General features: G+C 47.3%; 1 protein-coding gene across 5 annotated transcripts; it reads left to right on the top strand.

The window, feature by feature from the left end:
* The first annotated feature begins 30,544 nt into the window (after positions 1-30,544).
* LOC149328712 (atlastin-3-like) lies at positions 30,545-68,211 on the top strand. 5 transcript variants are annotated; one of them, XM_089561780.1, is made up of 13 exons: positions 30,545-30,676; positions 37,444-37,774; positions 37,842-38,051; positions 38,125-38,343; positions 38,392-38,556; positions 38,607-38,663; positions 38,719-38,790; positions 38,851-38,997; positions 50,340-50,581; positions 56,047-56,148; positions 61,756-61,857; positions 66,299-66,388; positions 68,053-68,211. In XM_089561780.1, exons 2-13 carry the CDS (start codon positions 37,451-37,453, stop codon positions 68,162-68,164), a joined length of 1,842 nt encoding a protein of 613 aa, XP_089417906.1. In that variant the 5' UTR covers positions 30,545-30,676; positions 37,444-37,450; the 3' UTR covers positions 68,165-68,211. The 5 variants fall into 5 exon arrangements, with proteins under 5 accessions (XP_089417906.1, XP_089417903.1, XP_089417905.1 ...); XM_089561777.1 differs by lacking the exon at positions 30,545-30,676 and adding an exon at positions 36,746-37,106; XM_089561779.1 differs by lacking the exons at positions 30,545-30,676; positions 38,392-38,556 and adding an exon at positions 36,746-37,106.
* The last annotated feature ends 3,878 nt before the right edge of the window (positions 68,212-72,089 follow it).

Genomic DNA, 72,089 nt, shown 5'->3' with positions numbered 1-72,089 from the left:
CGCACTTAGCTGTCGGAAAGCATTAGCAGGTGTGTACGAGCGGCTGAACGGTACATCGAAGCCCCAGAAAATGAGGAAGGACAAGGAGTTCTATGGACGGAAGTGCCGCGCTATACATACGCCGGAAAATTTCATACATATTTGGCATGTAAGTACAAAGCTTTGCTCTAATGTCATTAAAACGTTGGCTGCGAAAGACAGCTGAGCTTGAAAAAATTGGAGGAGACTCTTAACCTCCGCCTTAAGGGTGTGACGCCATAGCGTTAATACTCATATACGCGTATGCAGAATTGGTCATTCTCGAATTTGCATTCATAGATCCGTGGGAGTCTTCATACCACTGTGACGACCCCACATAATGCGCAGGTCCACACGGGACGGAGAGGCAAGAAGACACCGTATGGCTCAGTTTAAACAAAATGATGTAATCAATAATTATACATTGTACATCAGAGGCTGGGGCGTCCGAGCTTACGTGGCGACGCCGTCATGGGGGCGATGGAGGGGCTCCGGAGTTGCGATCCGTCGGTTGCTGGCAGAAGCTGCGCGCCGTCCGGCTTCGGCGCTGAAGGACCCTTTTTGTGTACGATTGTCGTCCTGAGCATGCTTTTCGTCCGCACTGGCCAGCTATATGTGCTCCGCCGGCCACGCCCGATCTCCTGTCTTCCAGGCTGGATTGTTTCCTTCTTCCTCCTTTCCACGGCGGCGCCTGCGGCACCCCCGACCTCCCTCGTTGGGATGTCGTTTGTCTCCCGCCGGCAGCTTTCTTCTCTTGTCGGGTTGTCAGCCTCCCCTGCCGACCTCCCTCGTTGGGATGTCGTTTGTCTCCCGTCGGCAGCTTTCTTCTCTTGTCGGGTTGTCAGCCTCTCCTGTGTCCTTGTACGGCCAGGCAGCCTAATTGGGCTGGCTTTCCCTCCCGCCGGCGTCTTTGTACCATTGTAACCCTTCAGTGGCTTTGCCGCCGCTGGGGGCTCCGTCAACGCGGCGCCGTCGAACGCGGACCGTTTAAGGGGAGACAAGGGAGTAGGACGGAACGAGCTGCGTCCTTTGCCGGGGTGCCTCCGGGGTTCAGCACAGGGAAGATTCCGCCGAAGATATGGGCCCTCGTAGCGCACGCTCGGAACGTCACACTCGCTCACCGTCCAGAAGAATGTTCTCCGAACATTTGAGTCCAGGCAGCTCCCCTTCTTTTTCTGAATCGCCTCACACATTCCGTCCGACAAAACACTTTTCGCTGCACACAACACCACTGCACAGCACCATATGCCGCAGCTGTCATAACTGGCGTCTCCAGGGGCAGCATTGATCTTCTTTCACAGACAAACATGAAACTCAGCACCCAAGCCTCTCCTTGCTAGTCCAAACTGGACGAAATAAATTTACCACAGTTACAAAGGAGCTCCCACTTCCAGCACAATCACGGCACAGACAAAAAAAAATATAGATAACGAAAGGAAGTCGGGCATGTTCTGCATCCTGTGTAAAAGTGTTACATAATGACAGAAAGGCTTAACTAGCAACTCCGATATCTTAACACATAAGCACATAGAAATGTTATGAGCTGCAGCATTACACAGTCTTAACCAGTCCCCAACTCCGCTCTGTTTACGCCATTAGTCCGACTTAGCTTTCCGATTTCGAAGCGGATATCGGCGTTCATGAGTCGTACCAAGTAATTCTGTGACCCCTTGTCTGCTTTGAGACTCGCGAGGGCTCGTGGCAGGAGCCTCTCTTGGCGTTATCTGCGCGGCAACCTCGCGCGCTTCTTCCTCCAGCAATGCATGAAGTAAATCCGGTGGCATTCCTGCCGTAACCTCTGGCGCTTGCCGAACAAATGCAGGAGAGGGCGTTTCTTGCGAACAATCTGCGCGCTCCGCTTCACTTCGGTCCCCATCAAAATCTGCGCTTTCCCCCTCCTCATTTCGTGAATACTGAACCGGTGCCGACTTGAGGCGATTTGCGTGTATCCTTATCAAGCGGCGGTTCACGTCTCGGATTCTGAAGTTTACCGGAGAAAGCTTCTCGACAACCTCGCACGGTCCTCTCCACCTCGTCTGGAACTTACGAGCCAACCCAATCTGTCTTTGGCAGTTTTCGATGTACACGCTATCCCCCACATCAAACGGCGCGTCTCTAGCACCGCGATCGTGCACCTCCTTCCTGCGCTTCGCCGCTTTCTTTAAGGCCTCCTTTGCGATGTCCCTCGCCACTTGCAAGCGCGATTCTAGCTCAACCTTATAGTCGTCCAGTGAAGCGTATGGGACACGACAGGGGCCCTCTGGCACTTCACTAGGCTGGTCCGGGTCTCGGCCGTAGAGAAGAGAAAATGGCGATTCGCCCGTGCTCTCGTGTGCTGCGGAATTGTAGGCAAACATTGCATACGGGAGCCACAAGTCCCAGTCCCGCTGGTCGCGCGAAACAAAATGCGGCAGGAACCCGGCCACGGTTTGGTTCAGTCGTTCCACCGCGCCGTTGCAAGCCGGATGGTACGGTGTTGTCTGCTTCTTAGTGATCTTAAGCAGCTCGCAAACTCTCCTCATTAGCTGCGACACGAAGTTCGTTCCCCGATCTGTCAAGAGTTGCCTCGGAGATCCATGTCGGAGCACGATCTGTTCGACAAATGCTCTTGCAACCGTGTCTGCTTTCTGATCTGGGAGTGCTACCGCTTCCGCGTATTTTGAAAGGTGATCTACAAATACTAAAATGTACCTGTTTCCAGAAGTGGTCGTGGGCAATGGGCCCATTATATCCATACCTGTCCGCTCGAAAGGAGCCGAAACCTCAGGGAACGGCTGAATTGGTGCTGGCCTGCGTCCCTTGGGTGTTTTTCTTTCCAGACAGGAATGACACTTCGCACAGTAGTCTCTAACATCCTGTCGCATGCCACTCCAAAAGTACAAACGCTCGACGCGCCTGCGTGTCTTCGCTACGCCAAAATGACCGGCGCACGGCGCATCGTGAAACGCGCGAAGAACCCTTCCTGTCCACGACCGAGGTATGACGACTCTCTCCCAAGCGGTTTTCTCTGGTCTCCCTTTCCTGGTTGGCCTCGTGCGCCGACACAGGGTGCCGTCTTTGCCAATGAAATAACCTAGCTGTTCGGGGTGAGATGGTGCGCCCTCTAAGCTTTCGATTATTCGCTTCAGGTCAGGATCTTTGCACTGCTCTGTGCGTAATTCGGCGGGGTCGACTACGGGGACAAACTCATCTATAGCTGACACGGCAGCTGTACGGCTGAGCGCATCAGCATTCAGATGTGTCTTTCCTGACTTGTGCTCCACCTCAAAGCAGTATTCCTGCAGCTGTAGATTCCATCTAGCGAGTCGCGAGCTAGGGTCCCTGACACTCATCACCCATTTCAGAGGATGTCAGTCTGTGACTAGCTTGAATTGGCGGCCGTAAAGGTAGCATCTGAAGTGCTTTACTGCCCAGACAACGGCGAGGCACTCCCTTTCTGTAGCTCCGTACTTCTGCTCTGTGGGGCTCAGCTGTCGGCTAGCAAAAGCCACGGGATGTTCTTTGCCCTCGATAACCTGAGATAACACAGCACCAACTGCGAACTTTGACGCATCTGTGGCCAAAATGAAGGGCAAATTAAAATCCGGGTGGCGCAACAGCGGTGCACTCATTAGCTTCCTCTTCAGGGCCCCAAAAGCATCCTCCTCGTTTTTGCACCAGCGAAAGGCGACATTTTTGGCTGTTAAGGCAGTGAGCGGCTTAGCGAGCTTGGCGAACTCCTCTATGTGCCTTCGGTAGTAACCGATCAGGCCGAGAAACTGCCGGACCTGGCGGACACTAGTCGGGGATGGAAAATCCGAGACACACCTTAGTTTCTCAGGGTCTGGTCGCACGCCGTCAGCTGAAACAACGTGCCCGAGGTATTTCACCTCGTTTTTGAGGAATTGGCACTTAGAAGGCTTCAGCTTGAGACCAGCTCCTCGTAGTCGCACAAAAACCTGCTCAATATCGCGCAAGTGGTTCTCAAAACTGTCACTGTATATGATTATGTCATCCATATACACGAAGCACAGCCTCCCCAAAAGACCCGCCATGATAACATCAGCGGTTCTCTGCCAGACAGCAGGGCTGTTGACCAGACCCATCGGCATTCTTTTCCATTCATAGTGCCCTGAGGGCGTGTTGAATGCCGTTTTCTCAGCATCTGCCGGATCCATTGCTATCTGCCAGAATCCCGCCGCCATGTCCACTACCGTGAAGTACCTGGCAGAGCCCAGCTGAGAAAGCGTCTCCTGTATATTGGGAATGGGGTATGGATCGATGCGAGTTACGGCATTTAATTTGCGGTAGTCCACCACCAATCGATACGAGCCATCTGGCTTTTCCACCAATAGTGCCGGTGCTCCCCATGGTGACTTTGAGTGTTCGACAATGCCGCGATCAATAAGGTCCTGCACCTGCCGCTCCATCTCCTCACGTTGGGAGTAAGGAATCCTGTACGCACGTTGGTAAACGGGCGATGAAGTGCCGGTTTCTATCCTGTGCTTTATAACGCCACAACAGCCCAAATCCAGGTTGGACGCGGCGAATACCTCTGAGTAGTCGTTCAGCAAACCAGCCAGAGCCTCCCTCTCCCTGGATTTTACGTGGGAAAGATCGAACAACGCATTTAGAGGAGCCGAAGGACTAGCATGCTCCACAGTTGCGAGTACCGTATCGGTGGGCTCACGTTTCTCTATCACAGATGTGAAGAAAGCCAATGTTTTGTTCTTGGGAAGGCTCAGTGGCTGCTGGCTACAGTTAACCACGCGTAGGGGCACTCTGTGGGCGTCATTAACAGTCACGAGGCACGCGGCTGCCTTCAGGCCATTACTAAGAGAGTCGACCGGTTCAAGCACTCCCACGGCGCCGCTCTTTACATCTGCAGGCACATAAGCGTACAAAATGTGCTCCGACCGCCTCATCGACGACCGCCTCATCGACCAGCTTCACGGCAACCCGCGAATATACCTTCTCTAATGATCCCACTGTTTGACGTGTGTCAATATCGGTACTGCTAATCTCAGCCCTGCTCCTGTTCGAAAACGGAACTTTTGAGCCCCCCGCATTAACTTCTTCCTCAGAGAATGAGACTACTACCTTCCCTTTTCTCAAAAAATCCTGCCCTAATATACCTGACACTCCGTTTGGCAGAGACACCGTGTCCGGGCATACGTAGCAGGGGTGCTCCAATGCAATTCCGCCGAGAGTGAAGTGTAACCGGTAGAGCCCACTTATGCCAAGAGGATCCCCCGTTAAGCCTACAAATTTGGTTGCCATACCACCAGACGCTTCCAACACCTCGCGGTTCCCTTTCCTTCGAAGCGTGTTAAAGCTGCTTTCCTTAAGCAAGGTCACCTTTGACCCCGTGTCTATCAACAATTCCATGCAACAACCGTTTAACTTGCAACGCACAACAGGGCATGCCTCGTCGGCCACACAAACCACCACCACCTCATTACCCACTGCTGCCTCCCCACGCTCATCAGGATGGGGAGGACAATCTAGTTTTTTGTCCCTGTATCTGGAGCCTCGCTGTAGGCTTGCTTAGGGCGTGTCTCGCCTGCTTCTCTTTGTGGCTCCCCACGGCGCACGTTTGGGCAGAACCTTGCGATGTGTCCGCGACCCTGGCACGCGAAGCACGCGATTTCTTCGAAATCTCGCATACCGCGCCTGTAGCTTTGTGGCGGTCTCCGGTTTCCAGCGAATGGGCGCCGTTGAGCGCCCGCTTCAACCTGGCGTTCCACCTGCTGAGATAGCAGCTGCTCTAAGCGATCTAACCGCTCTGTCAAGAGAGCAACCTCAGGGTTGGGCACCACTCTCTCTATGACGCGTACTCTCGCTGCGGCCGCCGTTAGCGCCTCATTTCGTTCCTCATCCAATGCGGCCGCCACGGCTTGGTCGAAATTGCTCGGCTTGCGCGAGAGCACGAACCGGCGCACGGGGTCTTGCAGACCAGCCACAAACAAAGCGGTCATTTCCTCTTTAAGTAGATCCTCCGCGTATTTCTTCTTTAGCTGGTCTCCTTCCTCCTCCCTACTCAACGTATCGCGCGCTAGGCGCTGAAGCCGCGACGCAAACGTTCGCACGTCCTCCCCTACCATCTGTCCGGCGTCACGGAACCTCTGTACCCGCACATGACGTGGTTCAGTGTCGAAATGCTCGAACGCGAGCGTCTTAAATTCCGCAAATGATTTTGTGGATTTTACTTTTTCGTCTCGCCATGCAAAATCATGAGCAGCTCCTGCCATCTTACACCTCGCCATTCCCAGCATTTGAGCATCGGACCATCCCCCCATTTTCCCAATCTCTTCTAGCATGGAAAAGAAATCGCAGATTGGAACCCCTGTCTTATCCCCCGTAAACGTCGGAATGACGCTTCCTAATGCCAGCATGCTTGCCCCGAGCGACGGCTGTGGAGTGGGAGCTCCGTCAGTTACAGACATTTTTTCCGCTCCAGCCCTCCGGTGCCTCAAGCCTCTCAAATGGGGGTCAAAGTCCCACAATCAGTCCCGTGATTCCCCTTTCATTACAATTTTGAAGTCATGAATGTCGCAGCATTCAGAGGACATTTGCTTTTGAGACCCCACTTCTGACACCAGTGTGACGACCCCACATAATGCGCAGGTCCACACGGGACGGAGAGGCAAGAAGACACCGTATGGCTCAGTTTAAACAAAATGATGTAATCAATAATTATACATTGTACATCAGAGGCTGGGGTGTCCGAGCTTACGTGGCGACGCCGTCATGGGGGCGATGGAGGGGCTCCGGAGTTGCGATCCGTCGGTTGCTGGCAGAAGCTGCGCGCCGTCCGGCTTCGGCGCTGAAGGACCCTTTTTGTGTACGATGTCGTCCTGAGTGTGCTTTTCGTCCGCACTGGCCAGCTATATGTGCTCCTCCGGCCACGCCCGATCTCCTGTCTTCCAGGCTGGATTGTTTCCTTCTTCCTCCTTTCCACGGCGGCGCCTGCGGCACCCCCTTCCTCCCTCGTTGGGATGTCGTTTGTCTCCCGCCGGCAGCTTTCTTCTCTCGTCGGGTTGTCAGCCTCCCCTGCCGACCTGCCTCGTTGGGATGTCGTTTGTCTCCCGTCGGCAGCTTTCTTCTCTTGTCGGGTTGTCAGCCTCTCCTGTGTCCTTGTACGGCCAGGCAGCCTAATTGGGCTGGCTTTCCCTCCCGCCGGCGTCTTTGTACCATTCAGTGGCTTTGCCGCCGCTGGGGGCTCCGTCAACGCGGCGCCGTCGAACGCGGACCGTTTAAGGGGAGACAAGGGAGTAGGACGGAACGAGCTGCTTCCTTTGCCGGGGTGCCTCCGGGGTTCAGCACAGGGAAGATTCCGCCGAAGATATGGGCCCTCGTAGCGCACGCTCGGAACGTCACACCACTCCTGACGCAGTGGTGCGGCGGTCAAGCGATGCGCCACTGCCCTGTCATGGAAAGTGCTGCCGCCAGTGGGTCTTGTGAGACCCAGGAAGAAGAAAGCAGGAAAAATAAGAAATAAAAGCTAATAAAACTTAGTGCTGTGTTGGGGTATTGACGAAAGACACTTGAGCAAATATCCGCTTACGATGCCCCTCAAGAAAAAAGAAAAGAAGAAATAAAAGAAACACCACAGAAGTGAGACACACTTGCACTAAAACTACTGCATGTATTCCGATAATAATAGATTAAATTAACTATAAAAGTCACACGTTGGCCAGCCCGTCAGGAATAACTGTTTATCAATAATGGCACCTTTATAAAACTGCGACAATTAAATTCATATCTCGATACGTACATCAATCTTCACTCAGTGCAGCTAATAGGAATCTAATAGAAACAAACAAACGGAAAATACGTACCATACTCCATGACACAGCAAGCGTACTGAGGCGAACTTCATGAGCAGATCTTTCTGTCCAAAGAAAGGCTCCCCGACGCACCACTCATTCTTATTACCAAATTAAGCACCTGTCCTACTTAAAGCGGAATTTTTCTCCCATACCGAAGCCATCGGCCTCCATTGAGACTGAACGATGCACACTCTGATCAGAACCGTACCACCATTCACTTCGACAACACTATCGCTCATACTAGACACCAGTCATATAATTTATAGGCACTCACATAGCCCAATCCGCACCTGAAACAAAAAAATAATAGAATTCTTAGTTTGTTTTGTTTGTTTCGTTTATTGTGCTTAAGACAGTACAGAAGTAGCGCCGAGGGGTAGAGGCAAAAGGCGATAGCAATGAACGCCTGACTGGGCCAAAGTCCCTACATAACTTCCAGCACGAACAGCACACACATAGGAATGACTGCAAAGAAAGCAAGCTTGCACATGAACAGAGGCAATCTGTCGATTACAGAGGAAATTAAAAAGAGCAGGATCTAAGCCAACAATAAGTAGTCAAATTATACAATTGTGTAAACTAAGCACAAAATAAATTGACAGAATAAGTTGAATAATAAAATACAGAACCAATCAGTGGGCATAAACTCATGCAGTAGAAAATAATAAAATCACAGGATAACATTGGATTATGATATGCTATTCGCAAGCAGCATCATTGACCAAATACTGTAGGTATGCTTACAACTTATACAGAAAATAAATTTTCCCCTTTTTCCTGAAGGAAATCAGGGAAGAACAACAATTAACGGTTTCGATTAAAGGCGGGAAAAGATTCAAACAGTTAGTGCCAGCATAACACCGGAACTTTCGTTTCTAATACTTATCCTAGGCAAAATATAAATTAGCGTCATCAAATTAACCATGATGGGGATGGTGGAAGTAATTATCTTGATAGATTCAGTTGCGAAAATTTTTATCGCAGTCCACCTCAACGAAGAATTGCGAAGAATTGCGAAAGTTCTATTCCAACCACTTCGAGGCAACCAACCAACCGCAAACTTTTCGAAATCAGAGCTCCGCGTTGTACTGTATATAAAAAGACTTCAATTCCAATAGCCAGCCAGCAAGACAACTATGTTAGCATTCTCTATCGTAGATTTTTCTCAAATATTCCCTGTGAGGCCCATCCACTTTAAAGTGCCCCTGAAAAGGGTGTTCGAGGTTGGCTGCGAAATGCTTGTATTATGTACTGTACAGGCTACCGAGCGCTCATGCTAGACTCAAAAGCGAGCCGATAATTTACAACGCAATATTAAAAAGCGCCTCTTCCGCGCCTTGCAGCGACCGATTTGGGCTGATCCGCGCGCACTGCGTCATGCAGCGCTCATTATGTCATCAGCGGACTGCTATCATTGGTTCGCCACGGCGTCTCTGCCAACAGCAAACCACTTTAGGAGGCGTTGGCTCCACATCCTGGGGCATTCCCGCGCGCGTCGGCGGCGGGCGGAGGGGTCTAGTCCGACTCCAATCAACACTTCCGAGACGTCGCGCTTGGTGCTGGCGAGCTGGCGCGTTGAGCGCCGCGCCGCCTATCCTCATGGAGCTAGCTTGCGCTGCTCGCGTTGCTCGCGTCTGGCGCCGCTCCCATGCGCAGACTGGTTCTGGCTGACGCGCGGGACGCCTGGCGCGTGGTGACGCGCGGTGCAAATGTGTTTGGAGTTCGAGCTCTTGGGTGCAAAAAGTGACGAGAAAAGAGGGATAGTCGCGACGACGCGGAAATTCTAATTTTGACTATAGGTAACTCAGCTCCCACAAAACGCATATTTTTTTTTTTTTTTTGCCGGAGCGTATTTGTGACGCTGCGTCCTTCAGCATCCTAGGCATACTGCAAATTTGTTGAGACCTTCCTTCGCAGACACTTTAAATGGCTTATCTCCACGTTATCTGTCATAGCTAGTTTTTTCTGCTATTGGTAGTTAATTTTTAGAGCTACCCCTTCCTTTCCTTTCAGTTCGTTTATCTACCTAGTGCCATGCGCCGAGGCATTCATTTTTAATTATTTGCATATCGAAATAGACAATACCTACTATAATCTCGAATAACGTAGATGAAGTTGCGTACGGTTACATACATTACCAGTGAATCTCATTGCATCTCGTAATAAACCAATCCGAGAGCCCGAGGTTATGAAAGTCAACAAACAAACTGTGACGACCCCACATAATGCGCAGGTCCACACGGGACGGAGAGGCAAGAAGACACCGTATGGCTCAGTTTAAACAAAATGATGTAATCAATAATTATACATGGTACATCAGAGGCTGGGGTGTCCGAGCTTACGTGGCCACGCCGTCATGGGGGCGATGGATGGTCTCCGGAGTTGCGATCCGTCGGTGGCTGGCAGAAGCTGCGCGCCGTCCGGCTTCGGCGCTGAAGGACCCTTTTCCGTGAACGATCTCGTCCTCTCTGCGTGCCTTTCCTCCGCACTCGCCAGCTATATCTGCTCCGCCGGCCACGCCCGATCTCCTGTCTTCCCGACTGGAATGTTTCTTTCTTCCTCCTTTCCACGGCGGCGCCCTGCGGCATCCCAGACATCCCTCGTTGGAATGTCGTTTGTCTCCCGCCGGCAGCTTTCTTCTCTTGTCCTTGTACGGCCAGACATGCCTAATTGGGCTGGCTTTCCCTCCCGCCGGCGCCTTTGTACCATTGTACCCCTTCAGTGGCTTGCCGCCGCTGGGGGCTCCGTCAGCTCGGCGCCGCCGAACGCGGACCGTTTAAGGGGAGACAAGGGAGTAGGACGGTTGAGCACAGAGAAAATTCCGCCGAAGGTATGGGCCCTGGTAGCTCACGCACGGAACGTCACACTCGCTCACCCTCCAGAAGAATGTTCTCCGAACATTTGAGTCCAGGCAGCTCCCCTTCTTTTTCTGAATCGCCTCGCACATTCCGTCCGACAAAACACTTTTCGCTGCACACAACACCACTGCACTGCACCATATGCCGCAGCTGTCATAACTGGCGTCTCCAGGGGCAGCACTGATCTTCTTTCACAGACAAACATGAAACTCAGCACCCAAGCCTCTCCTTGCTAGTCCAAACTGGACGAAATAAATTTACCACAGTTACAAAGGAGCTCCCACTTCCAGCACAATCACGGCACAGACAAAAAAATATATAGATAACGAAAGGAAGTCGGGCATGTTCTGCATCCTGTGTAAAAGTGTTACTTAATGACAGAAAGGCTTAACTAGCAACTCCGATATTTTAACACATAAGCACATAGCAATGTTATGAGCTGCAGCATTACACAGTCTTAACCAGTCGCCAACTCCGCTCTGTTTACGCCATTAGTCCGACTTAGCTTTCCGATTTCGAAGCGGATATCGGCGTTCATGAGTCGTACCAAGTAATTCTGTGACCCCTTGTCTGCTTTGAGACTCGCGAGGGCTCGTGGCAGGAGCCTCTCTTGGCGTTATCTGCGCGGCAACCTCGCGCGCTCCTTCCTCCAGCAATGCATGAAGTAAATCCGGTGGCATTCCTGCCGTAACCTCTGGCGCTTGCCGAACAAATGCAGGAGAGGGCGTTTCTTGCGAACAATCTGCGCGCTCCGCTTCACTTCGGTCCCCATTAAAATCTGCGCTTTCCCCCTCCTCATTTCGTGAATACTGAACCGGTGCCGACTTGAGGCGATTTGCGTGTATCCTTATCAAGCGGCGGTTCACGTCTCGGACCCTGAAGTTTACCGGAGAAAGCTTCTCGTCAACCTCGCACGGTCCTCTCCACCTCGTCTGGAACTTACGAGCCAACCCAATCTGTCTTTGGCAGTTTTCGATGTACACGCTGTCCCCCACATCAAACGGCGCGTCTCTAGCACCGCGATCGTGCACCTCCTTCCTGCGCTTCGCCGCTTTCTTTAAGGCCTCCTTTGCGATGTCCCTCGCCACTTGCAAGCGCGATTCTAGCTCAACCTTATAGTCGTCCAGTGAAGCGTATGGGACACGACGGGGGCCCTCTGGCACTTCACTAGGCTGGTCCGGGTCTCGGCCGTAGAGAAGAAAGAATGGCGATTCGCCCGTGCTCTCGTGTGCTGCGGAATTGTAGGCAAACATTGCATACGGGAGCCACAAGTCCCAGTCCCGCTGGTCGCGCGAAACAAAATGCGACAGGAACCCGGCCACGGTTTGGTTCAGTCGCTCCACCGCGCCGTTGCAAGCCGGATGGTACGGTGTTGTCTGCTTCTTAGTGATCTTAAGCAGCTCGCAAACTCTCCTCATTAGCTGCGACACGAAGTTCGTTCCCCGATCTGTCAAGAGTTGCCTCGGAGATCCATGTCGGAGCACGATCTGTTCGACAAATGCTCTTGCAACCGTGTCTGCTTTCTGATCTGGGAGTGCTACCGCTTCCGCGTATTTTGAAAGGTGATCGACAAATACTAAAATGTACCTGTTTCCAGAAGTGGTCGTGGGCAATGGGCCCATTATATCCATACCTGTCCGCTCGAAAGGAGCCGAAACCTCAGGGAACGGCTGAATTGGTGCTGGCCTGCGTCCCTTGGGTGTTTTTCTTTCGAGACAGGAATGACACTTCGCACAGTAGTCTCTAACATCCTGTCGCATGCCACTCCAAAAGTACAAACGCTCGACGCGCCTGCGTGTCTTCGCTACGCCAAAATGACCGGCGCACGGCGCATCGTGGAACGCGCGAAGAACCCTTTCTGTCCACGACCGAGGTATGACGACTCTCTCCCAAGCGGTTTTCTCTGGTCTCCCTTTCCTGGTTGGCCTCGTGCGCCGACACAGGGTGCCGTCTTTGCCAATGAAATAACCTAGCTGTTCGGGGTGAGATGGTGCGCCCTCTAAGCTTTCGATTATTCGCTTCAGGTCAGGATCTTTGCACTGCTCTGTGCGTAATTCGGCGGGGTCGACTACGGGGACAAACTCATCTATAGCTGACACGGCAGCTGTACGGCTGAGCGCATCAGCATTCAGATGTGTCTTTCCTGACTTGTGCTCCACCTCAAAGCAGTATTCCTGCAGCTGTAGATTCCATCTAGCGAGTCGCGAGCTAGGGTCCCTGACACTCATCACCCATTTCAGAGGATGGCAGTCTGTGACTAGCTTGAATTGGCGGCCGTAAAGGTAGCATCTGAAGTGCTTTACTGCCCAGACAACGGCGAGGCACTCCCTTTCTGTAGCTCCGTACTTCTGCTCTGTGGGGCTCAGCTGTCGGCTATCAAAAGCCACGGGATGTTCTTTGCCCTCGATAACCTGAGATAACACAGCACCAACTGCGAACTTTGACGCATCTGTGGCCAAAACGAAGGGCAAATTAAAATCCGGGTGGCGCAACAGCGGTGCACTCATTAGCTTCCTCTTCAGGGCCCCAAAAGCATCCTCCTCGTTTTTGCACCAGCGAAAGGCGACATTTTTGGCTGTTAAGGCAGTGAGCGGCTTAGCGAGCTTGGCGAACTCCTCTATGTGCCTTCGGTAGTAACCGATCAGGCCGAGAAACTGCCGGACCTGGCGGACACTAGTCGGGGATGGAAAATCCGAGACACACCTTAGTTTCTCAGGGTCCGGTCGCACGCCGTCAGCTGAAACAATGTGCCCGAGGTATTTCACCTCGTTTTTGAGGAATTGGCACTTAGAAGGCTTCAGCTTGAGACCAGCTCCTCTTAGTCGCACCAAAACCTGCTCAATATCGCGCAAGTGGTTCTCAAAACTGTCACTGTATATGATTATGTCATCCATATACACGAAGCACAGCTTCCCCAGAAGACCCGCCAGGATAACATCAGCGGTTCTCTGCCAGACAGCAGGGCTGTTGACCAGACCCATCGGCATTCTTTTCCATTCATAGTGCCCTGAGGGCGTGTTGAATGCCGTTTTCTCAGCATCTGCCGGATCCATTGCTATCTGCCAGAATCCCGCCGCCATGTCCACTACCGTGAAGTACCTGGCAGAGCCCAGCTGAGAAAGCGTCTCCTGTATATTGGGAATGGGGTATGGATCGATGCGAGTTACGGCATTTAGTTTGCGGTAGTCCACCACCAATCGATACGAGCCATCTGGCTTTTTCACCAATAGTGCCGGTGCTCCCCATGGTGACTTTGAGTGTTCGACAATGCCGCGATCAATAAGGTCCTGCACCTGCCGCTCCATCTCCTCACGTTGGGAGTAAGGAATCCTGTACGCCCGTTGGTAAACGGGCGATGAAGTGCCGGTTTCTATCCTGCGCTTTATAACGCCACAGCAGCCCAAATCCAGGTTGGACGCGGCGAATACCTCTGAGTAGTCGTTCAGCAAACCAGCCAGAGCCTCCCTCTCCCTGGATTTTACGTGGGAAAGATCGAACAACGCATTTGGAGGAGCCGAAGGACTAGCATGCTCTACAGTTGCGAGTACCGTATCGGTGGGCTCATGTGTCTCTATCGCAGAGGTGAAGAAAGCCAATGTTTTGTTCCTGGGAAGGCTCAGTGGCTGCTGGCTACAGTTAACCACCCGTAGGGGCACTCTGTGGGCGTCATTAACAGTCACGAGGCACGCGGCTGCCTTCAGTCCATTACTAAGAGAGTCGACCGGTTCAAGCACTCCCACGGCGCCGCTCTCTACATCTGCAGGCACATAAGCGTACAAAATGTGCTCCGACCACGGAAGGACGACAGCCTCATCGACCAGCTTCACGGCAACCCGCGAATATACCTTCTCTAATGATCCCACTGTTTGACGGGTGTCAATATCGGTACTGCGAACCTCAGCCCTGCTCCTGTTCAAAAACGGAACTTTTGAGCCCCCCGCATTAACTTCTTCTTCAGAGAATGAGACTACTACCTTCCCTTTTCTCAAAAAATCCTGCCCTAATATACCTGACACTCCGTTTGGCAGAGACACCGAGTCCGGGCATACGTAGCAGGGGTGCTCCAATGCAATTCCGCCGAGAGTGAAGTGTAACCGGTAGAGCCCACTTATGCCAAGAGGATCCCCCGTTATGCCTACAAATTTGGTTGCCATACCACCAGACGCTTCCAACACCTCGCGGTCCCCTTTCCTTCGAAGCGTGTTAAAGCTGCTTTCCTTAAGCAAGGTCACCTTTGACCCCGTGTCTATCAACAATTCCATGCAACAACCATTTAACTTGCAACGCACAACAGGGCATGCCTCGTCGGCCACACAAACCACCACCACCTCATTACCCACTGCTCCCTCCCCACACTCATCAGGATGGGGAGGACAAACTAGTTTTTTGTCCCTGTATCTGGAGCCTCGCTGTAGGCTTGCTTAGGGCGTGTCTCGCCTGATTCTCTTTGTGGCTCCCCACGGCGCACGTTTGGGCAGAACCTTGCGATGTGTCCGCGACCCTGGCACGCGAAGCACGCGATTTCTTCGAAATCTCGCATACCGCGCCTGTAGCTTTGTGGCGGTCTCCGGTTTCCAGCGAATGGGCGCCGTTGAGCGCCCGCTTCAACCTGGCGTTCCACCTGCTGAGATAGCAGCTGCTCTAAGCGATCTAACCGCTCTGTCAAGAGAGCAACCTCAGGGTTGGGCACCGCTCTCTCTATGACGCGAACTCTCGCTGCGGCCGCTGTTAGCGCCTCATTTCGTTCCTCATCCAATGCGGCCGCCACGGCTTGGTCGAAATTGCTCGGCTTGCGCGAGAGCACGAACCGGCGCACGGGGTCTTGCAGACCAGCCACAAACAAAGCGGTCATTTCCTCTTTAAGTAGTTCCTCCGCGTATTTCTTCTTTAGCTGGTCTCCTTCCTCCTCCCTACTCAGCGTATCGCGCGCGAGGCGCTGAAGCCGCGACGCAAATGTTCGCACGTCCTCCCCTACCATCTGTCCGGCGTCACGGAACCTCTGTACCCGCACATGACGTGGTTCAGTGTCGAAATGCTCGAACGCGAGCTTCTTAAATTCCGCAAATGATTTTGTGGATTTTACTTTTTCGTCTCGCCAAGCAAAATCATGAGCAGCTCCTGCCATCTTACACCTCGCCATTCCCAGCATTTGAGCATCGGACCATCCTCCCATTTTCCCAATCTCTTCTAGCATGGAAAAGAAATCGCAGATTGGAAGCCCTGTCTTATCCCCCGTAAACGTCGGAATGACGCTTCCTAATGCCAGCATGCTTGCTCCGAGCGACGGCTGTGGAGTGGGAGCTCCGTCAGTTACAGACATTTTTTTTCCGCTCCAGCCCTCCGGTGCCTCAAGCCTCTCAAATGGGGGTCGAAGTCGCACAATCAGTCCCGTGATTCCCCTTTGATTACAATTTTGAAGTCATGAATCTCGCAGCATTCAGAGGACATTTGCTTTTGAGACCCCACTTCTGACACCAGTGTGACGACCCCACATAATGCGCAGGTCCACACGGGACGGAGAGGCAAGAAGACACCGTATGGCTCAGTTTAAACAAAATGATGTAATCAATAATTATACATGGTACATCAGAGGCTGGGGTGTCCGAGCTTACGTGGCGACGCCGTCATGGGGGCGATGGATGGTCTCCGGAGTTGCGATCCGTCGGTGGCTGGCAGAAGCTGCGCGCCGTCCGGCTTCGGCGCTGAAGGACCCTTTTCCGTGAACGATCTCGTCCTCTCTGCGTGCCTTTCCTCCGCACTCGCCAGCTATATCTGCTCCGCCGGCCACGCCCGATCTCCTGTCTTCCCGACTGGAATGTTTCTTTCTTCCTCCTTTCCACGGCGGCGCCCTGCGGCATCCCCGACATCCCTCGTTGGAATGTCGTTTGTCTCCCGCCGGCAGCTTTCTTCTCTTGTCCTTGTACGGCCAGGCATGCCTAATTGGGCTGGCTTTCCCTCCCGCCGGCGCCTTTGTACCATTGTACCCCTTCAGTGGCTTGCCGCCGCTGGGGGCTCCGTCAGCTCGGCGCCGCCGAACGCGGACCGTTTAAGGGGAGACAAGGGAGTAGGACGGTTGAGCACAGAGAAAATTCCGCCGAAGGTATGGGCCCTGGTAGCTCACGCACGGAACGTCACAAAACATTGTACATTTTGCGGAATGGTAGAGATTACTGCAATATGAAAAGGAACAAAGTTAGACCATACAAACAATTACAACCAGATAAATATTGTTGGCAAGCACATTGTTGCGGTTTTATAAATCGTTTTCTACTTGGCGTGTATAAACGAAAAACTAATTCCCGCAGTAGTAGAGAAATAACTAACTTTTAATCTTTTTTGTGTCAATAGGCTGTTTCCTTTGATATGGGAGGTGCGTGTAATATTGTGGGCAAATGCCTTCGATAAGGATTGAGTGTCAACTTTATGAGCTGTAGCCTTTAGATTTAAGTTTCTTTTGTGCTATCAGTATCCGATGATTGCTGGCGCGCATCGCTAACATCAGCGTAGGAAAACGTGTTGTCCCTGATAGATAAGATTCCCTTCTGTGATCGTTAAAGTGGTTCCCTGCAGCTTCAGTATAATGATGTCGGTGGCTTTTCCAGGAATGCTATAACCACCTGCTTAGAGTGAAACGGTTTGACTTATTGGGGTTTAACGTCCCGAAGCAACCCAGGCTATGAGGGACGCCATAGTGGAGGGCTCCGGAAACTTCGACCACCTGGGGTTCTTCAACGTGCATTGACATCGCACAGCACACGCGCCTCCATCGAAATTCAGCCGCCGCGGCCGGGATCGAACCCGCGTCTTTCGGGTCAGCAGCCGAGCACCATAACCAATGAGCCACCGCGGCGGGTAGAGTGAAACGTGTCTAGCGTATTATTTCACTGGAATTGAGCCTAGACCCAAGTTTTAGTACGGCAACCATTTTCTTCGAGAGTTATGTTCATCAGAAAAAAGGAAAGTTTAGTTTTTAGTTTTATCCGTCCCATTATAACAGCCTTATTTTCAGCGTAGTAATACGGAACGGGCTAGGGTTCCTAGTCTGGACGCGGAGGAGTAGTCATCACCTTCAGCACTCGCCGATTATTACCGCTATGAGCAAATCCGACAGTACAGATCTTGATTGTAGTGGGCAAGCATCGGTTCACATTTATTAGCTTTGGGTTGTATCAGAATCGTGTTTACTAAACAACATGACGATGTGGGATGCGTCGACAAAAAGCCAGGGAGAAGTCTTGACAAGGCCGACGAACCCTACAGAGGCATGCCGCGTCTGCAACAATAGCCGCTCGGCGGCTGTTCGGCACGCAGCTCGTGCGCCAAACTCAAGGCATTGGGGGTGCTAAACTCCTACCAGGAGCTGCGGGAGGCCCACCTCGTGAACCAATACACGCGGCTCATGCAGACGGCCCCTGGGCGCCGCCTGCTAAACCGCTTACACATCCAACACGACTGCACTCCAGAGGAGGCGGAGCGTATCCCAGTACTGTGGCGCCATATGCTCTGGGTCTCCCCGCTCCCCCGTAACATGGACACCGACATGCACGAAAACAGGCGACAAGCGCGGGCTCGGGCTCTTGAGAGACAACACGGCTCCCGACCCGGTGTATATTATGTAGACGTAGCAGGGCCATCGCCCACGGGATTTTACACGGCCGCTGTCGTTCACCAGGAAATGCACGTTGATGGACTATCTTTGATGGACTCTCCTGGTAGGACCATTTTGATGAGATCCTGAAGCGCGTAAACAACCAAGACAAAGAAATCGCGCAGCTGAGGGAAAGGTTGGAGAAAGTTGAACGTGCACGGCCTGACGAGGAACTGTCCCAGATAAACGCAGACCTGAATGACCTGGAAAATACGAACAGGAAAAGGAACCTGGAAATACATGGTGTTCCTTTCACGGAACAGGAAAACCTTGTCAGTAAGGTCAATGACATAGCCAAATTAATAGAGGTATCTGAAGTCAGTGCTCATGACCTGGAGGCCTGCCACAGGCTTCCTGCAAAACGGAACAAAATACCGGCCATTGTAGTTAGATTTGAGAGACAAGAAGTTAGGGATGAATGGCTGCGGCTGAAAGGTTCTCTGAAGGATTGCACTGACGACATTTACTTCTGTGAAAATTTAACCCGTAGAGCCAGATACCTCCTGCAGGCAACAAAGGAATGGGCTAAAGTCAACAATCACAAATTCGTTTGGCATGCCCATGGCAAAATCCTTATGCGCAAAAAGGAAGGCGACCCTGCGTGTGTCGTTAGTTCTATACATGACTTGGCAAAGCTTGCTTCTTAGGCTGCTGCACTCCGTGAATTTTTGTGAGACTTTTTGTTTATGGCCTCTAACAGCTACCCATTGCCATATGAAATACGCAATACTCATTCACAAGAGTGGTTTCACCAATCTGTTTTAAAATGCTTTCATTTGAATGCACGATCAATAAAAAATAAATATGAGGAATTTAATATTCTAGTTGACAGCTTTGGTTTCAGCCTGGCTGTAATCATGCTTTCAGAAACGTGGCTCAGTGAAAACGGTGATTTTCGGTTACCTTCTTTTTCAACATTTGCAATGAATCGGCGCACCTCACGCGGTGGTGGTGTCTGTAGTCTTGCCAGTAATAAATTAGACTCCGACATTCTTGATGTACTTTGCTGTAGTTCTCCTGACGTTGAAGTTGTGTCAGTACTAACCAATAACACAGTTTTGTCCGTGTTCTACAGACCACCGAAAGGTGATGTGCCCTGTTTTCTAGAATACTTTGAATTTTTCCTTAAATACATCATTGAACATAAATATCGTGCGATCATTAGTGGTGACTTCAATATAGATATGAAGACCACTACACCTAACAGTGAGAACTTTGACATACTTTTGAAGTGCTTTGGTTTCACTATTACTACTTCGAAACCCACTCGCGTGACTCTAACGTCAGAAACTCTGATAGACTTATTCATAACGAACATTGTAACCTCATCTATATGTTCAGGTGTCACGTGTTGTGATCTTAGCGATCACATGGGCATATACTTTTTGTGCAGGAAAATAATTCGCAAGCGAACATCCCGTCTTCCGCATTCAACTCAACACATCACACCAGCAGCTCTCGAAAGTTTTCGTGCAGATATTTCATTGATTGACTGGAGTGACGTACATGCCATAGCTACTGCAAACGAAGCATATAATTTATTCTTAGAAAAGTTCTGTGGCGCTTATGAAAGGCATATTATTTATAAAGCTAGAAAGACTTCTAATAAGATAAGGAAACCCTGGATATCACGAGAAATGTATCGCCGTATAAAAGAGAAAAACAAGTTGTACCAATCGTTTATTAAATCAAAAAGTCCTGCTTGTTTGGCAGAATTCAAAAAGTTTAGAAATAAACTGAACACCGACATTCGCAAAGCAAGAAACACTTATTATGAAAAGTACTTTGATTCACGCAATTGTACAGATGGTCTATGGAGAAAAGTTCGCTCGCTGGATGGCTTTTCTTCTGACAATAAACCGGTAAACAGTATTACATATAAAGGCACTGACTACAGTGGTAATAGTCTTTGTAATGCTTTTAATGAATTCTTTACATCTCCGCATAGCACTCCTACAGATATACGATCATTTCCCAGAGAGAGGCATCTGCCTACCCTTTTTCTACAGCCTGTCTCTGTAAACGAGATCATCTCTGTCTTTAGTGAGATAAATAACAGCACCTGCTGTGATGTTAATGACATCCAGATAGCTCCTGTCAGGCACGTAATTGATATTATTGCCCCTCCGCTTGAACATATTTATAACTTATGCTTAGAAACTGCTACTTTTCCACAAAACATGCAAACTGCAAAAGTAATAGTTCTTTTTAAAAAGGAGATAAAAATGACCTCTCAAACTACCGACCAATACGCATCCTGCCAGTCTTTTCAAAGGGCCTTGAAAAGGTGATACATGCGCGTCTTGAGAGGTTTTTAGAAGCTCACAACCTAATTACAGACTCTCAGTACGGATTTAGGAAAAAGAGATCAACAGAACTCGCTCTACTTCATCAAAAGGAATTCATATTAAATAATTTTGAACAGAAGAAGATTGTAATTGGAGTTTTCATAGATTTCACAAAAGCATTTGATCGCATAAATCACAATATACTGTTTGATAAACTAGAGTATTATGGAATAAGAGGGAAATCGCTTCAGTTAATCAAATCCTATTTGTCATGTCGCACACAGTACGCACAGATTAATAGCTTTAAATCAACAGTGAGACCGATTCAGTCCGGAGTGCCGCAAGGCAGCATATTAGGTCCAATCCTATTTAACATTTACATTAATTATATTGTTGCCCTAGACCCTACAGCGCGTTTCATAATCTACGCAGACGACACGAGCATATTCATTCCTGGCAGCAATTCTGATCTTACACCACGTGTGCAAAACATATTAAATGCGCTGGAATCCTGGTCAACTTCGAACCTGTTAGCCGTTAATGTGCCGAAATCAAAAATTGCCATTTTTCGTCCTAAAAACAAGATATGTCACCTATCAAACGACCTTTACTACAAGTCGAATAGAATTGAAATAGTACACTCATTCAGGTCATTAGGTGTAGTTTTCTCTGAACACATGCAGTGGGATGAACACATTCATGATATATCATTAAAATTATCAAGAGCTATTGGTCTTGTTTACCGCCACAGGAATTTATTGCCACTAACAGTTAAAATAATTCTGTACCGCGCCTTATTCTGCTCTCACTTGAATTACTGCACACTAATATGGGCCACCACAACAAACACAAACCTACAGAAACTGTCAGTACTGGAAAAAAGATGCTTAGAATAATATATTGGTTACCCTACGGACACACAACCAGACACTTGTTTACCACATTCAGCATTGTAAACGTCCAGAATATATATATTTACAGGTTAATTAAATCTTACATAACTGAACAAAAAGCCTACTTAAACACAATTACCCACTTAGCCTCACTTCAGGATTTCTAGACTCCATACCCACAACGTCACAAACCACATTGGTCTATACCTGTTACACGAACAAATTACGGACACCAAATGCTTAATTACCGTCTCCCGCTACTTTTAAACATATTTATTGACTCAAACATTGATGTCCTTCATATTCCGTTCTCCACTCTTCGTGATTTTATAATTCAAAGCTTGTAATTATACTAATTCTTATTCATAAGCAGCACTAACACCACTTTTGGAATCAAGGCTTGCATTGTGTTATTTTTTTTGCTTTACTAAGTGTGTTAATGTTGTATTACGTGTTGTTAATTCTTTTGTTGCACTTTTCTTTTTTTTTGCTGCATGTGTGCAGTATGTACAGAGCGGAATGTGTCTTGCTGCATGCCACTGCCTGAGGTGATGAGAACTTAGTCAAGCGTCCTCGCTTTTTTTCTCACCACCTCCATCATATGTTATGATGGAAATAAACATTATTATTATTATTGTTATTATTATTATTATTTCTAACCCCGAATTCAATTCGAGCCGAGGAAGTAGCGATAGCGCTTGCTGCCGCCCACGCCAATTCGAGAATCATCATTACGGACTCCCGAAAAGCATGTGATCATTTCTTGGCAGGGGAGATCTCCCCCTTAGCTGCTTGTATTCTAAGACGGACTACCACTGATCCAACACCCAAAAGAATCATTTGGGCTCCTGGCCACCAGGGCTTACCAGGTAATGAGGCCGCTGACGCAGCTGCCCGAGCGCTTACTCACCGGGCTCCTCATCCCAGCTCTTCTGGCTCGGAGACTAACCAGCCGCTGCTGCGATTCAGGGAAATTATAACGCATTATAGCGACATCCACCGTCTTTTCCCGGCCTCTGCAAAGGGGCTGAGTAAGACGGAGGAGCGAACTTTAAGGCGCCTGCAGACAGGTACTCTACTCTGTCCTGCAATCTTAAAGCATTACGATACAAACACGGATGGGAGATGCCCGCACTGTGCGGAGACCTGTGATATCTTCCACATGGTGCAGGCATGTACTCAAAATCCCCACCTCCCCCCTTCCCCTACCCCTTCCAGAGAGGCATGGGAGACTGCCCTCCTCAACTGCTCCTCGCTTGAGTCCCAAAGGGCTCTGGTGAAACGGGCGAGAGACGGGGCATTGTCATGCGGTGTCCCGGACTAGGGACGCCGACCATGTAGCGGGGCCACTCTGTGGCTCCCAAACTCTATTTCAGTAATTAAAAGTTTTCGCCACCACCACCACCACGCTGTTCTCTTCTGAAGGAGAAGAAACTGGACGTTCCACCCTGGCCGTCTCGGTGTGCTGTCGCATCTTCTCGATGCTGCCGTTCTTCTGCCGTCTAGACGCGGCGCTACCAGTACCAACTGCTACGTGACAATATGATAGCGCTTCTGGACAGATTTGGCATTGGCTATACGTCAATTCGGACTCCTTATTGTTTACTTGATGCGGGAGAGTGTATATCAGCATCTGATAACCATAATTTATTCGGATCTTAGGTACAAACCACTTGAATGTAGTTCGTGTAGAGTACTTTGACTCTTCGCATTGTAGTCCTGACAGCTTTACCATAAGGTTACTGTTTTTGTTAACACTGTAGGAAGGGAATCCACCAACTACCTGCATTATTCTAAAAGGTAGAAAGGTGCAAACTATAGCAACAGCTTCGCAGTTAAGTAAGCACTCATCTCGTTTTGGGCGCATTGCAGAAGAAGCTAAGTACCACAAATAGTATACATCGCAAAAAGCATTTAGCGCAGAAACGAATTTGCGGGTCCCCATCATGTCTGTTTAGAAGTCGCATCTGCTCAGATCAACAGGGGGGCTACGTGTATTGAAACAATGTTACGCGTAACACTGATGATGTCGCCAGAGCAAGAGCTGAACCCAAGAAAATATAGACCTTAGTCTATTCCGCTGATATTTTTTTCTTCTTAATTAATGTGACACGGTGTCAAAAGGCATTTCAATTATTAGTGCATAGGTACCATTTTCGCTGTTCAGCTAAATTAACGCAGCGCAGAGTAAACTTTATAAGCAAAAATTGCACCTACATAAGGCACTAATCAATCACGTTAAAACAAATACAAATTCTGCAAAACAGTGTCGGAGTGTAACATAAATGTGTTTATGTACAGAAGCTCAGAATAAAAGGAAAAAAAGCCAACCAGGTTGTCATTAGCATATCGGTGGCGACAAAAGCGGAAAAAACAGGGAAAGGGTGCAGTCAAGACTGGACTGGTATTCCTAGCAGAAATACATGCATTGCGGTGTAAGAAGAATTTATAAATAATTTCAACTAGGAGGAATACAATGAAAGCTTCCTCAGTGAGGGTTGAATTTAACACTATGCTCCCGTTTGTTTGCTGCAGCTCAGCAGTGAATTCTATTGAGAGACTGCCGAAAATCACGAATTATTTTATTTCAAACTGACGTTTCTTATGACACATCAGAGAGATGTGCGGTTATTTTTCACTCGGTTGATTGGAACTACTAGTTTAATTTAAATCACCCATTTGCTTCCTCAATATCAATTGTAACTTAGACCCAGTAGAAGTATTAACCCCATGAAAAGCGAAATGAGAGGTCCTTGTCATTTTAACTTTGCTATAATTGCAACAAGGATTCGGGTTTATTTACGCTAGCATTGTAGTTGACGTTTGTATTTCGACACCGAGTGCGTTTTCTTTGGGAGGGTACTGTATAATGGGCAGGAAATGTTCTTTCATTTTGAGCAGTACAGTGGGATAATGCAAGGTCATTTTTTAGTTTTAGTGCAGGGGTAGGCCAATGTAAATTATGTCTAAATTTAGTTTTTCGTAAATATACAAATTGATTTTCACAATTTTTAAATAACTGAAGCTGCGGGTTGTTCTTGACCTGTATCAGGTAAAAGTAGTAATATATATGGAGAGTGAGCTCTCAAGTTAACAAAGCGTGAAATTCCCTCATTGCGCTAAAGAAGAGGGGAAGCGGCAGCGTGCATATAAATGTAAACAGTGAAAACTATGAAGTTCAAGCTACTGATTTTTTTATTTTATGGTCGTGCTAAACTCATTTTTTTCATATCCACGATTTATTGATCTGCTGCTTGATTTATTGATATCCACTTCCCAAAGTGACTGAGGATATGAGGGACACCGTAGTGGAGGGCTCCGAATAATTTCTGCAACGTGGGGTTCTTTAACACGCAGATAGGACACGCAGTACACAGGCCTCTAGCAATTCGCCTCCATCTAAATCCGACCGCCGCGACCCGGGGTCGAACCCGCGTCTTTCGGGTGTTCATCCGAGCACCACAACTGCTGTGCCACCGCGGCGGCCTTCCGCTATTTGATGGTGGTGTTGCAGTTCTCGTACATGCAGTGTTGTTGTTTATGCTGAAATGAAATGAGGGAACTTTTTAAATTTCCTTAAGTCTGGAGGAAAATGCTGGTTCTTTCGTCATAACTAAAGTTCTTTTGGTATTGCGACGGACAATCGTTCAAACGGTCTAATTTTTGGGTCGATGAATGGACGACAGATGGCAGACGAAAAACACGGAAACTAAACTTAGTAGGAATGCCTCAGCAACTGTAGAGACGGCACGAGAGCACAAAGTTAAGAGAAAACACCTCACATTCTTCAACTTCATTAGTGCGATACTCAAGGGAACGACAAATACTGGACGCAAAAGCCACACACACACACACACACACACACACACACACACACACACACACACACACACACACACACACACACACACACACACACACACACACACACACACACACACCCACACACACACACACACACACACACACACACACACACACACACACACACACACACACACACACACACACACACACACACACACACAGTCAGGGCTCAAACTATCAACTATTTTGATTGCGCGGGAAACTCATTTTATGTGAACGATTAAAAAAAAAACAATAAACGTGGTGGCGTCAAGGTGCTGAGTTAGCTTCTTCACATTTGGGGTAGATGGGCACGCGTAACGGATCTGGGTCTTTTTTCCTGTTTTTTTCCTGTCCACTGAAGGGAAGAATTTGAAATCAAATTCGCCAGGTGATGAGCACTTCTTGCCTTATTCAAGTGGCCGCATAACCAGGAAGAGTGAGAAAATATATTTTTACTAACAAAACTAAATGAAAGGTGCTCTCCTCACGAACCCTATAGGAGGGTTTCCGTTTTTGATGAAAGGCCAGCCAAAAAAGTAAAGTTCTGATACCTTAAGGCTCTTCTCAACGGCAAAAAGCTACAGCCAACTCAGTTTACGAGCGCGTGGTTATGTAGTATAAAGAGCTGAGGCGGCATCCGAGACGAGGTATGCTATTTCGTTCTTTAAACGGTAAAGTGCAGCAGCTCAGGGGTAATGAATGTCGTTTGCAGCAAAAAGCAAGAATTGAATGACAGATGAAAAGAATACTATTGAAAAGACTCCTTTCATCTTGAGAGACATTACATAAACGGCGCAGTTTTCAACGCATGAGATAGCAGTTAGAATCTGCTGGTTCCAAAAATATTTGTAGTTCTAACTTAAAAAAAAAATTATTATGCACAAGGATATCAACCATTTCATTCATTTATTTATTAGGTACCGTTGATCCCATTGCGTTCGCTAAGATCTCTACAACCGCTAGTGTTGACAACAGAACTCAGAATTAATAAAAATGCTAACAATCTTTAGTCCAGTTCTTTCCCTAGTCTTCTAAGAACCAATACCGTCCGGATCACACCCTTCTCATAAAAATTTAAAAGTTTCAAAGACAATCTTCATGTTCAGCGGAAAGGCACCCACCCTGTCATTTGAAAACATTCACTCTTGTCACATTTGCTGTCCCCTACGAGATGATTCCCGGCTTGCGAATATAATTTCCTGGTAATACGCAACTGATAAATACAAAACTGACTTGCATTTAAAGATGGGCGCTAACCTACGAAAAGCCTGCATCTTTCTGAGATTTTTTGCTAAGGCTTTCCACCACGTTGCATACAAGTGCTTTTGTTCTAAATTAACTTCAGCTGGTCATCCGGTCGAGAGGTCTGTAGAGCGTTTTCCTAGAATGTGCTGTAAGGGGAGGAGATCACCAGTACTCCAATGGGAGGAAGGCATGCCCATATGTACTGGAACGGGTGGACGTGTGAACGTTCGCATGTGATACAGTTAGGCTGACGGAGGATAGAGCGAATACTGTGCCCGAAACAAAGGCGTTTGATCGGAGAATATCTGGAGGTTTCCGAACATGCTTTCGGTCCGGTCAAGTGAGCGGTGGAGAGGCGGCAACGGATGCCGTCCCAGAAGATTTTACACCGTGACCGTGTGATATTCAACGGGTCCTATAGATGGTCATCCTAGGGGGTTGAGAATGGGTTGTTCCGGTGAGCGAAAAGAAATTTCGGTACCGCCAAATAGACAAATTTATGATGCAAGAAATGTGCTTTGCGAGTATTGGATGTATATTTAGTTTTTACATTAATCGCCTTCCCACTGCGTGCAGCTGATTGGTAAAGTTGGCTGCTCATTATGAAGCCTGCTGCGCTCAGAAACACGGAAAACACAACAAGGTAGCGCATGTGGTGTCTTCGTGTTTTCCGTGTTTCCGAGCTCTGCAGACTTCCCATTGAATGTTTGAATTTGATTTTGCAGTTGCGCTTTCGTTGCTGTGTGGGGTTTTGTTGGGATCCGCTTTCACAAGGGCAGTGTGTGGATATTTTAGAGGGAGTATTGGGTAAGTAGCGGTAAGTGAAGCTCCACGGAGGTGCTCAGTTGGAGGGTACTTCGGTGGAGGCAACTTTCGGGCATGGAGGCTGTCCTAATCGGCTCCAATCCGCTTGGGGCGCTGGAAGGCTTCTCATTGGCCACGGCATTTTGGTCGAAAGAGGACTAGACTGGCAATACAATAAAATGTAATCGCTACTGTCTTGTCGTGCGCCTCGTGGTGGCGAAACGAGTGAACTCGACCACTGTTATAAAATTTCTGATAACAATAACCGCGCGGAGACGTCGTTACTGCAGGGTGAAAAAGTGCTCTCCAGAACAGTCAATTTTTGCACATTATAGCATGCCTGCTAAAAACTTATGCATAACCCCTTGCTGCTTCGGAACATTTGCATGCGTTAGTTATCCTTGGTTTCAGGTAAATAATTCAAGCTCTTGACGTTCGCTTGCTTAAGGGTCTTATGTCATCAGAAGAGGTCGTCTATGCCTTGAAAAATTACTTAGCGATCAAGTAACTATCTGCTTCGAACGAGGTATTTACTGAGGCAGTTACTAATTTAATCAAGACAACATTAAGCTCCAATCAACCAAATGACCAGGAAGGCATTCTTAGAGGGTACTCCACGGTAGACCACATATGCACTGCCAATAAAGTAACAGAGAAACGAGCACAGTATAACCAATCCCTATATATAACATTCATAGATTACGAGAAACAATTTGACTCAGTCGAAACATCACCATTCATGCAGCCATTACGTAATCAGGGTAAAGAGCCACATGTGAAGGTACTGGACGATATCTATAACTTCTGCAAGACCACCATAGTCGTACATAAACACATGCAATATAATTCTAATAAGGAAGTGTGTCAGGTTGGAAGACATGATGTCTCCAATGTTATTGCCCTCCTGTTAACAGGAGGCATTAATGTACTTAGGCACAAAACGGTTGGGGATACAGCAGGTATTAATGTACCTAGACACGGAATAGTTGGGGGTACAGGAGGTATTCATATTGCCACGTATCACTGTAGTGTCCGTTCGTTCGCGCAAGGCCGCAGGAAAGGGGTGTTATCACTTTTTGTTCGTGACGCGAGAAGCGACCGGACTAACCTCGATTGATCACAGCCCTGAAGAGCTGCATCTACGTGTTTCCGGATAACTCTAGATGATCTCGACCTGTTATCTCGAAGTTTCCCTACCAGCTTTAAATTGAACGATGCCGGGAGCAGCGGGCATTCGTAGTTCGACGACTGACGAGCACGTTTGTTGCTTACGCCGCCGCCGAGTGATTCAGTTCTTTTGCGGGACGCAAGTCAGCCCAAATAAAGAGCTTCGTTTGCAAGTTTTGTTGCTGTCTTCCTGACTGCTGGATTGCCGTCACTACAACGTGACAATATACCTAGACACGGAACAGTCGGGGATAGAGGAGGTATTAATATACCTCGACACGGAGCAGCTGGGGGGGGCAGGAAGTATTAATATACCTCGACACGGAACAGTTGAGAATACAGGAGGTACTAATATGCCTAGACACGTAACAGTTGGGGCTACAGGAGGTATTAATGTAACTCGACACGGAACAGTTGGGGATAAGAGTTAATGATAAATACATGAGTAATCTGCGACTTTCCGATGACATCACGTTTGCTAAGTCACTGAAGGGAAGAACTGCAATACATCATCAATGACTTATACAGGCAAAGCCGAACGATAGGTCTGAAATTTTATATGCCGCAAACAAAAGCAATGCTCAACCGTCTCGAATGGCAACAGTAGTTTGCAGTTTGTAGCGAGGTAGGTACTAGAAGGAGTAACAGAATTCGTCTACTTAAGGCAAGTTGTCACCGAAGGCCCGGATAACGAGATTGAAGTAAGTACAAGTAGAAGAATAAGAATTCGTCGGAGTGCATTTTACCGGCATTCTTAGATCATAATGGAAGTTTACCAATATCTCTGTAGAAAAACAATAGAACAGCTGCATCTTAGCGGCACTCACCTATTGGGGGGGGGGGGGGGGGGTGGCTAACGAAAAGGTTCAACTTAAATTTAGGATAACGCAGCGAGCTATAGAAAGGAAAATGATCCGTCTAACGTTGAGAGAAAGGAAGAGAGCTGAGGGGGCCAGAGAGCAAACGCAAGTTAATGGCCTCCAAGTCGAAACAAATAAGAAGTGAGCCTGGGCTGGTCATTTATTATGAAAGCAGAATAACCGATGGTCATTAAGGGTAACGGACTGGATTTCAAGAAAAATTCTCTGTGGCTTAGCTTGGTTAAGCCCGGTAATTGCGAAAGCAATATCCGTACCTACGCCATGGTTATACAATCCAATCCAATCCAATCCAATCCACTCCACTCCAATCCATTCCATTCCATTCCATTCCATTCCAATCCAATCCAATCCAATCCAATCTAATCGAATCTAATGTAATGTAATCAAATCTAATTTAATCTAATCCAATCCAGTGCACCAGTCCAGTCCAGTCCAGTACAATCCAGTCCAATCCAATCCAATGTAATCCATTCTAATCCAATCTAATGCAATCAAGGTCAAATGAAGGTCAATGGTGGTCACCGCCGCGGCACGGCAAAGGCGTGAAAGTGCAAGTAGTATTGCTTTCGCAATAAAAGAAAAGCGTAGCAGGGGGCGGAAGAAGGCGGTGTGCGGACGAGATTATTATGTTTGCGAGGATGATGTGACCACGGCCGGCACATGACTGGGTCGATTGGAAAGATAGAGGAGAGGACTTTGCCCTGCATGGAGAATTGGCACGCTGATGAAAATGACGAAGGCGGTTTGAGCTCCCAAAGTTACAGGTGTGACACATTTTGGTGTGTCACATTGTCGCACACTTCCGCAAAGCGAGGACAAAAAACTGACTCGGCAGGTGCAAACAAAGTATCGACAGTGTGATGCGCCGCGATGCCTTTATGGGCAAGCACTATTTCTCTTTTCAAGAATTAGTACTCACTCTGTACAATACGTTCGAGCTAGGCATTCTTGCAGAACTCAAAGCAACGTAGTCCTTAGACTGCCAGCTCCCTTACTTATTTTGGCACCTTTATGATAACCGCGTGCAGTGCTTCCTCGTTGCTTATCGGCCACTCGTCATTATCAGCCCCTTACCTACATGGGTTGACTCAAGGCCTGGCGGAAAAACGGAAGCAGTGCAGTCAGTTGCTATATATATGATTGCTCGCCATCAACAGGTCGTGATTCACGGCGGCGTTGTCCATCGAGTAAGGCTTGCCGTTTTCTGTTTACAGGTGAGCATTTTTCAGTCAGTGTAAAACGTGCGGCACTTAGACTTGAGGTATCATTCAGTGCAACGTGCATTTTGTACGCGAGAGAATTTTAGCCCTTTTGAGTGCGTTATTTGTACATCTAGGCGTGCGCTTGGTTGCGTTCTTTGCTTGTCGATGGAGAGGTTGCACAAATGATGTGCGCTGGACTGGAACACTCGTATTTTTATGCGTACATCTCCCGAAGCCATCACTGGTCCGCTTCTCATGTTTGCACTACCCCTTGAGTGTTACCCTGTAATGAAGCATACCATGAACACTAGATACAAGATATGATGATATTTGGGGCATATAATACATTATAACAAGAGCTCGCATAGACACGATCTTAGAAAACAAAATAATTATAAATATTCGGCCTAAAGTAATCTAATTGAGTATGAGTTGTGTATAAAGTGAAATATTTCTATTTACCCGGAAAACCTGCCACGGAGTCTCACTGTATTTGGCATGCGAATGATCATCACATGTCGGATTTCGGCGCAAGCGTTTTTCGGAATGTTGTATACACATCTGACTTTCTAAATGCTGAAATTTTACGGTAGTATGTCCGCACACAAGCGTAAAGTATACCGTAATGAATTTTTAAATCACAATTTTATAAAACACTACTGCTGAGCACAGATCTCATTATAGCGAAGTTTTTACCCGTCTAAATTGCCATGCCTTTTGGATAAACCTTTGAGACCACCAATACAAGCTAAAAAAAAATTTCCATTGCTCAATAAATCTCTTGGCCAACGCCTTCGCTTCCCTTGTGAGGCTGCTCGATAGCACGCATGATTTCTGCTAGTAGAACTGTCAGCTCAATTTAGTAGCACCGAACTCGTTAGCCTTGTCCTGAAGTGACAGTAAAATATCCTGCTAATCACTCCATCCTCACTTCCAGGAGGCATGATCCCCCACGTAGTCTAGATAACAGATTAAACGTACGCAAATATGGCATGCAAAACAGTGTGGAAAAGTGCCGTTCAGCGTGCGGCAGAACAAGCAACTACAGGGGCTGTTGTGTGTGACATAGTTCTTTCAAGCTAGTAAAGCTGAGATCTGGGCGAGTTGGTATGCATTCATACTGATGAACAGCGCAATGGAAGCGCATTACATCCACAGGCAAGGCGACGAGTGCATCAGCAATCCTTCCGTAACACTTAGCAACAAGGAATTCGCATACATCACTTCCCATGTGACATAGTTTTTGATTTTCACGGCCCTTTTCACATTATCTTCTTACTTCTTTGTGTTATGTTTTCGTATATATACCCTTCCGTCCTTCAATAAACCCAGTTGATAGTCAGCGCTTGTCTTGTCGTTGTCCCGCCTTTTTGAGCTGTTCACCAGTATGAATCCTTTCAAGCTAGTTGAACAGTTTTCTAAACTTGCAAGTCGCTAGCCTACCGTCTTTATCAACTAAACGCCTCTGTCTCGCCACAGAATGATAGCTGTGACGATAGAAAATACAGATCAAAGGGAATTCTATCATAGGTTTTAGCTTCGTAGCAGTGTAGGAATGCTCTATTAGCACAACATGAAAGCCAACACTAAGCTACATTAGCCACCAGCTTCCGAGCAGCAGCGGGTAGAGAATGCTGTCGAATGATTCGTTCTTGCACGGCTTTTGATGCATATCTTGCTTCTCTGTGACATAAAAATTGCCGTTTTGATGACGCCTCTTCTTGATACATTTGTGTCAAATATCCTAGCGAGCTGTCGGAAACAGGTGTACTGAATTTCTTAAAGAAGCGTTACAACCAATCAACGCCATCAATTTTTGTTCCGAGTAAAATTTTATTCTCCGCCTCTTTCATGATATCGTGATGTTTGCCCGACACAAAATGGCTCCTTTATTGATGATTAATTTCGTTACAAAGATCGGTTCTCTACTCGGTTGAAAACTGTGATGTTTACAAGAAAGCAGACTTCGTCAACGCCGTTTTGAAGTCGACATCCGAGCCTCTTGGCTCTGCGCTCCAAAAACTACGCTGACGAGCACAGTTTTCTCGCGAAAATTACCGGTCATGGTGAGACCTGTACTTTATTTTTTGCCTTCTGCAGCTTATAACGGCTCCATTTTCAGTGGAAGCAGCATTTTGGTATATAAAATGCGGTAATATATCAGTACAGGTGCGCTTCAATTTCTTTTTTTTTTGTTTTCCTTTGGAGGAATAGTGCAGAAAAGGCCTCTCAAAAACTGATATATCAGTACAGGTGCGCTTCAATTTCTTTTTTTAGTTTTCCTTTGGAGGAATAGTGCAGAAAAGGCCTCTCAAAAACTGATATATCAGTACAGGTGCGCTTCAATTTCTTTTTTTAGTTTTCCTTTGGATGAATAGTGCAGAAAAGGCCTCTCAAAAACTGATATATCAGTACAGGTGCGCTTCAATTTATTTTTTTAGTTTTCCTTTGGAGGAATAGTGCAGAAAAGGCCTCTCAAAAACTGATATATCAGTACAGGTGCGCTTCAATTTCTTTTTTTAGTTTTCCTTTGGAGGAATAGTGCAGAAAAGGCCTCTCAAAAACTGATATATCAGTACAGGTGCGCTTAAATTTCTTTTTTTAGTTTTCCTTTGGAGGAATAGTGCAGAAAAGGCCTCTCAAAAACTGATATATCAGTACAGGTGCGCTTCAATTTATTTTTTTAGTTTTCCTTTGGAGGAATAGTGCAGAAAAGGCCTCTCAAAAACTTATATATCAGTACAGGTGCGCTTCAATTTATTTTTTTAGTTTTCCTTTGGAGGAATAGTGCAGAAAAGGCCTCTCAAAAACTGATATATCAGTACAGGTTCGCTTCAATTTCTTTTTTTAGTTTTCCTTTGGAGGAATAGTGCAGAAAAGGCCTCTCAAAAACTGATATATCAGTACAGGTGCGCTTCAATTTCTTTTTTTAGTTTTCCTTTGGAGGAATAGTGCAGAAAAGGCCTCTCAAAAACTGATATATCAGTACAGGTGCGCTTCAATTTCTTTTTTTAGTTTTCCTTTGGAGGAATAGTGCAGAAAAGGCCTCTCAAAAACTGATATATCAGTACAGGTGCGCTTCAATTTCTTTTTTTAGTTTTCCTTTGGAGGAATAGTGCAGAAAAGGCCTCTCAAAAACTGATATATCAGTACAGGTGCGCTTCAATTTATTTTTTTAGTTTTCCTTTGGAGGAATAGTGCAGAAAAGGCCTCTCAAAAACTGATATATCAGTACAGGTGCGCTTCAATTTCTTTTTTTAGTTTTCCTTTGGAGGAATAGTGCAGAAAAGGCCTCTCAAAAACTGATATATCAGTACAGGTGCGCTTCAATTTATTTTTTTAGTTTTCCTTTGGAGGAATAGTGCAGAAAAGGCCTCTCAAAAACTGATATATCAGTACAGGTGCGCTTCAATTTATTTTTTTAGTTTTTCCTTTGGAGGAATAGTGTAGAAAAGGCCTCTCAAAGGCTGATATATCAGTACAGGTGCGCTTCAATTTATTTTTTTAGTTTTTCCTTTGGAGGAATAGTGTAGAAAAGGCCTCTCAAAGACTGATATATCAGTACAGGTGCACTTCAATTTATTTTTTTAGTTTATCCTTTGGAAGTTTATCCTTTAGAAAAGGCCTCTCAAAGATGATATATCAATACAGGTGCGCTTCAATTTTTTTTTTAGTTTTCCTTTGGAGGAATAGTGTAGAAAAGGCCTCTCAAAGACTGTGTACAGAAAAGGGCGTAACGACAAGTAATAAAAGAATCAATGCATACGACTAACTTTTTATTTTCATCGGAGCCTCACTGATATTCAGAGCTTGTACAAGCGGCGTCAACCGGAGGAGTAAATCGCAATTCATTACATTTCTTGGTCCGTACAAATAGGACCATCTTTATAGGCAAAAACATCCGCATCTTACATTGTGGTGCGGCGCATGACGAAGAAAGATGGTGCTTTTGAATTCCCCATTGAGACGTCATGCGTAAACTCCAACCCGCGGAAACGAAACAAAACCCCGAAACAATCGAACAGAAATATAAAGACAACTAGGGAACCAGTTGGTTAATAAATTCTTGGTTTTTCGATTGCTCATGGCGCAATATTTTATAGTCTAAAAAGTGTATGTGTCTAAAAAATGTATGTGTCTGCTCCTTTAAGGCAGAGGTTCGAAAAAATTGTCCGTCTGAAACACGCAAGTTGACGCTAAATTAGGCACTCCGTTGGCTTGATGGCTAGCGCGTAGATTTCAGGCAACTATTTTATGTATAAGTCTAGTAGTGATACGCTAATTAGAAACAGAGCTTCTAAAACAGTTTTTAGCCATTTTTGACAATGATGAGCAATGCTTATTATAGATGGATTGTTTCTTGGTTAAGATTTTCTTTCGGTCCACTTTATATAGCAGTTGTATCCGTCCTATATTTTGGAAGTTCAGGTTGAAGCATTGACGATACATCGCAGAAAAAATATGCGGTCAGTTAATACCCCTTGCTGTTTTGAGTATTTAGGCGCCTACATCCTATAGTGCAGTGATTCTCCGGAAACTGTCAGCAACTCTCAGCATTGACCATCCACGCAAAGTGGGCGTTCCACATTGTCATGCGGCCACTCGCCAAAACTCTTTCATTTCAACTACATCATCCGAGTGGAATCACTTGCCAGCAGATGTGGCACTCACCGACGATCTCGAGCATTTTAAGAAAAAGTTGAGTGCTTGCTTTTCTTGCTCATGACATGTGTGCCCTTCGGTTAGTAGTGCCACATGAACTCCGTGTTGCTGATTTGTAGTTTGTTTTTGCTGGTTTTTGTTCTTTCCCAGTTTTTTTTCTTCTTCGTATAGGTTTCCGTGAATTGTTGAAATTTGTAATACTCAGTGCAGTGAACAGTATGTAGTGCTGTAACCCGTGAATGTATTCAATTTTTGTCATCTGTGCTTGTTCCACTCCCCTCAATAATGCCCGCAGGGCCATGAGGATATTTGAAAAAAAAAAATAAATAAATAGCTAAATTAAAAAAACAGACTTTTTGAGCTAGGAGAGCGGTTTTTTCGGCTTAACATTGTCAGTGGTAAGGCACCAGAATGAAGGAAATACGTGCTAACTAGCTGCGTGGTTACCTTCAATTGAATAGTTATCTTCTTACCTTTATTGTTGGGCTCCTTGTTTGTTGAGAGGCTCGTAGGCCACCACTGCAACATCCGTATAAGTTTTTAGATATTTTAAAAAGCCATTCTCCCTGTCGCCAGAGAGCGAAGAATTTTGGCACCGCTCACGGGCGGATGCGAAGCACGGCGGCCAGAAAGCGCTCCAGCCACGCATACGATCATATGTCACGCTGCGATGGTTGTATCACGTGCTCCTTTCACAGCTCCCGTCAGGTAGCTGCGGGCGGACAGTCAGCATGTGACAGGTGCGCCTATGACTGGCACGCGCTCGTACGCCTGGCTAGCCCTCTTTCTGGAGATGATTGGTTTGGTTTATGGGGTTTAACGTCCCAAAGCGACTAAGGCTATGAGAGACGCCGTAGTGGAGGGCTCCGGAAATTTCGACCACTTGGGGTTCTTTAACGTGCACTGACATCGCACAGTACACGGGACTAGAATTTCTCCTCCAAAAAATTCAACCGCCGCGGCCGGGATCGAACCCGCGTCTTTCGGGTAGAATGGCATTTCTGAAATTCTAAAAACTCATTCGGATGGTACATATGGTGTACTACAAGGCTCTCAAAACCTCAGGAGCCAAACAGTACCAGTATAACAATAAGCTGTTCATTACTACTTAGCCAATCTTCTCCTTAATGCATGTTATAAGCATGAAATGCTTTTAGCTCCCGTTTTCGGCAGTGTGGTGACGTCACGCCGAGACCGAGAGCCAACATCCGGGCACTGAACTGCACTCATCCGGGCACTGAATTCCACTCATCCGGGCACTGAAATGAGAGCATCCGGGCACCGTACGAGATTTAACGAGACTCTCTGTGACAGAGGGCCGCGCTTCCGCGCCGTCCCCAAGGATGGCGCTACGGTCCCACACTCACGCATGTAAAAGACCGGCCGCTGGGCATTCAGCTCATGAAGTTTCCTCCTCTGGCAGGCAGATGTATACACGCTCGCGGATAATTCTAACGCGCTGCATATACATTCTTGTCAGGCCTGCGTCTCGTCGTGTCCCCGTACGCTTCTGCATCGTCCTGCATTTCATTGCCGCCACCGTCACAGCTGCTTAAGCCGAGCAATGGAGCCTGATGAAAGGAGAGATAGGAAGCGTCTTGCGGAAAGCGATCGCTTTGCGAGTGATACGCCACAGCAGAAGACTGCTCGCCCCTGCCGACAACGCCATGGTTATGCTGCCGCTCACGAAATCGACGAGGCCGCCACGGTTCGCGGCTGCCTACCTAAGCCCGCACTATTGCAGGCGATCGCTTCGACGAAACAAGAAGAGTGTGGTGTGGTGTGTTGAACACTAGACCCATTTCAAGATTTTTACTAGTACCATCTGCAACCAATGTGTTATGCCCGTAAACATTTTATGCTTACTCTACTCTCGGTTACGGGAGATGCAGAGATTTTTTTTATTCCCGGCGCTTTACGCTACAGGCAATGCTATGCCGAGGATAACGCTCTTCTAACTCAATAAGCCTTCTTACAAAAATTGTTGACAGTTTTAAATGAAACGCCCTGTACAGCACCAGGATATGTCAAATTTTCGTACTGTTAGCAAAGAAACTACAGGATGCGGTTTTAGGTGTAGCTGCTCAGAATACAGAAACTGGAATTGACATGTGCAGGAGCGTGATGGAGGACCGACCGCCCAGTGGCGAAGCGGTGGCCGTCTTCAAGCAGCAGCAGCCGGACAGCAGCTTCGAGCTTGACGTGGCAGCATTGAAAGAACTGCTGCTGTCTGACCGTGTGAAGAACAAACCCGTAGTGGTGATCTCAGTGGCCGGGGCGTTTCGGAGAGGGAAATCTTTTCTGCTTAACTTCTTCATACGCTACCTGCGGAACCGATGCAGGAGTGACTGGCTGAGCGATTCTGAGGCTGCGCTCGATGGCTTCATCTGGCGAGGAGGATCCGAGCGGGAAACGACGGGCATACAGCTGTGGAGGGAAGTCTTCCTGGTGAGGCCATCGCATCTGTTGCTACGATGCGTAATGTTTGATTGAACGAACAATGAATAATTTGCAGGTGCCTACGCCCAAAGGAGAAGTGGCTGTGGTCTTAATGGACACCCAAGGCACATTTGATGCTAAATCTACAATGAAAGAATCGGCGACAGTTTTTTCGCTGAGCACAATGCTGAGTTCAGTCCAGATCTACAACCTTTCTCAGAACATTGGAGAGGATGACCTTCAGCACCTGCAGCTTTTCTGCGAATACGGCCAACTGGCACAAAAGGTGTGTTCTCGGTGGAGAAATCCTCATTTTAGTGGACGACCGGGACTTGTTAACGATGCCTATTCTGCCCCAGGAGGTGACCGATGCGCCCTTCCAGAAGCTTCTGTTTCTGATCAGAGATTGGAGTTCTGCGCACGAGTTCGCCTATGGTGAAGAAGGGGGCCGTATCTTCCTGAATCAGCGTCTGCAGATTTGTAAAGAACAGCCTGCGGAGCTGCAGAAGTTGAGACAAGCCATCAAGTGCTCCTTCAAGGAGATCACTTGCTTCCTGATGCCCCATCCTGGCCTTAAGGTACACCGAGACACTTTGTCTTGCGAGTCGTAACTGCTCTTCGTGCAGGTAGCAACGGACCCGGAGTTCAAAGGTCGCTTGTGCGACATTCAACCAAGCTTTATAGAAAACTTACCCAAGCTCGTGTCCGCTGTGCTACACCCAAGGAACTTGCAGCCGAAAATAATTAATGGCTCCACTATCACTTGCGAGAGTCTGTGCATCTATATGCAGGTATGGCTACATGTTAATTTCGCACGTGTTATAGTGGGAGTTTTTTGCAGGTATACGCGGAGGCTTTCAGGATGGGCGACATACCTGAACCAAAATGTCTGCGAGAGGTGAGTAGCTGCTTTTGATTGCGAGGAATTCGCCTAATCTTTGAATCACTTTCAGGCGACTGGCGTGGCGAACAACGTGTCGGCACTCGTGGAAGCAGTCGAGTTCTATGTCAGTGGAATGAACGAGGTAAATAAAATCATGGCTTAACATTTTTTTAATAACCTAACACTTTGGGAACTACTGCAGCTGTGTGGTGGACACAAGAATCCAAGCAGAGAGGAGCTAAGCCGTGGCCACGACGAGCGACGTGAGGCTGCCCTTCGGAAGTTTGACAGTGTCCTGAAATTGGGCGGCAAGGACCTAGAGCAGATGTACAGGAACAAGCTGAGCGAGGTGGGTTTGAATTGTAATTATTCATGCCGCACGTCGCAAGGTGAATAAGGCAAGAGCGCCGTCACTATTGTTCGTTTCGTACTTTTTTTGCTCAAATTCATTTCATAGTTATATATCTTGGTACTACTTCCGAAAATTCGCCATGGCACGGTACCAGACATTGGTCAAATGTTCAGGGGAATCCCCCAAGGTGGAGTAGAATTTTAAAATGGGAGTAATTACTCATTGACATCCACCCGAGCGCTGCCACACGGATACCTCTCCACCTTGGGGGATTCCATTAAACATTTGACCAACAGAGTTCTCACATCTAGTTATTGATCAATTAGCTCTCGCCCTACCATAAGCTTGACGTCCCGGATAGCTCAGTTGGTAGAGCGACTGCTCCGGTGAAGCGATGGTCCCGGGTTCGAACCCTGGACCAGCACGAATTTTTCTTTAAATACGAAGTTTCTGAGAAAGCTGTATAGCTTTCCTTTGTAGCCGTATGGCTGCGCTCGGGTGGATGTCAATGAGTAATTACTCCCTTATTACTGTACCAGACATTATTCACAGCAAAGCACGCAGTACGAATCTCCTAGATCTACCGAAACTAGAGACTTTGTCCCGCCTGCGTACGGGGCATACATTGCTATATGAGAAAGAAATGCATAGCAGCAGACTCACAACGGGCGGGCACATATCCATACTGTGAAGAAAATGATCAATGATGGGCCGAAAAGGGAAAAGATGGTAAAACATAGCTAACATTTAAGCTTTTAGCTTTAGTAATGGCACACTAGGAGCTGCCTCTGAATTTCACGCTTTACAAAGAAAGTGTCAATGTTTTTTTTTGTAAGCTCAGTGGTTGAGTAGTAGTATCATTTGAAATGGAGTTCTCATCAAAGCTGGCTATGTTGTTGTGGCCTCAAAGCTGATTTTTTACGTTAAAAAATGTGGTGTTTCTCGGTCAAAAGGAAACAGCTCTTGACACGACACTACCCTATCATTATTTTCTATGTGTGCTTCAAAAACAAAAACAAGAAGAAGCCATCAATCTTTGCTTTGTCTCAATTTGTCCGTATCATAGATGTGCCGCAATAAAACGAAGTTTATGACTGAACCCTTTCCTTGCTGTTAGAATGTCTAACAACGGCGTTAAAAAGGATAGGAACGTTGCATATTTAGAAATTTCGTTACTCTACTGTTTCTGTGCAACCGTAAACGTGATTTCTCATATAAAAGAAAATGAGGTACATAAAATCTTGATTTTTATTCACGCGTAGCATCAGAACAAGCCGGATATCCAAAGAGGCTTGTTATGTATTACTGCGCAGAACGACAATCAGAAAAACGACTACCTGAAAAACAATTTTTTAGTATTTCCAGCTTCATTCCGAAGCACTTAGTACCGCGTTTGCGTAGCTTAAACCACACAACCATCGCAACCGTCGTGCACTTTGTCCATTTAATATTTGAATACAACTTCCACTACAAATCCATTTAGAGCGCAGCATATGCGAAGTAATATCTGTTTTGTTCTTCGTGAAGGTTTAGTGCACAGAATTAGTCCTTTCCAATACCGCCTAACATGGGAGGTTGAGAATAAAATGCAGGCTTTACTAGTGCCTTTGCTTCTTAGTTGTAAATGGTCATCATTTGTGGCTAAAGACAAACAGTATAGGCAGCGACACAAGGCGCAGATATTTATTAAAATGGTCTTAACAAACATGCCATGGAGTGCTAGCAGCTTTACCGCCTTGTAGCTGTGTTTATGGTATGTCATATTTTGTCACTCGCGGGCAACCAAACTGTTTTCTGCACGCGTATGCAACATCATTTCCCAAGTCACGAGCCTCGACGGAAATTTTATTTCAGTAAGTAGACCGGAAGAATCCCAAAGAACGTCGATATAGTCAAGATCGTCAGCAAAGTAAAAGATAAGACATTAGGGCTTGTTATTAAGGCGAAAGCCTTTAATGTCTCATCGTTGTAAGCAGCAGTTGTCGACAGAGAATGTCACGCTTTTCAGTTGGTCGAAACGGCCGTGACGTCACAGTGCGCCAATTTCAAACGGGGCCAATTGTACTTTGGCTAGTAACCATGCAACCAATGGAAGGGACCATATAGTGACGCTCCAAGTAAGTGGGACTGAGCTAAGTTAATTGCTTAATTACCCAGTTAGCCTAATTAACTTCTCTAGTCAGGCCATATAAATAAATAAAACCTAGTAAGAAATTGGTCGAGCTCGGGAATCGAACCCCGGTCTTCGGAGTGCGAGACGAGCATGCTATCCACTCCGCCATGCCAGCTCGATGGTTTGGAATGAACAAAGGCACGTCTAGTGAATACGGTGTCTTCGCTCACTGCCATCCTCCTCCCTTCCCTTCCAGCGAGGTTTAGGTGTCCACCGAGATATGAGAGAGAGAAATGCATTTCCTTTCCTCAAAAACCAATTTACCGACGAGCGAGGCGTAGAACCGAATGAGCGATGGCGTTCTATGGACTCCCTGGCAGCGTTGCAAGACGCTCCCGCGTTCCACTCTTAGAGGCGAAGCTTAACATCTTAACCACACATCAGTGACCACACTTTAGGTCAAAAAAGTGCCCCCCCCCCCCCCCACCCCTGAATTTTGACGGGTGTCCACCGAGATGTGTGAGACAGTTAGTGCGTAATTTTCTTTCCTCAAATACAATTTTCATTTTCTTCATTACGGGCCATCTTCGTCTATCTTCTTTCAGTCCTACTTCCTCCGTTCCTCTACGGTGCGGTCCAGGTGTCCACCGAGATGACAGAGATTTACTGCGCCATTTCCTTTCCTCAAAAACCGTTGCGTTGAAACGGCAAGGCATCGCGCCGAACGGGTGGTGGCGTTTCGTGGACTCCCTGGGAGCGCTACAACACGCTGTCGCGTTCCACTCCTAAAGGCGAAGCTTAAGCTTAAGCTTAATTAGCAATTAATTAGTATTCAGGCATTAATCAGTAATTAACCATTAATTAGTGATTTGTCATCACATGTAATTAGTACTCAATTACATGTGACGCCACCAGCGCCACAGAAGCACTGAAAGTGGTGCGGAAAACGCTTTCGCCTCTACGCACTTTAGACAGTCAAAGTGCCCCCTGAATTTTTTATTGCCACTGAAACGCGTAATTGGTGTGGAACCTTACAGATATGGCAGTTTACAATGCCTTGGCCTGGAAGACGCACCGTGCAGAGATAAAAGGGAAATCTCGACAAGTTGCCCATCATACCATTTGTACAGCAAGGAAAAATTCAGGGGGCACTTTGACTGTCTAAAGTGCGTAGAGGCGAAAGCGTTTTCCGCACCACTTTGCTTCTGTGGCACTGGTGGCATCACATGTAATTGAGTGCTAATTACTAAGTGACGACAAATCACTAATTAATGGGTAATTACTGATTTGTGCCTGAACACAAATTAACTGCTAATTAATGACGCTTAAGCTTCGCCTTTAGGAGTGGAACGCGACAGCGTGTTGTAGCGCTGCCAGGGAGTCCACGGAACGCCATCACCCGTTCGGCGCGATGCCTTGCCCTTTGAACGCTTTTTGAGGAAAGGAAAGGGAGCAGTAATTCTCTGTCATCTCGGTGGACACCTGAACCGCACCATAGAGGAAGGGAGGAAGTGGGAGTGGAAGAAGAAGGAAAAGATGGCCCGTAATGAAGAAAATGAAAATTGTATTTGAGGAAAGGGAATTACGCAGTAACTGTCTCACATATCTCGGTGGACACCCGTCAAAATTCAGGGGGGCCCTTTTTTACCTAAAGTGTGGTCACTGATGTGTGGTTAAGACGTTAAGCTTCGCCTCTAAGAGTGGAACGCGACAGCGTCTTACAACGCTTCCAGGAGACCATAGAACGCCATCGCCCGTTCGGCTCTATGCCTCGCTCGTCGGTAAATTGGTTTTTGAGGAAAGGAAATGTATGTCTCTCATATCTCGGTGGACACCTAAACCTCGCCGGAAGAAAAGGGAGGAGGATGGGAGTGAACGAAGGCACCGTATTCACTAGACGCACCTTTGTTCGTTCCAAACCATCGACCTGGCATGGCGGAGAGCAATAAAGACAAAAAAAGACCTGGCATGGCGGAGTGGATAGCATGCTCGTCTCACACTCCGAAGACCGGGGTTCGATTCCCGAGGTCGACCAATTTCTTACTCGGTTTTATTTATTTATATGGCCTTACTAGAAAAGTTAATTAGGCTAATTGAGCAGTTAAGCAATTAACTAAGCTCAGTCCCACTTACTTGGAGCGTCACTATACGATCCCTTCAATTGGTTGCCTGGTTACTAGCCGAAGTACAATTCGCGCAAATTCGCGCACTTCGACGTCACGACCGTTTCGACCAACTGAAAAGCGTGACATTTCTTTTTTTTTTATTCGAGCTGTTTGCCATCAGGCATAATGAAAAAGGAAAGAAAGTTATAAAATGGAGTGCAAACAAGCCTCGCTTAAAAAGCGGCAAAAGTTCGTGATATAGCGATTATCTTGAGTCCACTTGGTATAGTCGTTTGCAACGTCCCATCGCAGGCCAACCTTTCTTAGTAAACGTCGTCGCACGGAAGCTGTAGCCGGGCACGTCCACAGCAAGTGTTTTTCATCACACTGGTCGGGCGCAGCACCACAATGAGGACACTTGTCTGTCACTTCGTAACGTTTGTCACGCCACCGATGACGCACAGAAGGAGTCAGAGCCGCTCCTCTCCGAATCCGGCGCACAGATACCTCCTCCTCCCGAGTGAGACTCCGGGGGAGAGGGTACGAACGCGGAGGAATTAGAGCGCGTGTTCGCTGACGCAAAGACTGTTTCTCGGAAACATGCGACAGGAACGGATCTGAGGGAAGAGGGGAAGGTGGCGGGATATCGGATTTGTCAAGGTGTGTCATTGCATCCACATGGATATTATGCGGATCCTGGGCATGCCCGCGAATCCAGTGTATACGCACAGGACAGGGGTATTTTGTGCAAAGCTGGTGAATGGATTGTTTAACTTGGAATGTTCGCCGGACAGCCTTAAGCTGCTTAAGGGCGGCAAGGGAGTCGGTGTAAATGTGTACAATATCGAAAGTAAGTACGAGTGGAAGGGAAGCAATGGCATTGTGTATCGCCTGAAGCTCCAAGGCCAGGGGGGAGCAAGTATCCGTGCTATATGTAGCGCGGGAGTTGAGATGAGTATGTGAGGGACTGTAAACTGCAGTAACTCCCTGCACTGCTGTGTGTGATGCATCGGTGTATATTATGCACCCTGAAGGAAGATGGGCGGCTGATATCGGCGTCGAAGCAGAGGGGCGATTGTCTGTGAGCTGACAGTATGACCATGGAGGAAGAGTCTGTAAACGATGAAGCTGAAGCGACATCTTGCGTGCTCTGTTTGCCTCACGCTGGTCGATAAGTTCACTCAATGTATTAAGTTGAGCGTACTCTTGCAGAATGGGTATGGGTGCGATACGCGGAAGATAAGTTATGGCGCGCATAGCCTCCCGATTGATTGATTCAAGGGAGTCCCACTTTCGGCGGGTGAGGCGATGAAATTGAGCTTGGTACACTATCCGCGGCTGAAGGATAGAGCGCACGAGCTGACGGGCAGTATCAAAACGCGCTCCGCCAGAGCGCATAGCTATGCGTCGAATCAGACCGAGAGTAGCGTGAGCCGATTTACGGGTCGCGTTTAGCCACGGAGTCCCAGTCCCAGATGTATGAAGTAGAAGACCAAGAACACGCACACTTTCAACTTGAGGAATTGGAGAATTATCTACCGTGAAGGTAAAAGGTGCTGCTTTCCGTAAGCCACTTCTGTTGCCAATGCGAATGAAACAAGATTTATTACACGAGAGGGTCAGACCCAAAGGGGGTAGTCGTGATGTTAAGGCATCCAGCGCTTGCTGAAGCGCCGACTGTTGCACAGACGCATCTGGATTACAGGACCACAGGGTTATGTCGTCGGCTTACGCAAGGACGCGCACAGAAGGAATTTTCTCTAGGGCTCGGACAAGAGGTATAAAAGTTACATTAAATAATGGGGGGGGGGGGCGAGGACGGAGCCCTGCGGTACACCGCGGTTGGAGGTAAAGTGACCAAAAGGCTTCCCATGGACACGTACACTGAAGGTTCTGTTTGTTAAAAATGAGTGAATTGAAAGGAGAAAGCGATGCAGGAGACCGAGATCTTGAAGGGTGCCAAGAATAGAAGAGTGTAGGACATTGTCATATGCCTTTGTGATGTCAGTAGCGATCACCGTACGAACAAGATGACTATGGGGAGAATGGTTTAGTACGTCCACAGCCAAAACAGCCAGACCGTCTTCAGTCCCAATGTGAGGGCGGAACCCAATTTGAGATTCTGGATAACAATCATTCGATTCCAGCCACCACGACAAGCGAGCTGCTAGAATGTGTTCATAAAGCTTGCAGATAGTAGGCGTAAGTGAAATAGGGCGGAGGGCCGAAAGAGAAACCGGCGGCTGACCTGATTTGGGGATTGGGACAACGATGGAATGTTTCCACTCTGCAGGAATAACTCCAGAATGCCACACCTCATTGAATGTATCAAGGAGGGAATGTAGAGCAGGTCCTTTCAAGTTGCGAAACAACGAGTTAGGTACACCGTCATGCCCGGGAGAGTGCTTGTTTTGAGGCGATCTATGGAGGCCAGCAATTCTGCCATGGTAAAATCTGAAGTAACCTCATCAGGGGGCTCAGAAATCGATAATATGGGAGAAGGGGTAGGGAGGCAGTCATGATGTGGGAAAAACTGACGGGCTGCTTGTTGTGCAAATGAAGTTTCATCCACATTCAGAGCCAAGCGAATGCTTTCGGTATAATCAGCTACTTGAGAAGTGCGTTCCATGGCGTGAAATACCCGCCAAAGATGTCTATTACCCTGTGTAGAGGAGAGGCGGGCACACCATGCAGCCCAGCGTTGTCTGCTAAGTCGCTTTGAGTAGCGCCGCGCACGTGCAGTAGCCCGATGAAGAGCTGGAAGAGCTGAAGGGTCGTCGGGATTACGAGAAGCATAATGATCCGCCCTGCGACGAAGAGCCCAGAGATTAAGGAGATGCATGTCCGGGTTCGGATCATCCTCATTTACAGTAGTGGCGAATGTATGAGTCGACAAAACAGCTGAGAGGGTAGACAGTACAGTAGATGGGTTCAGCGTAGACAACCTATTATCTGCGCGTACGGAATCCCATGATGTAAAGCGCACGCTGCGGCGTATTTTCCGGGGACGCGAAGTTGTGATGGAGATTAAAATAGGGCTGTGATCACTGCCCCAAGTGTCTGGTTCAACATTCCAACGAGGGTAGCCGGGCCCTAACCACCAAGACAAATCAGGCGAATACGGACCACCCCGAGGGCGCGTTGAAGTTTGCGGTTGATTTAGTAGTTGAAATGAATGATCAAGAAAGGTGCCATGAATGTGAGCACCCCGGGAGGAATCCAAAGGGTAGCCCCACGATGTGTGAGCGCCGTTGAAATCTCCGCCAACTAAAATAGGGGTACCCGAGTAGTTATTACGGAGAAAACGAATCCAACCTAGGTTGGGAGACACTGTTCCCGGACGACCATAGAAAGATACAAGTATCAGTGGTGTATGTGCAGGTTTTACGAGAAGGCCAACGACCTCCTGGCGAGTGTTGCACCACCGTGAAAGATCGATCGGTGTATGGGGAACAGAACGAAGAACATAAATTGCAGATTTACCGGGATGGAGGGAGGAAGCGATGCAGCGGCGATCAGGGATGGAAGGAGAATGGTACGCGCAGAAACCAGAGAGGCGAGGAAGGGAATTGTGCTCTTGAAGAAGGAAGGCCCAGGCCTTGAGTTTGCCGTCACGCAGGCGGATGTTCACTTCAGATGACTTATTGGCAAAGCTACGGCAGTTCCATTGCACCACCAGAGATGATGCACTAGCATGGCGAGGCCGAAGAGCTTCAACGATCAGGGTGGTCAACTGCTGCATGAGTGCCATTATTTTCTCCACTGCCGGGGAGTGCACATTAGATGGGACCTCGGCGCCGTTATGTGGCTCAGTGCTGTTTGGAGATGATTCGTGAGGAGGTAGCTCGTTCGCTACGTTTCTTCGAGATGGCTGTGAGCGCCGCTGTCCTCGACGCTTAGTGAGATCCTCTAAGTGGCGACGAGCCTCTGCGATGGCATTGTCGAGAGCGGTGTCTTCATCTGTGGTGTCTGTGGCTTTACGTGTTGATGTGGGCTTCCTTCCTCGACGGTGAACAGCTTGTGCGTAGGAAAGTGGCTGAGCAGGCACGTTGATAGTCGGGGAGTCAGGTGTAGGAAGTGCAGGGAAGTCGTCTTCAGCACACGCTAGAGCAGCGAAGCGATTGCTTGTGCTGATGCCAGTGCTCTCGGACGGCTTGTTCGACTTCTTTGCCTTCTTCTTTGGACAATTAGGAGAACGAATGTCGTGGCCTGGTAATTTGCACAGGGCACAAAGGCCGGCTGTCTGGTCCATATCGGCCACTGCTGCAGGATTGGGGCAGGTAGTCTGCATATGCCCTTCTTTATGACAGTGGTAGCAAAAGATACGGCGTGGACGGAAGGGCTGCGGCTTGACAATGACGCCGTAATTGGTCATGTAGTCTGGTAGATTGGACGGACCTTGAAGGGTGAGGAGGTACTGTCAGCAGCAAAAGTTTGCGGGATCTCCAGCGCGTGGCGGAGCGACGCAAAACAGCATTCCAGCGCCATCTGCCGCGATTACGCCCGATGTCGAGGCTCACAGCACTTCCGTGTTAGCCATTATTTGTGCATGCCTGTCCTTTCTTTGTTATAGGGCATGTCTCATCGCGTTCTTCGCCGGGATCCGCTTTTGCCACTGGCAACGAATCGCCGTGTCACCGTCGTTGCGCGTCTGTTTCGGCTGCTGCGATGGTGACAAGTGCTTCGATCCCTCGCGCGAGCCAAAGTAGGACTGGCTGCGAACATCACACAGCGCAGCGGTTTCCCTGAGTCTGATAAGCACGTCACGGGGAAGCAAACGTCAAGGCATGCTTGATAGCGAAGAAAGGATAGGCATGCGCAAAGCGTGCTTCAAACGCCATTTCCGTGAGCCTCGACATCGGGCGTAATCGCGGCAGATGGCGCTGGAATGCAGTTTTGCGTCGCTCCGCCACGCGCTGGAGATCCCGCAAACTTTTGCTGCTGACAGTACGTGCCCCGGCGCCCCATAGGCCGGGCATGGAGTACTGTGTGTGTAGAACAACGGATATTTGTTCTCACTTCCTGGGGAGGGCTAGTGCTGTAGATGTGGTAGACGATGCATCGGAGGGTGTCAGGCCCGGATGCATAATAGACTAGTACGGGGACATGTTTGCTTGAGTTCAGGGGGACCTGCGTCACACTGCACATTTTCTCAGCGGCCGCTAAGGTTGGTAGGTTCACTGTGATAGTGTTGGAAGGACGATGCACAACAAATCCACAATAGTTAGACGAGCCGAGAACGTGATCAATAGTGGCCTGAACATAACGGGGAGGAATGGCAGTAATGTCAAACCGCAATGTAGGCTTGATGGTGACGCGGAACAGTTTTGGGGTCGGTAGAAGCGCGCCTGAGGCGCTACTCACCGGTGGTGTCTGTTGAGGTGGCAGGGGCTCAGTCGGTGCAATCTGTACGGGTGCCCTTGGTAATGAAGACGCAACTGGTTCTACAGGCGCAGTTCCTTGCGGTAGCTGACGAGGTGTCACGGGCTCAACCGGTACAGTTGACCTTGGAAGGGGAGACGAAACTGCAGCCACGGGAACAGTTCCTTGTGGCAATGCGAGAGACACGGGGGCGGTGGTGCAGTCCATGTCGCAAGTCGCAGAATCGGAAGACGCTCCAGCGGGCAAGTCTGTAGCCGCCGAGTCATGCACCGACGTGGAGGCAGCCAATGACGCCGAATCCATGCCACAGGCGCGCAGCGCGGCCTCGCTCAGCAGCGCCGAGCTAAGCCTAGCTTGCGCCTGGGGTTGTCGGTTATGTTTTCGTACTTGAGATGTCGCCCACCTTGCCGGAAATCTGTCCAGAGGGGTGTCCTTGACCTCCGGTGGCACAGAAGGCAGTTCGTAGCCTCCAGAAGATGTCTGTGAACAAGAGAAACGAGAATTAAACACGGAGCTCAGAACAAACACGTCTCAGCTCGGGCTTCTTCTTCTTCCTCTCCATTTGTCGACATTTCTGTCGACAACTGCTGCTTACAACGATGAGACATTAAAGGCTTTCGCCTTAATAGATACCAAATAGATATCCCGAATTCCCGAGCGTATAGTACCTAATTAGTGTACACCAGGTCCGGCGTCAGTAGGACTGCTAATTTCGCATACCTTGTCAACAGCAGTTTTCAAATAGACAGTGCTCCACTAACTAGCCAGGCAAGACGTACAGTTAAACTAACGCTACAACCTCGTATGCCCCTGGTGTTTCTTTGCTGACGTGAGACATAAAAATCATATCCGCCATTTAACGTCACACTGCCCCCTGGTGATCACGGTGTTGGCGACATTGACACATGGCGGAAAGTCACGAAGCGACCAGTTGTAGGGGGCGCTGTATTTACATGTTTTTCACCACCAAACCATCCTCTGTGGTGTGCCGTCTAAGACTGCCTCTGTGAGAGGTTCAATCGAGCTACGCACAAGTAGCGGCCGAAAATGGAAGCCTAGCAGATTCCCCCGTAAAAAAAAAAATGGCTGAGGCTTAGCTAAGGTTAAGCCTAGTCAGATGCGAAGCATATTGATGGCTAGGCTTGGTAATACATGGCTTTCCTTGGTTGACGTTCATCCCGCTCTTCATCGGTCTCTGTGGCACGCTGAAGCTTTCGCTTCTCGTTCAAATCAGCCCTGCTTCTAGGCGGCATCCCAACACCTGGCCGCCTCGTAAGTGCCCGGAGAGCGAGGCAAGCTCAGCTTTATACCGCTGCTGTAGCGTCATGTGGTCAGCTGCAGCGCCTCTGATGTGGAGCCTCCACCGCCGCGGCCGACCGCGCGAGCCGGCAGCCCATCTCTCCTCTGCTGTGACGTCATGTTGTCACGTGGTCAGCCGCCGCGCCTCTGATGTGCAGCCTCCACCGCCGAGGCCGACCGCGCGAGCCGGCAGCCCATCTCTCCTCTGCTGTGACGTCATGTTGTCACGTGGTGTCACGTGGTCACGCTAAAGGTCAATGGTAGCTCCACCGCCGCGCTCGACGGGCTGTAGTGTAGCTCTAGTAATATGCTTCGCAGAAAAAAGATATTGTGCCTGCAATGTGGGAAGCTCTACTGGAGTTAATGTGTTGGAGCGCATTCCTCCGTGTTGATTGATTGTATAACCCCGTAGGAACTAATTTTCAAGTTGCGCGTCGCAGACGATCGACGCGACCTTCAAGGAATTCACCAAGAGGAACGAGCAGGGTGGCAAAAAAGCAAAGTTGACCGAGTTGCTTAAGGGAATTTTGCAGTCGGCTGCCCTGGTCCTTCTCTCTGCTCCGCTCGGTGCTTCATCGGCCATTGGCACAGCCGCCAAAGTTGCGGCCAGTTTGTCAGGCTTTGGGCTCAGTGTTGCTTCAGTTTTTCTGGCTGATCAACTCGGACGTCTGTTCGGTGCACGGTGAGTATCGGTCTTTGATTTCAATTCAATTATTTTGTAGCGAATGCTACACTTCGCTGTGGCGGTGCTCCGAGGAGGCACAGAGACCGACCTTGAGCCGTTGCCTAGCAACCGCCGCAGCAGGCGGACGCCGCGCGCTCGCCGTGCCATTTGGCATGACGTCACACCGCGCGCCACGCCGCGGAGCCGCCGCCGCCGTTTGGTATGACGTCACAGCGCAACGACGAGGCAAGCGGTGTGACGTCGCTGCGCTCGCTTTCGCTACGCATATCTTGGCATAGCCGAGCTAAGCCGCTGTTTACTGTTTCCTTTCTTCAGAGAAAGAGAGCGCGAAAAGCTGTGACAAAGGCTTGACGTCGGTCCTGCACTCTTACAAATTGGCATTCATACAGATGCAGCTATGGCACAAGCGTTTAAAAGATAAAAAAAGAAAGAAGAAAACATTACCAACAGTTTAAGCAGTTATGAGAACACAGCAAGTATAGCAAACGAATGCGAGTGGACATGAATAAAAAGATGTAATCAAAAACAACTTATGTGGGAACTACTAAAACACACTACACACTTCCCATAAATGAAGACGATAAAATTAACTCAAGCTTAGAATCCGGATTACAAAAAGAATCAAAGCACTTTTGCCCCAGCCGAATTAACAATGATTTAACGCTGCCCTGTTTGTAATCGCTGGTTACACGTGAGAGAACGTTTCCATTCGCAAGTACAAAGAAGCGACAGTATCGTATAAGGCGCTAGAACCTCCAGTCGTTCCTTTAGAGAAGTTCAGCCTAATGTTTGAAAGTTGTAAATTTTAGGGCTTATAGAATTGAACAATATTTACAACATAGTAGCCTAAAGTGCTTCCTTGAAACATTTCAGAAGCCGGATATTATGCAGTTCTCGCCTTTACATGCGATGAAAATTCCTGTAATGACCACTGAGCCACAATACTGCTTAATAGTTAATTTACTATATATGCAAACCCGGACGGACAGCTTTCGAAATAGAAAAGCAAAAGATATGAAATAATAAATTACAATGGGAGGCAGAAACCTAGGTGAGTTTAAAACAAACAGATCCAAAGTACGCATTTCGAAAAATTTTAGTCATAGTATATACGTAAAAGTCAGTTATGCACGTGAAAATTATCCCTTATGTTTCAGGAACGATTTTTAAATATGAGAAGGTCGCTAGAGATCGCGAAGTCCTTTTTTAACGAGCTGTGTCTGCAGTTGCCGTCGTAATTACGTAATTTTCCCTCGGGAGTTGGCTTCCATCTAGTCGTAACCAGGAGCCGAAATGAAAGCCATCCAAAGTTGACCTCCGTGAACGAGGGCCCAAGTACAGGCAGAGAGGGCAGCAGTGGTATTTGCCTCCTTCTAGCGACCACGCATCAAGGCCTCGTGAACCAATGAACTTACAATAAGGGCCTTGTTCACAGTAGACATAATCGCGCCGTGAGAACAGCGCTGAAGTAGAAGCTGCAATTTTTTTTTCATTCAGCCGCACAGCAGGTACGGCAGGCATCCCACCGGTGGGATGCGATTGTTTTTTCTTCTGCTTTCTTATCATCTTTAAGCGGTAAAATAAATGACACTGACAATCTATAATTAATTAAAACCACAAATTGAAAAAAAAAAATCCTCCACGCTTCATAGTTTTGGTGACTGTTGGCTTCCGTCATGTATGCTTTGCACTGGGAATACCTTTATACATCCATTGACAAAAGTAAGCAGTCCGTATAATTAGTGATCGAAATCTACTCGTACCCTGCCCCTAAAAGGAAGTGCACCAGGATGAGCTTACTGCATTTTTGCTCCATAATGGTTTATTCGTGCTTACAGTGTATTCATAGACCAAATAAGGATTCAGACGCCAAAAAAAAGTTCAGGGGGGCACTTTATTGACCTAAAGGGGTGAGGCGAAAGCGTTTAGCGTGGTGTTGCAGCTTGTGTGACTGATGTGTTATTAAGATGTTAATTAAGTACACAATTGTTTGTGAATCTTATATGCTCGAGACACTGGAGGGCATTTGGGAGGCATCCGTCCGATTCGATGCCTTTCTGCAAACACTGTCTAGTGTCCTAGACAAGGAGAACTACATATGCGTTGGCAGGAAGTAGCGTAGCCATTTACATGCTCGGCTGCGGAACGGAAGGATGGTGATTAGAATCCCATCGTGCACAAAAGTTTTTTTTTTCTGGTCTCAGTAGAAAAAGCGTGACACCTCTGCTGATAACCTTCTGCTGACAAACTTCTGTCGACAACGATGAGGCATTAAAGGCTTTCGCCTTAATACAATACGGGTGACCGCCGCAGAGCATCCCCTATCGCTAAAACAGCGACGCCCTGACAAACGCGCCACCATAGACAACCGTGTAGTGCGTCTAGCGCAAAGGCGAGAAATACCTTGCAGAGTCTGAAAGAACACGCACTATCTGGGCAACTTTGTTTTGCTCTATATGTCGCCTACAGCCAAAATGTGAGCAGCGTACCGATGTCGTGCAATAATGGCAACGTTTTATCAAATAACGAAGCAACAAGAGTGCAAACGCGCATTTGGCGAGGCCACAATGCGGTGCGCCTCAGTGCTAATCACCGTATTGGCCTTATCGCGGAAAGTTTATCGCGACACACTTGAGAAGAGGTGGGCGCGAGACGCTCGGACGCTAGACACTGGAACAACGTTGGTATTTTGACAGGCTCAGAGGTGGCCGCAAGGAAAGGGTTTCTACCCTGGCAATGAGTGCGCAGTTTATGTATTTATGCTCTGCGTTCGTAGTCGAGTTTTAAGCCTTTAATGCCTCATCGTTGTCGACAGCAGGTTGTCAGCAGAGGTTTCTAGTTGGACCAGGAAAAAAAATCTTTGTCCCCAATTGGATTAGAATCCCCATCATTCTGTTCCGCAGCCGAGCGTGCTAATGGCTACGCTACTTCCTGCCAACACATGTGTAGTTCTCTTTGTCTAGGACTCTGCAGAGTGTTTGCAGAGAGGCGTCGAATCAGACGGATGCCTCCCGAACTCCCTCCAGTGTCTCCAGCATTTAAGATTCACAAACATTTGTGTACTTAATGAACACCTTAACCACACATCAGTGACGCAAGCAGCAACACCGCGCTAAACGCTTTCGCCTCACCGCACTTTAGGCCAACAAAGTGTCCCCCTGAATTTTTCTTCCAGCTCTTGCCCGAGCAGCTTTTAAAATTCCCTGAAAATTCTAGGATATTCTAATTTAGAGCGCAGCTCTTAAGAGTCCATTCGTGGGCTGAGTCGCGTCGCCGCTGACGGCGTAATCGTGCCAAGCCGTAAATAAAATAAATAAAAAAAACAATGACCGGCTGTGATTCGAACACGTGGCGCCGCGAATATAGCAGTTTCGCTGGCTACTGCCGGAGAGCACTAGGCTATCGCCACAGCCGAACACGCCCCGTGTTTAACTGCAACTCTTCCGCTTTGTACTGCACATCGTCGTCTTCACCTAGTACTGCGATAAGACTTTCCCCTTTCCCTCTCCTTTTCCTCTCCTTTCCGTCTCCTTTCCCTCTATTTTCTCTCTCCTCTCGTCACTTTTTTCACGCTGAAAGGTCGGCGCTTCTCTGCACGCCACACTGCCGGTGCCAGAACTTCTTGACCCACCGGAGCTACGCTGCTGATTGGCCGCTGCCATGCATAGCTCTCTGACGTCATAAATAATCTAACCAACAGCCATCTCGGAACTGGTATACGCAGGAACAGTGCGACGGAGGAGGGTGCGAGCATGAAAAAGATGCCGGAAAGGGCTCGCCAACTTTCGCGCATGATGGTGTGTTCAATGCTACGTGCAGGAGTCTATTATTCGGCTCAGGTGTTCATGACAGCACATTGCAGCGATTAAGCGAGTTTATGTACTCACCTCAGAACGTTTTTCAGAGCCCTTTTAAGAGTTTAAAAACACAAATGAAATGATCCATTTACTGCTATGTAGGTGCTTGCTTGCGTCCTTAACCATGACGCAAAGATAGGCGAAGATAACTGTGAAAATGTGAACGTGTTTAGCTGTATTGGTCAAATGTTTAGGGGAATCCCGGGTTCGAACTCCGGACCAGGACGAATTTTTCTTTAACTACGAAGTTTCTGAGAAAGCTCTATAGCTTTCCTTTGTAGCCTGTCACAACTATCGCCCACCAACCGGCTGCCTGGTGCAAGCCGTCGAGGTACAGGGGCCGCTTTACGCTCCCCTGTGGCCTAAAAGCGAACGTTGTGCAACATTTATTTTTTTGAGGTCGGTCAGCCCGTGCGTGGTGCACGTGTGTCGGTGCGTCAGTACTCCAAAGGAACTCAGGGGTTGCGGGTGTAAAACAAATATTTAATCGCATGCAGGGAAACACAAAAACATGTAAAAACAAACAGAGGAGTGGCCGAAAAACTATACAAAACGCGACAAGCAAGAGCGACAGACAATACAAAGAACACACAAATCCAATTACAGAGCACAAGACGGCGTACAGGGCATGAAAAGAAGTAATATACAAAAAGTTAAATGGGAAAAAGAATAGAAAGTCCACGGACAATTCACATACGGGGGCTGCGGCGATGCCTCTGGTTCGGGTGGTTGTGGATGCGACGATGGCTCGACGGCGGCGGGCCTTGTGCGATGGAACGCGTGCCTCGGCGCGGTAACTCGGCCCTCCACGCCCGCAAACACACCACCCAACCTCTTCAACTGCCTATTTCCTCCCGACTGTCCAACCGCTCCCTGCAACCTGGACGGGCCGGCCGCTAGCATACCTCTTCCCTTTCCCTCATCATTGTGGCGCTTTTGTCAACGCGGTGACGACGGGGCAGAGGGGACGCATGAACCCGCTCAGCTCCCTCAGAGCGCCGCGCGGGAGAGCAGGAGGGAACGCAAAAGGTCAGTCTTCCGTGACAGGCGTCGTCGAGTCGGCTATGCCTGCATTCTCCACCTTAAAAAAAACAGCGCGCCTGTACCACCGCTCTAGAACATACCACTCCTGGAATTCCAGTGTCGGCTTCGTTCCCCGATGGCTGAGCCCCGAGAGAATTCCTGACCAGAAAAATTCCACTGGTCTGTGACATAGCCGTATGGCTGCGCTCGGGTGGATGTCAATGAGTAATTACTGCCTTATTATAAATCTACTCCACCTTGGGGGATTCCCCTAAACGTTTGACCAACACAGTTCCCACTTCGAGTTATTGATCAATTCGCTCTCGCCCTACCATAAGCTTGCCGTCCCGGTTAGCTCAATTGGTAGAGCGACTGCTCCGGTGTAGCGGTGGTCCTGGGTTCGAACCCCGGACCAGGACGAATTTTTCTTTAACTACGAAGTTTCTGAGAAAGCTGTATAGCTTTCCTTTGTAGCCGTATGGCTGCGCTCGGGTGGATGTCAATGAGTAATTACTCCCTTATTTGTTTAGCTGTAGTGGTTGAATGCGGAGTTAGAGTGATAACAGGGAAGGTATCTTCCAGTGATGGCACACTGCCCGTGAATCCTGATACTGACGTCGTGCTTCATCCTAATTCACGCACTGGGCAAGGTTCTTCTGCCCTAGACGACCATGGCGTTGAAAAGTGAGTGCCTCTGTTTGGTTTAGCTTCTTTAAACTTCTACAAAAATATAAACAGGGCTGTTGTGAGGAGCTCGACTTGTTTGCAATGAAAACCTTCAGAAGCCATGCCCGCAAGCCCCTGCCAAATATCACGCTTAAACCTTCTTGAGGTTGGCTATGGAAGAATAGCCGATAATCGAGTCAAAAACGAAGATAAGTAACTCAGATATTTCCTTAATACATTCCAAATCTTTCCAAGTGGTCAGGGTGGAATTTGAAAAAAAATTAATATCTGTTCAGAATGTACTATCGCTGACAGCTAATAAAAGTTTAAAGTTGCGCTTAAGTCTCCTTACGTGCAGAAATGCGAAAACAGTTCGAGTTCCATTGCCTCCTCTATTACTTAGTAATGTAAGTATTCATTGTTGGAAATTGTTTAATGAATAAATCAATCAATCAACTAATCAACCAATCAATGAATTAATCAATGAATGAATGAATCAATTAATCAAATAAGTTAATTAGTTACCAAAACATATTTTAATTAGTTATAGCGCTCATTAATCTGGGTTAATTGTTCATCGGAACAATTACTTAATTATTAATCAAACCTACTATTGGTTTCAATAATTATGAACCAGTGAATTTCGTTAAACTTGTAATAGCTTATTCAATTCTGCAGAAATTACTTGCATTTCACCAGGTTCGTGAATTACTCGGGGTAATTAGCGACATTAACTGACTTAATATTGATTTCAAAATCTTATTTACTAATTCGCTCTTTTAAGCGTTTCATTCAATTATTTATGATTGCTAATTATAATTACTCGTACTGTATGATCGACATTTAATGAGGACACGCTCTGTCCAAAGCTTATTGTGACGCATCGTGTCCACACCGCTCATGAGACGAGGAATGCTTTCGCATTAAAAGAAAGACTGCTTCTCCAGTTAGAGAGAAAATGTAGAGAAAGAGATGTTACATCTGTACATCAGTTTAGGCAAAGAGCACATCCCTTATTGTGTCATTGATGTTCTTGTTTGTCTTTTTTGTTTTGTGTTTGTTAAATATTCCTATGTTTCTTCATGTCGCTATTAAGAAAAGTGCCATTTATTTCTTGCAGCTTGTGCATATGTATATTGCATGTAGAATTATATAAGCATCTGATCTGAACGTGATTAGGATGTATGATTATGGCGGTATGTTATGTACTACTGCCTCTGCTGCGCCCGGCGAGGCCAAGAGCTAGTCAGGAGACCAATAGTCTCCTTTTGTCTTGCCTCGTGGGCAATACTTGTATTGCCTAAAAAATGAATGAATAAATAAATAAATAAATAAATAAATAAATAAAAATGTAGCAGATGTGCGCTGAATGGCAGATGGGGACAGGAGAGCATGGAGCCGAAGGCTTTCCCACTAAGCTTCCTCGTCATCGCCACATCGATACGCGCAGTGTCTGTAACATCTATGCGAGTAGCGGTCCATGCTCGTGAGGATAACCCTCTTCGAAATCCTTTAGTCAAGAAGACAGGATGATTGTGTGAGGAGAATAAATAAAGTGATGCTTCTACCCGAAGTTTTTTTTCTGACGGAAGAACAAAACAACTGCGAGGTTGCGAAGATCTGCGACAAATGGGATTAGGAGAGATAACGCACATGACAATAATACACACAAATAGAAAACGACAAGGTATTAGCAGGAAAGAAAAGGTAGACAGCGTGGCTGAACACGGGTAAGTAGAAGAAAACAGTATGCAGGATAATTCCGGATTCCAACTGTTGTGTATGCGTCTGAAATTGCGACTATCGCAAGCAGCAGAGGAAACCACCCTAATATTGCAAACGCATTGGAAAAGTCTGTTCCTTGAAAGGTCCAAAGTGAAACCATCAATTTGCAATATTGGGCCAATTAACCGTACTGCATGGGACGGAGAGCAATTGATGGCACAGCCAGACACTTGTCTATCCGGAATTTCTCCCCGTCTCATTTTGGTTGTTATCTGTAGCTGAACAGTTCTGCTGGTCAACTTGCTTGCGCTTGACAGACGAACTGAATGCCGTCAAGTAATGAATCCCAAGAATGAGATTACCAACTAGAAAAGCAGAGCGGGTACTTCATAGGTGTCGCAAGTTTTCTCAACCGGTCTTTGCAGCAGCGCCTTTGGCGCCCAATGTAAACACAACCATTACTTGGGAAATTGCATTCGAAAAGGCCACAATACATATCCTGCTCTCTGTGCAGAATCCGTTGCTGTATATTCTTTTTTGAGTAGACGCCAGCTGGCAAGCGGGCACAAACCAGGCATTCTGCATATAGTGGTGTACACATACACTCACCCCAGGGGTCGCATCCTTTTTCGCACGTACCTGAGAACAAGCAACAAAAATGCGGATAAAGCAGGTATGCGGATAAACAAGCAAAAAAATATCGAGTACTCCCTATCTTTTTTGTACGGCACTTCTCGTTCTACCTGCGACTGCCATGTCTGCTCCCGGATGCATATGCGGCTTCCGCAATGTGTTTTCACTTAAGCATTATGCGTAGGGGGGAGAGAGAGAGACTCTTTAATGAAGAGCAGAGAATTTAGCAGGCGTTTAAAAATCGCTGGCATGCTACTCTGCGTAGGGAGGGGAATTTGGGAGATAAAGACAGAAGGAGAGCAGAGTGGAAGAGGTAAAAAAAAAACGAAGATAAAATGCGGCCATGAAATGGGTACTAAGGATGCAATGGCGAGTATTGATGTAACCTATGGAGTGATGGAGTGCATAGTCCGTCAAATGGGCTGACGAAGTTCACTGCATGAAGAATGCATGAAGGTGACGTGCAAGTGAATTTAAAGCTTATCGAGATGTCCAATGTCTTTTAAATATGTGTATAGAAAAGTCATTGCAAGTCTCTGTTGCCTAAGGCAGGCTAAGGGACCTAAAACTTTGTCCATTGTAAGGGGCACTGAGCAGAGCTTCTGCATGCAATGTTCATAGTACGCACGCCCGTTTGCATACGCAGGGCACTCAAGCAAGATATGCTCCACAGTTTCTATCGCGGCACAGTTGTCACAGTGCGGACTGTTCATTTGTCTAAAACGGTATCGTAGGCCGTTTGTATATGCAGCATTGAGACGAAGTCGATGATAAAGTGTTTCCAGATAATAGTGTTTCGGCACACGTCCACATCAAAATTCGCGTTCATGAAAATACCTTAGTAATAGAGGACGTCATACGTCCGCCGCTATGGACCAGGGTGGCGCTGGTGAACACTCTCAATGTTCGGTCACACTGCACGTAAATACCCCCGAAAACAGAAGATTGGACAGCTGACGTCGTGGGTCAATTGGAAGAGCACCGGACGCGAAATTCGGAGGTCGTGGGTTCGAATTGTGGGATGTTTTTATTCTGCTTTCTAATCAATATAATTACCCTGTTAATCTCCCATCGATGAGCACTACAAATCGAGAAAAAAACATTCCCTATGCTCCTCGGTTCCGGTTACTGTTCGCTTCCGCCATGTTAGTAGAAAAATGAACACTTTGCTTCTGAGCGCTGATTTCTAGTTATTGCTCTGAAGCAGAACCGAATGCCCACTCATTAAAGGCTGCTCCACGTAGGAGGTGTCGTCAGAAGTTATCTACTTTCATGGACCAGTGGATGTCAACGCATTTTTTTGCTCTATGTGTATGGAGCATACGCCACCAATGTAATTTAACGCAAGCTTATCGTACTAACCCCCCAAAATGATTAGGGTTTTTTAATCTCAATAAATTATAATGTGCTTTATGTAAAGCACAAAGAAGATTATTACTTTTTATTCACCGATACAACATCTTTTTAAAGGTTTTTGCTCTTGCAAAATTCTCTCTGTAGCACCTCCTCTCCGCAAAGTTTGGAAACCGCACTGAAAGACCCCTGCGGGTCCTAAGCCGGACACACAGAGAGAGAAAACACATAAAAATTACACTCGTCACACGTCAAAATTGACTGCCGGTTTTGCGACGAGCGTTGCTCACCAAATTCCGCTACAGGATTTATGAAAACAATTGTTTCTGTAATGTCACATCTTAAATAGAAGTGCACAATTGTTTAAAAGGGCTCTGAAAGGGGCTCACTATAAACTTGCGGTATGCCTGTGATGTTACAGTACTGAGCTTCACGAATTTTCTCCATCACGAAATTTTTTGTTGCGCTTTGTAGAATCAGAGTTCTCTGTTTTGAAAATTTGAATTGCACCGTCTTGGCTCATTTCCCTCTCCTCTCGTCACTTTTTCCACGCTAAAAGTGTCGGCGCTCCTCTGCACGCCCGACTGCCGGGGCCGGAATATCTTGACACCCCGGAGCTACGCTGCTTATTGGCCGCTGCCATGCATAGCTCTCTGACGTCATAAATAATCTGACCAATAGCCACCTCTCAACTCGTGTACGCAGGAGCGATGCGACGGAGGAGAGTGCGAGCATAGAAAAGATGCCGGAAAGGGTTCGCCAACATTCGCGCATCACTGTAGGTTCTCTGCTGCGTGCAGGAGCCTATTATTTGGCTCAGGTGTTAATTACAGCACATTGCAGCGATTAAGCGTGTTTATTTGCTCTCCTCGGAATGTTTTTCTGAGCTCCAGCAAGAGCTTAAAAATGCAGTGGGCACTTTGGCTCTCTAAAGTGCTGCAAGGGGAAAGGGTTTCTTGGCGCAGTGTTTGTTTTTATTCACTTTTTAATTTTTCATATTTTGTTTCTTTTATGCTCCTTTTCTTATATTTGTTTTTTTTTATTTTCATCTTATTTTTATTTTTGTTCATTTTCTTATTTTTATTTTCATTTTTCCTTTTCTTGACTTTATTCCTTTTATTTTATTTATGAAACCCATGCATTCACTAGATGCGCCTTTATTCATGCTCCAACCTTGAGCCTTCGTGGCGTAGTGGTAGTGTCTCCGCTTCAAATGCCAAAGGCCCTGGTTCGATTCGCACCCTCGGCGCAGTTTCTTTTTAAGCAGTGACGCCGAAAGGCGGACAAATCTGCCACCACGGCTGCCGACACGGCTGCCGACGCGTCTGCCGACCCATATGCTAACGACAGTATGAGACATTAAAGGCTTTCGCCTTAAAAACACAAAACAATTCAACCATTATTTCTATGTAGATGTTAGCTTGCTTCCCTAACCGCGCCACGAAGGTAGACCCGGATAACTGAAAAAAAAAAAAATATTCGCTGAGGCTTAGCTTGGTTAAGCCCGGTAATTGCGAAAGCAATATCCGTACCTACGCCATGGTACAGCTGGTAGTGTAGCTGGTGGTGGTGCTTGTGGTTAGACTTGTGGTGATGCATCGGTTATACAATCCAATCAACTCCTATCCAATCCAATGTAATCTAATGACATGTAATCTTATCTAATCCAATCCAGTCTAATCTAATCTAATCTAATCTAATCTAATGTAATCAAATGTAATCCAATCTAATGCAATCAAGGTCAAATGAAGATCAATGGTGGTCACGGCCGCGGCACGATAGTGGTCACGGCCGCGGCACGGCAAAGGCGTGAAAGTGCAAGTAGTATTGCTTTCGCAATAAAAAAAATGCGCACTTGTTTAGCGCCAAAGGTTGAATATACGTAGTTCGTATAACAGGGAAGGTCTCTTCCAGAGATGACTCCACGTGCGTGACTCCAGATGCTGACGACCTGCATCCCCATGAATCGAGCAGTGGGCGAGGCTCTCCTACCCCAGACGGCCACGGTGTTGAGAAGTGAGTGACACTGTTTGGTTTCGCTTGCGAAGACCTGCAACAAATGTGATACAAACAAACAGAAAACGACAATGTATCAGCTGGAAGGAAACGGCAGAGAGCGTGACTGAACGCGGGTAAGGAAAAAAATAACAGTATCGCAGGATAATTCCGGAGCCCAGATTGTCGTGCCTACCTCTGAAATAGCGACTATAGAGTAGGGAAATTGATACCTCGATCGGACACTTGTCTATGCAGAATCTTTCTCGTCGCTTCGCGGCTGTTGTATTTGTTGCTGAACAACACTTCCAACGTTGTCGGAGAGAAATTGTGAAAATTATAAATTTGTAAGATACCGTTACGAAAATATTGAAGGTAAACGTTCATTCTTCTGATATCGCGTGTTGCGTAAATCAGAGAAAATCGAAAAAAAATTCTCTCGGCCTAACCGCACGTTTGTTCGGGTTCAAATTTCGCACAGTGGTTGCATCTGGTGGTCAGTTTTGTTTTATGCTACATTTAGGTGGAGTACTTGCCTGATTCGGTCAGAATTATTTGGAAATCCCCATCGTCTGCAGCGACGGTGAGCCAAAACCGAAAGCCATCGCAGCAATGGTACTCGTGGCGCCATCTCGCACCCACCGGAGAAACCCAGTTGTGCTAAGTTGGTGAGCAAATATTTTTGCTTGGTGCTCTCTGCTGCGAAACAGCGCAAGACATCATTGAAAATACGGTCGTACAGCGATCAAGAGAAGGCCATGGCCGTGGCTTGGCTGTGCGAGTCCAACTCCTACCCTCGAGCCCTTCCCGGGAGAGGGCTCGTTTCTCCGGAGGGTGCGAGGTGGCGCTACGGGTACCATTGCTGCGAAGAGTTTCGGTTTTGGTTCGCCGTCACCGCAGACGATGCGGATTAATTCTGACCGTATCAGGCAAGTACCCCACCTAAATGTAGTATAAAACAAAACTGACCACCAAATGCAACCTCTGTGCGAAATTTTAGCCCGAACAAACGTGCGGTTAGGCCGAGAGAATTTTTTCCGATTTTTTCTGATTTACGCAAAAGTCGGTATGTAGCAAAATCATTCTTTCAAATGGTTTCTATAGTTCGCATTGAATAGTTAATAGTGCCATAAAAAAAAAACAATGGGGAATGCTTTCGACGATAGCAAAAACATAAAACGAAAAAAAAACAACGTAAGACTGCCATCGGTGATCTGCGGATATATTGATGTTTACAGTGAAATCTAACATTATATGAAAAAAAAACATCGTTCACAACCTGTTTCCCGCTCCAAAATACTTTTGTCGAAGACTGTTGGTTAATTCTGGTCACCCTGTTTCTGGTCTGACAGGCGAACTGAAGGCTACCAAATAATGAACCCCAGTAATGAGATTCCCAGCATGAAAAGAAGAGCGAAGCCTTCAGAGGGGTCACATGTTTTCTAAATCAATCTTTACCTCATCGTATTTTGTGTCCGATATAAACACAACCACAACTTAGGAAATAACATTCGAAAAGGACACAGCGCATATCGTGTTCTCGGTGCAGAATATGCTGTTGTATATTTTATTTTGAGTCGATGCGTACTGGCAAGCGGTCACAAACCATGCAGTCTGCATACAGTGGTGCACACATACACTCACTCGAGGAGTCTTTCCTGTGCGCAGCTTCTTTTTTTTGCACAAAGCGGAGTACCTAAACAGTGCATTTAGTCTAAAGTTTGGTGTGCATACAGTAGAACTATTTCGTAACGATTTATTTCGCAAGAATTTGTGAGCACAGGTGAACACTCTGAGTCCTTTCTTTTCTCGTGACACAGAACGACTGAGAGGATTGTTTACAGCTTTCAGAATTGGTTTTAGTACTGAACTTGGAAGAACAGAGTTTTGGAGGCAATGCATTTAAAGCCTGGTACAGATTGCGGTGGCGAAAATTTCAAGCGCGTCATTGTGACACACAATTATGCCCTACCCTTTAAACTTGTTTTTAACGTGAACAGTCGAAGGTTAACTCGAGTTTACTAAGCGACGGATACCTGCCAAGCCGAAGAGGAGTTCGAAATTAAACTCAGAGAGTTGTGGAAAACAGCGATGTATGGTTGTTTGCTAGTTTTGTGGATATACTGACAGCCTTGAAATCAAAAAACAGTTTTAAAAGTTAAATTACCAGTCCATATCTTTATGTTCTAAATTGTTCCAGCTAGCACCTTGGAATCATCTAAATATCGATATATCAAGATATACCGAAAGCTTCATTACAAGTTCACTATTGAAAGCACGGTAAAATTAGACGCTATACGTCTCGCTCAACAAGGTAGGAACAAATGATCCCCATCTTATATCTGCCTTTGGAGCATAAGGAAAGCTAATAAAGCTAACAGTCATTATTATGAATAATGTGTATGGTTAGATAGAGCTTTAAAAACAAAGGTTGGTAACAATAGGTCTATAGTCCGCGGCATCCTGTGTTTTTCTGGTGACCAATCTCAACGCTGAACGTGATCAGTTTATTGCCGTGGGACTATATCAAACAAAAAGCAGCAAAATTCTTGAACCCACAATTTCGTCTAGTGATTGGCTTATTTTTTACGTAACAAGAAAAGCTTCAACAAAAGGACTGCTCTTTCTCAGACAGGAGTCCCATGTAGCAGTGGCTGCAGGCTTGAATTGCATCCGACTGTAGTAGCGCTTGTGAGGCTCGCATTTATACTCCGCGAGCATTTGTGGAGTCCCCTACCATTCAAATATTCCCCGCGCCGGAACGCGCAAAAATAGTTTGTTAATGTCAGCTGAGTGAAAAAAAATTGAATCTTCTAAACTGTTTTGTGTATGACCACAGCAGCTTCATTTTTATGAATTATTTTACATACTTTATTAGGAATATCTTACGCCGTTCTTGGATTTCAAGAGGTTGTGACCGAATTCAATAAATAAATTTTATGTTTTTTTTCAGTTTGATAGTCGTGCGCATGGGAAAAATCAAGAAACTTCAAATAACAAGCTTATATTTAGCATCATTTACCAGGTAATAGAGAAATCTAATACTTCAGAAAGGTAACTTTTCCCGTGGTTGTAGGCTGCAGTTCAGAAGTGTATTGTATTTATGCGCTCCTATTATGTCCATTTTAGTTATGAAATCCTTTTAGGTCCCGGACTCGCTAACTCCGGCAAACAGCTAGCGGAAAATTGCGGCATACCTGATGTCGTATATAAAGTGTAAGCTACAGAAATATTTCCGAGTTTTGCTTTCATTGCCCATTCAGGCGAACGAAACTTTGCGATAACATGCTTACCATCCAGACCATGACATCCTAGTCGTAATAAAGAGGAATAAATGGGCTTGGACAGGGCACGTAATGCGAAGGCAAGATAACCGATGGTCCTTGAAGGTAAAGGAGAGAATTCCAAGAGACGGCAAGTGAAGCAGGGGGCGGCAGAAATTTAGGTGGGCGGATGAGATTACGAAGTTTGTGGGAATACGGTGGCCGCAGTTGACAAATGACCAGGTTAATTGGAGAGGCATGGAAGAGGTCTTTGCTCTGCATTGGGCGGAGTCAGGCTGCTGTTGCTGCGGATGGTGATGATGATGACCCACACGTACGATATAGTGCAGCGGCGGCGGAAACAGGTGCTTCCCTTCCCGATACCTTGAACCACTCGGCCAACGGCGTAGCCTCTCGCGCTACGGGCTATAAATTTTCATGCTTCATAATCTTTGATTTGCTATTCCATTCTTCCCAATGCTCAATGACAGTTGCAGTGAGCAGTTGTTGGCAGCTAAATCGTCGCCGTCGCATCTTAGGCGAGGATTCTGTGCTTGCAGTTGCTTACTGCCAGCACTGCGAGATCCGAGGTCGAGCTATAGAGCCGGATGTGTCAGGATATAAAGGTTCATCTACATTGACACTGCACAGCTTTATGTAACCGCCTACGCAGCTTTGGAGGTGGCCAAGACGTCCTATCTCACTGCTAAAGCAGATAAGAGTGTACGAGAGCAACAGGTATTTGAAGTGCGAAGCCATGAGATAAGTTGGTCGCTCTACCCACTACGAAAGAGGGCAGTGGCTGGACTCGACAGCAGCGACAGTGTTAGAATCGACGAGCGAAAACGAGTGCGCGTTTAATGAAAGAAAACGCCGGTAGCGAAAGCTTCTGAACCCGCGAATGAAGCCAGGGAGAATATTTTCGCTGCCCAGCTCGGAGAATACAAGCTAGTCAGTCAAAAGTTCCGACCAATTCCCGAATGAGGCTACCACTATCTACAAGCCGGGTTAGGACGTGCTATTCGATTTCATTCGTGCATTTCAAGTTGACACGAACTGTCGACAAAGAGATAGGCTAGAAATATTTGTAGCCATTTGTCTGTCAACAAAAGGGTAACTGCAGTGCATAAAGCACGGAATGAAAGGCGTCAGGGTTGCAATTCAGGAGATCTGGTAAAAGTGTTGATGTTATCTTTCAGGGAAGATGAAACCCTCGTGCCCGCTGAAGGCGAATACCTCTCATCACTGGACGGAGAGTCTCCTACCAAAGAGGACGACAACACTGAAAAGTGAGCCGCGACCAAGGACGTTGCTGTTCACAGACCTTTTTTCCTCAAGGAAAAAAGATGCTTTCTTTGCAGTTGTCTTCTAATAAAGATATTTATATAATATCTTTATATAAATAATAAAGATTTTTATAGCTCCCACCATCAGCAACCTTAGCTCCGAACTTCGACGTTCGAAACCGCCGAAAAAGCATGATGACGTTGACATAGTTTCTATGTCAAAACTGCAGTTTAAAGTAAATGAAATGAAAAAAAAACTAAAACATGTCAGATTTCTTGAGGAAGGTCCCAGATCAGAAGAATTATGAGATCAAGTGCGCATAATCCTTAGCCTGGCTAATAAGGTCATGTTGTCTTGAATCTCCGCGGGCCAAAAGCAGGCACTTTAGAAGAGAGTCGGAAAGAAATGGAATGGACTGACTGGACGGGCCTACTCTAATAGAGAGCAGGGCAGTTGAAAAAGGAGGGGTCCGAACGTCGTTGGAAATGGAAGAGTTAATTTGACGGTTTGAATTTTGTCACTTTTTAATTGTGGGAAATGCTTAAATTTTATCATTAATAACTGGATGATTAGACGGTATATATTGCAATGAATTTGAGTTTTTTGGCAGTGACTTCTGGATTTGCTTTCGGAGGCCAGAATACAGTACTAGGTTGCAGGGTGTGACAACGAGACACCAGACTAGAGGATGTGAAAATCTCGGTGTAGCTGATGAGCGCTTGATGTGTAATAATCCACGGTTAAGAAAACATAGCACACTGAGGAAGACTTCAATTTCTCCCAGGGTGTCGTGAAGAGCCATGGCTCGGCGCCTTAGACCAAACAACCATCTCCTTGATGATAAGCGTAGTGCATTGAATAATATTTTTAGGTAATATAAAGTGCTGTGTTCTCTGCGAAGTGGCGCATAAACGCACCAGTGTTCAGGTATAAATTATTAAAGAAGGTATAAAAGCGACCAATATTTCCGCTCTGTACTGTACAGTTACTTGCTGAACACCACGCTCTGTAGAATTTGTAGCAAGGATCAAAATGCACAGAAACGTAGGCTCCAAAGTAAGGTTCAAAGAGCAAGCGTTTAGGTGTCAAATAGTTTCTGGCTAGGAGTTGTTATCGAGCACCGTCAACATAAGCAAAATGAAGTGTCAAGGTTAAGCACAAGATCCCTCTGTGATGTGTTAAGCACGCAAGAGCTTTAGTCGGCAGTAAGCGAGCATCCTAAGAGGAGCTGACTCTGCAAAAAAAAAAAAAAACAACTAAATCGATGAACATGGCTTTCCGTATTGCATTTGAAGAAACGAAGAAGTGCTATGCTGCTTGCGTATTTGTTTTCTCGACTTCTTGATAAAGATAAAAAAAGAATCGAGTGGCATGTTTGCCAGTAGTAGCGGATGCTATGCGCCGGGTACCGTCTTTGTCAAAAGTAACGAAGCTTCAAGGTTTGCTTCTAGCTTGTATAGTGGGGCCCTTGTGACATTCCTGAAGATCAAAAGGTGTTGGAAGGTAAGAAGATCCCCAGTTCTCGCCTTTAACGGCCATTTCAGCTTCAGGAAAGCTGTAAGGACTCCACTGTACGAGCAAGAAGCAAACCACGCAACCTGGTTACTTTTGACAAAGACTGTACATTGTATGATGCACTGATAACAGCGCAAACTGTCTCTTGCAGTGACGATGCAGTGCCCGATGCTTCTGATGAAGGCGACCTCCTTCTCCAAGAATCGCAAGAGGAAAAATGCGGGCCACACAAGAGACCGATAGCAGGAAAGAGTGAGCCTTGATCTAGGGCTCAGACAACATGTCCTAATCTTTGTATTCAATAAAGAGGCTTGTGGGGAGTTTTTGTGTTTCTCTCAAAGTCAGCTGTGTATCTTTTAACGGGATAGCGTTAAAGGCCCCGTACACCATAAAATCCAGTTTGGGCGTTGTGCGCGAAAAATTACGGGCATTGGCTCGGCAGGTGGTCCCCAGAGAGCAACCTAGGAAGCAGGTGGGCTGCCTGGATCATGTGACCTTCCGACGTCACCACAACCTGACCACCGCATTGTGAGCAAACTGGCTAGTGTGGCAGGTGGCAGTTGCATTAATTATTGGTCGCGCGAGGTTCCTCGGTGCTCGGGACGACCTGAACCACAAAAGTCCCAACCACTGGGAGCATCTGCCATAGCAAGGCAGTGGCGCATCAGTAGTTGCTGCACCACTGCGCCCGGAGGGGTATGGGCACTCCCAGGGATCTATGAATGTAAATTAGAGAATGGCCTTCAACATATATGGGAATTAACGCGTTACGCTATCGCGTCATACCCTTAAGGGGGAGCTTAAGTGTCCCCACCAGTTTTCTCTTTCATAATACACACACCGCACAAAGCCAATCATAGAAGACAACTGAACACTTTCTTCTAGAGAGCTTCCCGAATATACCTAGAAACTACAGGGTACAGAATACAGGAGGGAAGGTGGGGACAAAAAAGTAAGACCGGCATGCCGGGTGACGATGTGAGGAGAGAAGAACCAAGAACAATACACGATACAAACGGCCATTACAAAAACAAAACATAAAACAAGAAAAATCGGGCAAGTCATGCAGTTCAAGGTGGCCTTCGTTTCATTTTTACAAGCCCCATGCATGAACACAAAATGCGTCATCAGTTTTAAAATTCGCGCATGGCCTTTCGTAGCGCATGGGTTTCGTGCATTGGTTTCGTCAATAGACCGGAGAATTCAAGTTTACTACAGTGAATTGACGTCACCCGACCGGACTGTTTACACTGGCAGGGGGAAAGTGAAGTTGCCAGAACGGAGCGTTTTCATTGGCTGAGGGATGGGAGGTCAGCCGCCTCGCGTGACGTCACCAGACCATAAGTGATGTCCCCAGGCCGTACGTAGCAGCCAGCTTGATGGTTTGGAATGAACAAAGACGCGTCTAGTGATACGGTGTCTTCGTTCATTCCCATCTTCCTCCCTTCCCATTAGGGCGAGGTTCAGGTGTACACCGAGGTATGCGAGACAGATACATTTCCTTTCCTCAAAAACCAATTTACCGACGGGTAAGGCGTGGGTGGTGGTGGTGAAAACATTTACTAAGAAAGGACAGGAGGTATGCTTCGATCAGCCCGTAAGGGACCGATCCTTACAAACACTAGGTGGAGGTCCCTAGTGTGGGACCCCAGTGGCGGTGGCCGCTGCCCGGGCGCCCCCGACTAAGGCTTGTTGGGCCTGTAAGTCGTGGCAGCCGAGCAGGGTCGCCTCCCAGTCCTCCCGGGTTGGGTTGGGGATGGGGGGAATAGCCGGGTTGGAGGGGAAGGCCCACACCATGTAATAGGTGTCAGAAGACACCGCACTACAGTGCGGGCAGATGCCGTTCCGGGCGATTGTGGTGGTGGTGGTGAAAACATTATTTACAACTGGGGAGTTTGGGACACACAGGTCCGTGGGCCCCCGCACGGCCCCACTGCACTCAAACGTTCATGTCCCGGAGGCTCATGACGCTGGCAGCCCGGCCGGTGGCGATGGCTTGCTTGGCCGGGTCCTCAGAACGCAGCAGGGTCTCCCATGCCTCCCAAGTGGTAAGGTGCTCCAGGCCCCGCGGGGGAGGATCCGCCAAGCAGAGGAAAAGAATATGGTCGAGAGTGGCTTTGGGGGGGTGGCAAAGAGTATAGGAGGGGTTTGTGAAGACTAGGTGATAGCGCGAGCGTACATAAGGGGAGGGTAAGGTGCGTGTTTGAAGCCGCCACCAAAGTGTCTGATGATAATGGTCGAGGGAGGGATGGGGTGGAGGGTAGAGAAGACGCTCGGCTTTGCAGGCCTGCGTCATTTCACTGAATGAGTGCATGCGCTCCCGCGAGAACCCCAGGTCGGAGGCCGCCGGTGCCCGGTTGAGAGAACCTCGGGCTAAAGCGTTGGCGGCCTCGTTTCCGGGATTCCCGGAAATCGCAGGCACCCATATCAACTCCATGTGGCGGGGTGAGTGTGCGGCGAGGGAGTTCAGTATGCGGAATGGAGGGACATGAACTCTCCGGTGAGCAAAATTTAGTATGGCAGTTTTAGAGTCGGATAGAATATATCGGCCTCCGTGCGGGTGATGGCCAGGGCAATGGCGGCCTCTTCGGCCTCCTCCGAAGTGGCAGTAGGGGTTATGTGAAGGGTGGCAATCGGTTGGAGGGAGGGGTTCGTGATGGCTAGGGCGATGGCGTTCTGTGGACTCCCTGGCAGCGTTGCAAGACGCTGTCGCGTTTCACTCTTAGAGGCGAAGCTTAACATCTTGACCACACATCAGTGACACAAGCAGGAACAGAGCCGCCGCGGTGGCTCAGTGGTTATGGTGCTCGGCTGCTGACCCGAAAGACGCGGGTTCGATCCCGGCCGCGGCGGTTGGATTTCTTTGGAGGAGAAATTCTAGAAGCCCGTGTACTGTGCGGTGTCAGTGCACGTTAAAGAACCCCAGGTGGTCGAAATTTCCTGAGCCCTCCACTACGGCGTCTCTCATAGCTTTAGTCGCTTTGGGACGTTAAACCCCATAAACCAAACCAACAAGCAGCAACACCGCGCTTAAGGCTTTCGTCTCACCGCACTTTAGGCCAACAAAGTGCCCCCCTTGATTTTTCAACTCCCCCACCCCTCTTAAGCTCCTCCGGACCCCTAGACCGAGCAACAAGCAACATGCGGCTGAAAGTTATCCTCTGTTGGGATTTAATGAGCAGTGAAGCTTTCACGCCTTTCATTTGGCGCTTATCACCAAAGACAACGGAAAGCCTCCATAGTGCAAATTCCATTTAAGAAACCGCTGAGTGGAATCTATACATGATAGTGGTATAGCCGCGATGCTTTCTGTGAGTCTTTTGGCAACACCTGCTTACCTGTACTTGCAAGTTGTATTGTTTTTTTTTTAACCTGGACTTCGCGTGAAAGGAGGCGCCCAAATAACGATCTGCACTTTTAGTTCTCTTATGTTAGAACACTGAGCTTTTCGAAAAACTTTAGAATTTCTCTGGTTCCCCGCTTAAAAGGTACCATTAGCGTCAAATGAAGCGCCAACGGAATTACTGAGACGGGAACACGATTACACAACTATTAGCTGCTGAAGAAGAAATACAACCGTAGTCAGAACTTCCACGCAGCAGTCTTCGCCCCACTGAAGTAAAAATAAAGGTGGGCTAGTACCCTGCCTCACTGATTTTAAACTTTGGAAATGTGCTGTTCCAGTTTCAACACTTTGATCGCGTTTAACTTGCCGCTGACTGTACATAAAATATTGGCAACTAGCATCCACTGAAATGCAGCCGTACAGCTACAAAAAAAAAAAAAACCTGTGAAGCGTTTTAAAGAAACTGCGTAGTTGAAGAAAAATTCCTCCTGGTGAGGGAATTAAAACCAGGTTAGTCATTGTGCGAAGAAAGGTAATCAGAGCGGCTAGCACGAGGTAGGGCGCCGCCAATTTGATCAATACTTCTATGTGGGAATATAGTTTGTCCAGTGTTTTAGAAAATTCCGTAATGTGAAGTAGATTAGCATAAATGCTTTGCGGCAATATCTCCACCTTGGGGTTTCCCCACAACAAATAGCGTACTTCTATAGCCTCTTTTCTGCAGATTGCTATTCAGAAATATTTTGTACAAATTTTGCTATTATCCTGAACTCCCTAAGCCCTGTCGCTAACGTAGGAAATGATGCCAGTAGTTCTGACATGGTCACCCATTTTTTTTTCTC

Source organism: Amblyomma mixtum, chromosome 9 (genome assembly GCF_055824585.1).
Source record: "Amblyomma mixtum isolate Tamu chromosome 9, ASM5582458v1, whole genome shotgun sequence".
Taxonomy (NCBI): Eukaryota; Metazoa; Arthropoda; class Arachnida; order Ixodida; family Ixodidae; genus Amblyomma; species Amblyomma mixtum.
This window is presented reverse-complemented; position numbering and strand designations above follow the sequence as displayed.

Coding starts and splice junctions, on each gene's coding strand:
- LOC149328712 (XM_089561777.1), top strand. CDS start 36,901: ATGAAAGGAGAGATAGGAAGCGTCTTGCGGAAAGCGATCGCTTTGCGA. Junction 37,107..37,443: donor AACAAGAAGAGTGTGGTGTG/GTGTGTTGAACA, acceptor TGACATGTGCAG/GAGCGTGATGGAGGACCGAC. Junction 66,389..68,052: donor GAGGACGACAACACTGAAAA/GTGAGCCGCGAC, acceptor TGTCTCTTGCAG/TGACGATGCAGTGCCCGATG.